The 59632-nt window shown below is 40.2% G+C and overlaps 1 protein-coding gene and 1 pseudogene across 2 annotated transcripts in view; one reads left to right on the top strand and one right to left on the bottom strand.

Annotated features, from left to right (window-relative positions):
* The first annotated feature begins 2252 nt into the window (after positions 1-2252).
* Positions 2253-34250, top strand: LOC309655925 (flavin-containing monooxygenase 5-like; annotated as a pseudogene). The gene is made up of 8 exons (XR_014268607.1): positions 2253-7349; positions 7640-12816; positions 14765-14927; positions 16964-17104; positions 21033-21232; positions 24977-25373; positions 25488-25689; positions 31691-34250. The product of XR_014268607.1 is annotated as a flavin-containing monooxygenase 5-like (transcript).
* Positions 34251-54592: 20342 nt separating this feature from the next.
* The window catches only part of LOC309655880 (NBPF family member NBPF4-like), a gene marked incomplete at its 5' end in the record, with an annotated part of 23970 nt that continues 18930 nt past the window's right edge, over positions 54593-59632 (bottom strand). The window contains 2 exons of the mRNA XM_082451763.1: positions 54593-56204; positions 58242-58554. Coding sequence (XP_082307889.1) covers positions 56008-56204; positions 58242-58554 — 510 coding nt within the window. The 3' untranslated portion in view covers positions 54593-56007. The remainder of the gene's footprint in view (positions 56205-58241; positions 58555-59632) is intronic.

The raw sequence follows: 59632 nt of genomic DNA, 5'->3' as shown, positions 1-59632 counted from the left end.
AGATGGTGTGGAGATACAGAGTTATATAACCTCCTGCCACTGCCCTCAGGCACTCTGCAGTTTAGCTAAGGATGTATGGAGAAAAGACTTCTGAGGTGGATGGGATAAACTCTGGTGCCCTGAGCTTTCCGGGGCCAGCACACCACCTCTTACCAGCAGATCTCAACCTTGTCTACACATTAGACAAGGAGCAATTAAAACAGGGTCTCTGGGAGTAAGGACCAGGCATTAGTATTTTAGAGTTCCCCAGATGAGTCCAGTGTGAAGACAATGCTGTGAACAACAGTCCTAAGACAGCTTCTGTCCCTCAGGATTCTGAGAGTCTGTCAAAGCAACAGAAGCTCCACACTGTTCTCACTCCTCCCACTGAAGGGGAGTCATTTTGCTCCTTTCTTCTGCCCTTACTATTGTCTCCATTCCCTTCAGTTCCAATTACACTAACCTACGTCCCCGGTTCTCTCTTTTCCCATATGAACTTCCTACTCAATGCGAGTCATGTGCTTAGGCAGGAAATACAATCAAGGTACATCTCTAGAGGGCAGATTATTCACTTATGGTAGGAAATACTAAAATGCAGGAGCAGAAGCTTCTTTTTCCACTCATGGACCCAGTACTTCTCTGCCCTCACTCTCTTTTATAAATCAGTGAGTTGACAGTAATGAACCCTACGTAGGATCCAATCAGGTGTTTAGAAGGGCTTGAAGGTTTTTGTTGACACACAATAACACTTTGTTGTCTTAGTTACTTGAAAAAGAATACAAATATATGATTATTGTCACAGACGTAAGATCTGTGATTCATTTAGCTCAGTGACCCCAACAGACCTACTGTGGAAAGCATGGTTCTACTCCTTGTACTAAACTTTGAACCCTTGGAAAACAGGGACAGAGTTGTATTTTTTAGCACTAATATAGTGTTTTTATCACAGAGGGACTTTAGAAATATCTACTGAATGAATGAATGAAGTCAAATTTAATAGTTAGGAATGTGTCTACCCCTGCCCCCTCAAACATCTTGGTTTCAAAAGGACCCTACCACTCATTAATGTACTTTTTTTTTAAAAAAACTGCTATGTACAAACAACATGTTTAAATAAACTTTGAATTTTAGAACTGTGTTAGATTTACAGAATTATTAGGAAGTTAGTACAGAGTTCCCATATACCCCATGCCCAGATTATTTTTTTGAATTTTATTTTATTTATTTTTTTATACAGCAGTTTCTTATTAGTTATCCATTTTATACATATTAGTGTATATATGTCAGTCCCAGTCTCTCAGTTCATCACCCCACCCTCCCCAACCCCCCACCACTTTCCTCCCTTGGTGTCCATACATTTGTTCTCTATATCTGTGTCTCTATTTCTGCTCTGCAAACCGGTTCATCTGTACCATTTTCCTAGATTCCACATATATGTGTTAACATACGATATTTGTTTTTCTCTTTCTGACTTACTTCACTCTGTATGACAGTCTCTAGATCCATCCATGTCTCTACAGAAGACCCAATTCTTTCCTTTTTATGGCTAATAGTCCATTGTATATAGGTACCACATCTTCTTTATCCATTCGTCTGTCGATGGGCATTTAGGTTGCTTCCATGACCTGGCTATTGTAAATAGTTCTGCAATAAACATTGGGGTGCATGTGTCTTTTTGAATTATGGTTTTCTCTGGGTATACGCCCAGTAGTGGGATCGCCCAGTAGTGGGATTGCTGGGTCATATGGTAACTCTATTTTTAGTTTTTTAGGAACCTCCATACTGTTCTCCGTTGTGGCTGTATCAATTTACATTCCCACCAGCAGTGCAAGAGGGTTCCCTTTTCTCCACACCCTCCCCAGCATTTGTTGTTTGTAGATTTTCTGATGACGCCCATTCTAACGGGAGTGAGGTGATAGCTTATTGTAGTTTTGATTTGCATTTCTCTAATAATTCATGATGTTGAGCATCTTTTCATGGGCCTCTTGGCCATCTGTATGTCTTCTTTGGAGAAATGTCTATTTAGGTCTTCTGCCCATTTTTTGATTGGGTTGTTTGTTTTTTAAATATTGAGCTGCATGACTTGTTTATATATTTTGGAGATTAATCCCTTGTTCGCTGATTTGTTTGCAAATATTTTCTCCCATTCTGAGGGTTGTTTTTTCATCTTGTCTGTAGTTTCCTTTGCTTTGCAAAAGCTTTTAAGTTTCATTAGGTCCCATTTTTCATTTTTGTTTTTATTTCCATTACTCTAGGAGGTGGATCAAAAAAAGATCTTCCTATGATTTATGTCAAAGAGTGTTCTTCCTATGTTTTCCTCTAAGAGTTTTATAGTGTCCAGTCTTACATTTAGGTCTCCAGTACATTTTGAGGTTATTTTTCTGTATGGTGTTAGGGAGTGTTCTAATTTCATTCTTTTACATGTAGCAGTCGAGTTTTCCCAGCACTGCTTACTGAAGAGACTGTCTTTTCTCCATTGTATATCCTTGCCTCCTTTGTCATAGATTAGTTGACCATAGGTTCATGGGCTTATCTCTGGGCTTTCTATCTTGTTCCATTGATCTATATTTCTGTTTTTGTGCCAGTACCATATTGATTAGATTACTGTAGCTTTATAGTAGAGTCTGAAGTCAGGGAGTCTGATTCCTCCGGCTCCGTTTTTTTCCCTGAAGACTGCTTTGGCTATTTGGGGTCTTCTGTGTCTCCATACAAATTTTAAGATTTTTTTGTTCTAGTTCTGTAAAAAATGCCATTGGTAATTTGATACGGATTGCACTGAATCTGTAGATTGCTTTGGGTGGTATAGTCATTTTCACAATATTGATTCTTCCAATCCAAGAATACGATATATCTCTCCACCTGTTTGTACCATCTTTAATTTCTTTCGTCAGTGTCTAACAGTTTTCTGCATACAGGTCTTTTGTCTCCCTAGGTAGGTTTATTCCTAGGTATTTTATTCGTTTTGTTGCAGTGGTAAATGGGAGTGTTTCCTTAATTTCTCTTTCATATATTTCATCATTAGTGTATAGGAATGCAAGAGATTTCTGTGCATTAATTTTGTATCCTGTAACTTTACCAAATTCACTGATGAGCTCTAGTAGGTTTCTGGTGGCATCTTTAGGATTCTCTATGTATAGTATTATGTCTTCTGCAAACAGTCACAGTTTTACTTCTTCTTTTCCAATTTGTATTCTTTTTATTTCTTTTTCTTCTCTGATTATCATGGCTAGGACTTCCAAAACTATGATGAATAATAGTGGCAAGAGTGGACATCCTTGTCTTGTTCCTGATCTTAGAGGAAATGCTTTCAGTTTTTCACCATTGAGAATGATGTTTCCTGTGGGTTTGTTGCATATGGCCTTTATTATGTTGAGGTAGTTTCCCTCTATGCCCACTTTCTGGAGTTTTTATCATAAATGGGTGTTGAATTCTGCCAAAAGCTTTTTCTGCATCTATTGAGATGATCATATGGTTTTTCTTCTTCAATTTGTTAATATGGTGTATCACATTGATTGATTTGGGTATATTGAAGAAGCTTTTCATCCCTGGGATAAATCCCACTTGATCATGGTGTATGATCCTTTTACTGTGTTGTTGGATTCTGTTTGCTAGTATTTTGTTGAGGATTTTTGCACCTATATTCATCAGTGATATTGGTCTGTAATTTTCTTTTCTTGCAGTATCTTTGTCTGGTTTTGGTATCGGGGTGATGGTGGCCTCATAGAATGAGTTTGGGAGTGTTCCTTCGTCTGCAATTTTTTGGAAGAGTTTGAGAAGAATGGGTATTAGCTCTTCTCTAAATATTTGATAGAATTCACCTGTGAAGCCATCTGGTCCTGGACTTTTGTTTGTTGGAAGGTTTTTAATCACAGTTTTAATTTCATTACTTGTGATTGGTCTGTTCATATTTTCTATTTCTTCCTGGTTCAGTCTTGGAAGGTTATACCTTTCTAAGAATTCGTCCATTTCTTCCACGTTGTCCATTTTATTATCATAGAGTTGCCTGTAGTAGTCTCTTAGGATGCTTTGTATTTCTGTGGTGTCTGTTTTAACTTCTCCTTTTTCGTTTCTAATTTTATTGATTTCAGTCCTCTCCCTCTTTTTCTTGATGAGTCTGGTTAAAGGTTTATCAGTTTTGTTTATCTTCTCAGAGAACCAGCTTTTAGTTTTATTGATCTTTGCTATTGTTTTCTTTGTTTCTGTTTCATTTATTTCTGCTCTGATCTTTATGATTTAATTCCTTGTACTAACTTTGGGTTTTGTTTGTTCTTCTTTCTCTAATTCCTTTAGGTGTAAGGTTAGATTGTATATTTGAGATTTTTCTTGTTTCTTGAGGTAGGCTTGTATTGCTATAACTTCCCTCTTAGAACTGCTTTTGTTGCATCCCATAGGTTTTGGATTGTCATGTTTTCGTTGTAATTTGTCTCTAGGTATTTTTTGATTTCCTCTTTGATTTCTTCAGTGATCTCTTGGTTATTTAGTAATGTTTTGTTTACCCTCCATGTGTTTGTGTTTTTTACGTTTTTTTCCCTGTAATTGATTTCTAATCTCATAATGTTGTGGTCAGAAAAGATGCTTGATATGATTTCAATTTTCTTAAATTTACTGAGGCTTGATTTGTGACCCACGATGTGATCTACCATGGAGAATGTTCCATGTGCACTTGAGAAGAAAGTGTAATCTGCTGCTTTTGGATGGAATGTCCTATAAATATCAATTAAATCTATCTGGTCTATTGTGTCATTTAAACCTTGTATTTCCTCATTAATTTTCTGTTTGCATGATCTGTCCATCAGTGTAAGTGAGGTGTTAAAGTCCCCCACTGTTATTGTGTTACTGTCGATTTCCTCTTTTATAACTGTTAGCAGTTGCCTTATGTGTTGAGGTGCTCCTATGTTGAGTGAATATATATTTTAAATTGTTATAATTTCTTCTTGGATTGATTCCTTGATCATTATGTAGTGTCCTTCCTTGTCTCTTGTAACATTCTTTATTTCAAAGTCTATTTTATCTGATATGAGTATTGCTACTCCAGCTGTCTTTTGATTTCCATTTACATGGAACATCTCTTTCCATCCCTTCACTTTCAGTATGTATGTGTCCCTAGGTCTGAAGTGGGTCTTTTGTAGACAGCATATATATGGGTCTTGTTTTTGTATCCATTCAGTGAGCCTGTGTCTTTTGGTTGGAGCATTTAATCCATTCACGTTTAAGGTAATTATCGATATGTATGTTCCTATTACCATGTTCTTAATTGTTATGGGTTTGTTTTTGTAGGTCCTTTTCTTCTCTTGTGGTTCCCACTTAGAGAAGTTCCTTTAGCATTTGTTGTAGAGTTGGTTTGGTGGTGCTGAATTCTCTTAGCTTTTGCTTGTCTGTAAAGCTTTTGCTGTCTCTGTCGAATCTGAATGAGATCCTCACCATGTAGAGTAATCTTGGTTGTAGGTTCTTCCCTTTCATCACTTTAAATATATCATGCCACTCCCTTCTGGCTTGTAGAGTTTCTGCTGAGAAATCAGCTAACCTTATGGGAGTTCCCTTGTATGTTATTTGTTGTTTTTCCCTTGTTACTTTCAATAATTTTTCTTTGTCTCTAATTTTTGTCAATTTGATTACTATGTGTCTTGGCATGTTTCTCCTTGGGTTTATCCTGCCTGGGACTCTCTGACCTTCCTGGACTTGGTTGGCTATTTCCTTTCCCATGTTAGGGAAGTTTTCGACTATAATCTCTTCAAATATTTTCTCGGGTCCTTTCTCTCTCTCTTCTCCTTCTGGAACCCCTACAATGCGAATGTTGTTGTGTTTAATGATTTCCTAGAGGTCTCTTAGGCTGTCTTCTTTTCTTTTCATTGTTTTTTCTTTATTCTGTTCCATGTCCGTGAATTCCACCATTCTGTCTTCCAGGTCACTTATCCGTTCCTCTGCCTCAGTTTTTCTGCTATTGATTCCTTCTAGTGTATTTTTCATTTCAGTTATTGTATTGTTCATCTCTGTTTGTTTGTTCTTTAATTCTTCTAGGTGTTTGTTAAACATTTCTTGCATCTTCTAGATCTTTGCCTCCATTCTTTTTCCGAGGTCCTGGATCATCTTCACTATCATTATTCTGAATTCTTTTTCTGGAAGGTTGCCTATCTCCACTTCATTTAGTTGTTTTTCTGGGGTTTTATCTTGTTCCTTCAGCTGATACATAGCCCTCCGCCTTTTCATTTTGTCTATCTTTCTGTGAATGTGGTTTTTGTTCCACAGGCTGCAGGACTGTAGTTCTTCTTGTTTCTGCTGTCTGCCCTCTGGTGGATGAGGCTATCTAAGAGGCTTGTGCAAGTTTCCTGATGGGAGGGACTGGTGGTGGATAGAGCTGGGTGTTGCTCTGGTGGGCAGAGCTCAGTAAAACTTTAATCTGCTTGTCTGCTGATGGGTGGGGCTGGGTTCCCTCCCTGTTGGTTGTTTGGCCTGTGGCGACCCAACACTGGAGCCTACCCGGCTCTTTGGTGGGGACTCTGGGAGGGCTCACTCCAAGGAGTACTTCCCAGAACTTCTGCTGCCAGTGTCCTTGTCCACATGGTGAGCCACAGCCACTCCCCCGCCTCTGCAGGAGACCCTCCACACTAGCAGGTAGGTCTGGTTCAGTCTCCTACGGGGTCACTGTTTCTTCCCCTGGATCCCATTGCACACACTACTTGTGTGTGCCCTCCAAGAATGGAGTCTCTGTTTCCCCCAGTCCTGTCGAAGTCCTGCAATCAAATTCTGCTAGCCTTCAAAGTTTGATTCTCTAGGAATTCCTCCTCCCATTGCTGTATCCCCAGGTTGGGAAGCCTGACGTGGGGCTCAGAACCTTCACTCCAGTGGGTGGACTTCTGTGGTATAAGTGTTCTCCAGTTTGTGAGTTACCTACCCAGCAGTTGTGGGATTTGATTTTATTGTGATTGCACCCCTCCTACCGTCTCATTGTGGCTTCTCCTTTGTCTTTGGATGTGGGGTATCTTTTTTGGTGAGTTCCAGTGTCTTCCTGTCGATGATTGTTCAGCAGTTAGTTGTGATTCCGGTGCTCTCGCAAGAGGGAGTGAGCGCATGTCCTTCTACTCCACCATCTTGAACCAATCTCCCAGATATTATTAACATCTTACATTAGCATGATACTTTTGTCCTAATTAATGAACCAATATTGATGTATTATTGTTAATTGAGGTCCATGCTTTATTCAGATTTACTTAGGTTTTTTCCTAATGGCCTTTTCCTGTTCCAGGTGTTCCCGTCCAGGACAACACATTACATGTAGTTGTCATGTCTCCTTAGGCTCCTCTTGGCTGTGACAATTTCTCAGACTTTCCTTGTTTTTGATGACCTTGACAGTTTTGAGGATTACTGGTTAGGTATTTTTTTTTTTTTTTTTAATTTATTTTTGGGTGTGTTGGGACTTTGTTTCTGTGCGAGGGCTTTCTCCAGTTCCAGCAAGCGGGGTCCACTCTTCATCGCGGTGCGCGGGCCTCTCACTGTCGCGGCCTCTCTTGTTGCGGAGCACGGGCTCCAGACGCGCAGGCTCAGTAGTCGTGGCTCACGGGCCTAGCCGCTCTGCGGCATGTGGGATCTTCCCAGACCAGGGCTCGAACCCGTGTCCCCTGCATTGGCAGGCAGACTCTCAACCACTGCGCCAACTGGTTAGGTATTTTATAGAATGTCCCTCAACTGGGATTTTTCTGACGTTTTCATCATGGTTAGACTGGGGTTATGAATTTTGGGGAGGAAGACCCTAGAGGCAAAGTGCTATTCTCATCACATCATATCTATGGTACATGCTATCAAACTGATCACATTGATTGATGTTAACCTTGACGACCTAGCAAACAGGGTTTACCACTGTAAAGTTGCTCTTTTTTTTCTCCCTTATCATACTATACTCTTTGGAAGAAAGTTACTATGCACAGTCCACACTTCAGGACAAAGCTGGCTATTCTAGACCTTTTCTCTTTCCACATAAATTTTAGAATCAGTTTGTCAATATCTACAAAATAGCTAGCTGGGATGTTGGTTGGGATTGTGCTGAATCTACAGATCAAGCTGGGAAAACTGACATCTTAACAATACTGAGTCTTCCAATCTATGAGCACAGCATATCTTTCCATTTATTTATATCTTTGTTTTTCTTCTTCTCTGTTTTATGGTATCTGCATATAAGTCTCATACATATTTTGTTAGATTTTTCCTAAGCACTTAATTGGGGGGTGTTATTATAAATGGTACTGTATTTCAAAGTCCAATTTTTCATTTCTGGTATATAGGAAAGTAAGTGACTTTTGTATATTAACCTTGTATCCTGCAACACTGCTATAATTGCTTATTAGTTTCAGGAATTTTTTTTTTAATTCTTTGGGATTTTCTACCTAGACAGTCATATCATCTGTGAATAAAAATCATTTTATTTATTCCTTCCCAGGCTGTATTCTTTTATTTCCATTTCTTATCTTATTACATTAGTTAGGATTTCTAGTACAGTGTTGAATAGAAGTGGTACGAGAGGCTGTCCTTAACTTGTTCTCAATTTTATGGGGAAATTGTCCACTTTCTCGCTATTAAGTACACTGTTAGCTGCAGGTATTTTGTAGATGTTCTTTATCAGATTGAAGATATTTCCCTCTATTCCTAGTTTGCTGAAGTTTTTTTATCATGAAGGTGTTATATAAACAACATTTCTCCAAAAATAAAGAAAAAATCCTACCTCCTTAATAAATCAATTTGTTTTTCCTATTTTCAAGTTTTATTGATTTCAAATAAATAAAATATACTCGTATAACAGGGGAGAGATTATACAGTGTGTAATTATATAAACATGGTTAGACATAGGTATACAATTGCCCCAGGCACACATAATATTATATATTTGGTGATTAGAATGTGACCTTAATTTTGTAATATTACTTTTTCCACTTAAAGTTATATCATAGGCCATTTTCACTATTCCTACACAGATTTCAAAATCATAGTTTTAAGTGTCTCCAAATTCAATCTCTTTAATTCACTCATTCATTCATTTCAAAGCATTTATTAACCATTCTCTATACATCAGGTACTATGTTGATGATAGAGATACAAAATAATAAAACCCATTACTACTTTCGGGTACCTCACAATCATAGAAACAAATTCAGAACATCGTGTGTTCTATGTTGCCTTGATGGCAATATGAGCAGAAAGTTTTTGCAGCTTGGAGGTTGAATGGGGCATTTAATTCTGTGGAGAGAACAAGAAATACTTCACCAAAGAAGTGACATTTGATGTGACTCTTGAATGATAGATAGGAATTTTCCAAATGAAGATGCAGTACTGTAGTGTTACAAAAGTTTAAAGTTGTGAAAGAGTCTGGAAAGTTTCAACAACAATTTAATGACTCAGAAGCTTGAAATTAATTGAGGAGAGCACTAAGTGAAGATACAAAGGTGGATTGGGATAGATTGTGAAATATGCTGAATTTCAAAATAAGAAATTTGGTTTTCCAAATGGAATGAGTCGAAGCCATTAAGTAGTGGGGTGAAAGATCAGCTTTGAATTTAGCAGAATACTTAAGGAGTGGCATGGAAGACAAATTCCGCATCATATTGAGATACCATAACTTGCCTATTGGGGGAAGGCATTTTACAATAAGTGGTTTCTAATTCATTGTTATTTTAAATAATACAAAATGAATATCTTTATGCATTTGTTTTTATATTATTTTTCAGTTTTCCTTACAACAAATTCTTGTGAATAAGATAAAAACATCTCATTTAACTGTTTTTGAAATGAATTTTTATGTATTTCATTAGTCTGTTATGCATTTTGTGAAATTTACTTCCTTTTTCTATATGTACCTTTCTCAATATAATTCAACATACATCTATTAAATATCTACTAAGTGCTATTTACAATTTTATATGCTGTGGGGAAGATCATGAATACAAGTCAAGGGGCTTACAATCTAGTTGGGAAGATAAAGAATAGACTCTAAGACATTACGGAGGTCTTTGAATCCTAAGCTGAAAAATATAAACTAGAGAAAATGGGGCAGTATCCAAAATTTTAATTAGGGCAGAGATACAACCATACCCTAGAAAGAACACTTTGGTTGAAATAGATAGGTAGATTAGAAAAGACTCGTATAAACATTATTAGTAGCCAAAGGGAACGAGATCTTGAAGTATGGGGCAGAGAAATTGGAATGATCTATTCAGGATTCTGAAATTGAAAAATTCTTCTCTAAAAATGGAAGGAAAATCATCTCTAATGTGGGCAAAACCAATAAACACTCTCCTTTGTGGCCATTTAATGTTCAGTAACATCCAAATATCTTTTTCTGGAATAAAAAGAGAAGAGGGGGTCCAAATTGGTTAAGGTAATTTTCCATAATCAAAACAATTTTTAAAACTTCTAATAGAGTTGAAAAGTCATCGTTTGTGATATCTCAGTGACAGACTAATATAACAATCTGGGTAGATATGGTGCTATTTTATGTGATCACTACAACACCCCCATGAGGTAGTTATTAGAAGTTTTTGAGGAAGCAAAGAAGATAATCTTGATGGGGAAAGAACAGTGAACTGGGATTTAATGTCAGCTAGAGCAATGCTTCTCAGCTTTCAGATGCATCTGAATCACTTGAGGATTTTGCTAAAAGGCAGGTTCCGATTCAGTAGGTCTGGGATGGGGCCTGAGATTCTGCATTTCTACCAATCTCCCAAGTGATGCCCCTGCTGCTAGTCCACAGATCCTACTTCAGGTAGCACAGATCTGGAGCAGTGGTTCTCAAATTACAGTGTATTTTGTTGGGCATTAAATGGTTCTGAGACCAATGCCAATGTGTGTGTGTGTGCGTGGGCAGGGAGTGGTCTCCAGATACCAGCAAACAATTCTCAAACACTAGTAGGATGTTCAAGAAGTCAACTCAGTTCTGATGCTTACCTACCCAAGATATAACATCAGATTCCACAAATTGAGGGCTCAGTCCTACAGGACTGCCCCCTCGAACCCACTTCAGACACCAGTCATAAGCCCAGGTTATTACCTGGGCTTCTGACCAACCAGCTACAGATTGGAGGTTCCAACGACCCCCTCCTTGGATTTGGACTTCAGATGCCATTCTCAAGCCACGTTGTTACCTATGCTTCTAACCAACTGACTACAAATCAGAAATTCCCACAACCCCTTCCTTGGGTTTGATTAATTTGTTAAAAGCAGCTCACAGAACACAGGAAACCCATTTACTCACTAGATTACCGGTTTGTGAATATAACGCAGGAACAACCAAATGGAAGAGATGCACAGGGGAAAGCACGCTGAGATTCCATGCCCTCTCCAGGCACACCGCTCTCCCCTAATCTCTTCAGTTCACCATGCCGGGAGCTCCCTGAACCCCACTCTTTTGGGTTTTTATGGAGGATTTATGAAATAGGCATGACTGATTAAATCATTGGGCATTGGCTATTGATTCAACTTCCAGCCCCTGTCGCCTCCCCAGAGGTCAGGGGATAGGCAACTGAAAGTTACAACCCTCTAATCACAGTGCTTGCTCCACTGGTAACCAGCCCCTATCCTTAGTTACTTTCTAAAAGTCAGCATATTAACATAACAAAGGGCACATTTTATCACTCTCAACAGTTAGGAAATTAGGAAAGTATTGGGAGCTCTGAGCCAGGAACAGTGGAGAAAGACCAAATATATATGAGAAATATATTTTGACCATCTGGATAACCAAATATATATTTCTTATAAATCACAATATTGCAGGTATTTAACTTATTTCATTTTTATGTTATAAATAATGCTATCATTAACATCCTTTAACATAAATCTTTGTCTACAATGCTGAATCTTTCTTTAAAAGGCTAAGTTGCAAGGGTTTCATATTCTTGCCACATTGCTGTCCAGAAAACATTGTACTAAGATCTCATTTCACCTCATTTTTGCTAACACTGAGTAATTGTCTTTTAATTTAGTAAAAACGAGGTAAAATGAGAACACACAGTGGACAGAATGTAAGTTAGTATAGTGTTTCCTGGAGAACAATGTGGCAAGTGTATGAAACTCTTGAAACTTCCCTAGGCTTTGAAATATATATACTATTTAAAAGACTATTACTCAGATGGGCAGTTCTCACTTGGAGTCTTATGTCATGGCAATCAGGTGACAGCTGAGACGACGTGTGCTATGACCTCTCTGCTCACATATCTAGAACGTCAGCTGGGATAACTAGAACTTCTGGGGACTGGCTGCACATCTCTCTATCCCGAACATGCTCTTCACGTGGCTAGCTCAGGCTTCCTCACAGGATGATGATCTCAGAGTAGCTGGACTTCTTACGTGGCTGTTGACTTCCACCAGAGCAAACTTTCTAAGAGACCCAGACAGAAGCTGCAAGACTACCTATCACTTAGTCTTGGAAGCCATTCAGTGTCATTCCAACTGCATGCTGTTGGTCAAAAGCAAGCCATGAAGACAGCTTAGATTCAAGGGGAAGAGACTGCACGAGGGCACAAATACTGGGAGATGTGAAGGGTTGTGGGGAGGGGACTTTTCTTTAATTGGCATTTCTTTCGGAAAACATTTTCAAATGTTTGTTGGCTGTTTATAAACCATGACCTTAATTCTCATGTTGCTATGAATGCTTTTTATTTACTGCAGGAAGAACCTGAAGAAGGAACGGCCTGTATTTACAAGTCAGTGATCACCAATACTTCTAAGGAGATGATGTGCTTCAGTGACTATCCCATCCCAGATCACTATCCTAACTTCATGCACAACTCCCAGGTCCTGAAGTATTTCAGGATGTATGCCAATGAATTTGACCTTCTAAAGTACATTCGATTTAAGGTAGGGAATTTCATGGGTATCTCTGTGTTCTGAGTTGTTCGTCAAGTAAATGAATAACCGGTCTCATTTACCGGTGCTTAGATTGGTTTGATATGCTCATGTATCTATCCTATCCAGACTCCATTCTGTGTCTTCTCTGTGTCTGAAAATATTCATGGAAAGGTCCCTCTTCTATGTATTTTGACTGCAGATCCGGGAAGCCACCTTCATTTCATTGCCTTCATTCTATATCATTTGCTTACAATAAAACAATGAGGGGAACTGACAGGTATGGGAACTTTAAAACCTTCTGGTTCCACAACTTGTTCCACAACTTGCTGCTTAGCCCTTTCATAGTTTCTGAAGTACTTTCCAGTGCATTATTTATGTGATCACAACAACCCAGTGAAGTAGGTATTGAAAAGTTATGAGGAAGCAAATAAGTTAACTCTGGCATACAGGGAGGAACATGGAATTGGGAAGCAAAAACTTGAGTTCTAGTCTATGCTCTACCACTAATCAACTTGTGACTTCAGACAAGTAAGTTCCTCAATGCCGATGTGTCTTAAGTTTATCTGTAAAACAAGATGATTGTACTAGATCACTTCATTGGTTCCTTCCTGCTGTAAAGTCTTCCATGATATTCCTATCATTCTAAACCATGCCCATAAAAGAATCAATACTTCTGACAGCTGGCAAAAAGCCCAAATCTTCTACCTTCTTATCATTCTACTAAATCATGCCTTTTTCTGTTTAATGACAAAATTAAAATGGCAATATCCATTGACGACTTCCAAAGTCAGTCATTTACAGCCTAGTGGTCCTTCTCTTCACTTGTTTAAACACTTATTGAACAGGTTTGTTACCATACTAAGCACTGAAGACACACACACAAAAAAATTAGTGATTTCACAGTCTAGTTAAGGAGATAGAAAAATGAAATTTAATTGTAAACATAATTATTAAAAATAAAGAGTTACAGAGTGATAAATGCCACTGAAATCTATTCATTGCAGCTCAGAGGAGGGACACTTAACCCATCAGGGCATGAGGCATCAGGCACCAGGGAAATTTTCTTAGAGGAGATAATACCAAGCTAAATGTTGAAGGGTGAGTATCTCCAAATGGAGAAAGAATAAAAGGATGATCCAGGCAGAAGCACCAGCCTGTGTAAAAGTAAGAACGTGATAGAGAAAAACAATAAATAGTATAGGAAGGCTCGGGTATACAAGAGGGGTATCTCTATTAGTCAACCAAGACATTATGGTCATAAACCCGAGAAGTACACAGGAACACATTCTTAATATTTCCTTAACCTGGGTAGAGTAACCCATATTTATTATTATTTTTTAAAGCTAAAAATTGTGCCACTGACTATCCCATCTCACACCTTCTTTCTTTATAGTTACTTGTAAAATGGGCATTTATGGGAGTCAAAGGTTCATTTACATAAAATATGAGCCACTGAGATGTTTTTCTACTCTATTAGGAAAGGGAGCCCTCTAGCTCAGTCACAAGTTTAAGGCCAGACAGTGAGAACAGGACTTGAGGTAAGAAGGCATCAGAGAGTCTCAGGATGTCTGGGGATATGGGGAGGAATAGGCATTTAGTGCATGGAGTGTCTCAGAAGCACAAGAGAAGCCCAAACTTTATTCAAGTATCACATTGCCTTAGGGTATGGTCCAAGAGAACTAGTAATCTGCACTTTTCTAGAAGCAGAGGAGAGTGCAACATTAGTCTGCCAACTATGTTTTATTTAGCTTGCCTCATGGAAGTTTTCTCACTCTGACCACAGCCTGAAACAAAAAAGTTCTGATTTGTGGAGTATGAAAATCAAATACCCCTGCATGAGGCCTGTTATGTGGTATCCGCCCTTTGTTTACCCTCTGCAAGGAGAGTCCTGTCAGGGAAGATGTCCACTATATAGGCGGTGGTTATAGTCTCCTGTGGCTATCCCTTTTCTTTTTAGACCACCATGTGCAGTGTGAAGAAGCAGCCTGATTTCTCCACTTCAGGCCAATGGGAGGTGGTCACGGAATCTGAAGGGAAAAAGGAGGTGAATGTCTTCGATGGAGTTATGGTTTGCACTGGCCATCACACCAATGCTCACTTACCCTTGGAAACCTTCCCTGGTAAGTAGCCTACCAGGAAGGAAGACACTTGGACTATGCCTGTGACCTGATCCCTAAAGAATGGGAGGATTGTTGTCTGAGTGATTCCTACCTTGGGATGAAATAAGGCTTATCCTAATTCTGCATATTCTTCGGAAAGATGATGGGGTAACTTGTATTAATGCTATTTAGGAGGTAGAGATAACAGTAATTTGGGGGACTAGAGGAAAATCAGAAGGCTCTATATTTAGTTTCACAATGATTTTAGTTTTCCTAAGGATAATAAGAGTTGATCTGCATTAGGTTGAATGAAGGCTTTTTTAGCAATTGAAGTAACAAACAGAAATATTGAGTTTCTAAGGAAGAAAACAAAGAAAGCTTAAAGAAAGAGTTTAATTACAGTCTTTGGCCTGGATTTTCATTTTGAGGGGAAAAAAAACCACTCTATGCATACTCTAGGGTATATAAAAACATATATACTCTCATTGGAATGGAAGTAGGTATTTAGAGAAGATGAAAAGAGGGGGTGGGGGATGGGCAAAATAGGTGAAGGGGATTAAGAGATACAAACTACCAGTTATAAAATAAATCAGTCACAGGGTTGTAATATACAGCACAAGGAATATAGTCAAAACACTGTAATATTTTTTTTCTTTTTTAAATTAATTTTTATTGCAGTATAATTGACATACAACTCTATATTAGTTTCAGGTCTACAACATAATGATTCAATGTTTGTATATATTGTGAAATGATCACCACTATAAGTCTATTTAACAACCATCACCATACATAGTTAACAGAATTTTGTTTTTCTTGTGCTGAAAGCTCTTAAGATCTACTCTTGTAGCAACTTTAAATATGCAACACAATATTATTAACTATAATCACCATGCTATACATTACATCCCCATGACTTGATAGTTTTATAACTGGAAGTTTGTACCTTTTGACTCCCTTCCCCTGGTTCACCCAGCCCTCCACCCCCCACCTCTGGCAACCACTAATCTGTTGTCTGTATCTATGAGCTCGGTTCTGTTTTTTTTTTTCTTTAAGCCTATTTGATGAACTCTGGTGTTTTGTTTGTTTGTTTATTTTTGGCTGCACCGGTTCTTAGTTGCAGTATGCAGACTTCTTAGTTGCAGCACGTGGGATCTAGTTCCCCGACCAGGGATTGAATCTGGGCCCCCTGCATCTTACCCACTGGACCACCAAGGATGTCCCTGGTTTTGGTTTTTTGTTTGTGTTTTGCTTTGTTTTTACATTCTACATATAAGTGAGATCATACAGTATTTATTTGTCTTTCTCTATCTGACTTATTTCACTTAGCATAATGCCCTCTATTCACGTTGTCACAAATGGCGAAATGTCATTCTTTTTTATGTCTGAATGATATTCCATTGTACATATACCACATTTTCTTTATCCACTCAGCCATCAGTGGACATTTAGGTTGTTTCCCTAAGATTATTTCTTATTACAGCAACTGATTCATGCCCACCTCCCTAACATGATTGTCTTTATTTTACTATAGGCATGTAAATTGTCACTGACATGGGAGGTAAAAGGAAATGGCATTTCCTGTGCAATTGTTGGCTGGCCATGGACCTTGGTGACTGAAAACACTGTAATATTGTAATAACTTTGTATGTTGCAAAATCCATAAAAATATCAAGTTCCTATGTTGTACATCTGAAACTGCTATAATATTATAAGTCAACTACACTTCAATTAAAAAAAATAGAGAGGATGAAAAGGCAAAAGAGAATGGAGATTTTCTGAAGCAGTTTGGATTTGTGAGTCCACAGGTCCAAAATACTAACAGATCCTGAATTAAGCAGACTACTTATGATAAGGAAAGCACAAGGTTACACTCTGAGGCTATGGGAAAAGAAAACAGGCAAAAATATTCAGAAAGGCAAGAGTGCACCTGAGTAAAAGGAGAACATACAGAGAAAATATGCATAAACTCTACACACTGCAAAAAAAAAATGAATGATTTAACAAATGATATCAGATAAACCATCACCCAGTAATTATTTTCCCTTCTCTTGCAGGAATTGAGAAGTTCAAAGGACAATGCTTTCATAGTCGAGATTATAAGAATCCAGAGAGTTTCACTGGAAAGAGTCATTATAATTGGCATTGGGAATTCTGGAAGCGATCTGGCTGTGGAAATTAGCCACACAGCCAAGCAGGTTTGAATTAGTAAATTATTTACTTTGCTTCACCAAGGAAGCTGCAGGTGGACCCAGCAGAGTGTATGGACACCTGCACACAGCCCATCAGTGCCAATGGCAAATGCAGGGCTTGGTTTCACTGCCTCAGTTGGCAACATTATGATTGATGATGTGATGGAGCCAAGGTTACAAGTTAGATTCCCATCATTCATTTGGCCTCACACTAAGGAATTTGGTCATGACCACAGACAGTGCTCATAATCTCACTCAGCTGTCTCTTCAGAGTGTGCCTCTGGCTCTGAAGAAGACCAAGTGATTGCTGGGAGAGCTTGTTAGAATGCAGCATTTGGAGTGTGGATCACCTGTTGGCCAGCAGAAGTGCTATGCTCTTATCTGAAGGAAAGTGTACTCAGTCATTGAAAGCTTTTCACTCATAGGATGGTGGGGGAATACTCTTCTTCACTCTTCTTTACTCCCCAAATGGAAAAAAGAAGCAGTCTAATCCTTCTAAAGACAACAATCCCACTACAGGGCATATACCCTGAGAAAAACATAGTTCAAAAAGAGTCATGTACCACAATGTTCATTGCAGCACTATTTACAATAGCCAGGACATGGAAGCAACCTAGGTGTCTATCGACAGATGAATGGATAAAGAAGATGTGGCACATATATACAATGGAATATTGTTCACCATAAAGAGAAATGAAATTGAGTCATTTGTAGTGAGGCGGATGGACTTAGAGTCTGTCATACAGAGTGAAGTAAGTCAGAAAGAGAAAAACAAATACCATATGCTAACTCATATATATGGAATCTAAAAAAAAAAAATGGTACTGATGAACCTAGTTGCAGGGCAGGAATAAAGATGTAGACATAGATAATGGACTTGAGGACACGGGGTGGGAGGGGGAAGCTGGGGCGAAGTGAGAATAGCATCGACATATATGCACTACCAAATATAAAGTAGTTAGCTAGTGGGAAGAAGCAGCATAGCACAGGGAGATCAGCTCAGTGCTTTGCGATGTCCTAGAGGGGTGGGATAGGGAGGATGGGACGGAGGCTCAAGAGGGAGGAGATATGGGGACATACGTATGCATATGGCTGATTCACTTTGGTGTACAACAGAAACTAACACAGTATCGTGAAGCAATTATACTCCAATAAAGATCTATTAAAAAAATAAATAAAAAAGAGAAGACATACCTGCTGCTGCTGTGTGTTTTCACCACCAGTAATGTCTCCCACCACGGAATGGACACGTCCTCCTGCAGAAATGTACAATCCAGTGAGCTACAGAGGTACACCTGGTTGAATGCAACCTTGAAAGAACTGACTAGTTTAGTAAAAGAAATCTACCCAGGAGCTAGAAAGGGTACATAGATCAATTCTGTGATTGTTTTATGGCACTTAAAACATTCAGCTATCAACTAAGAAGACTGGCAGTACCATGTCTAGGAGAAAGAAGACTGATGATTCTGTAACCCTGCAGTCTCACGAGTTCCCTGTAGGAGATCACTTTGACATAACAATCACCCCTCTAAATGGGGCACTGCCTCCTTCTGGCTACATGAGACCCTATTAAATTTTATTTACAGTTTCTTGGGAAAATAAGAAGCAATGCTTAATCTTCTTTAGTTTATATTTTTATGGATATATGTTATTAATATGTTTCCAAAATTGTATGAAGTTCCTAGAAATTTGTCAATGTCTTTGGTGTCCATGATATGTCTTGTTATAATGCAATTAGTCATAATTCCAGTTATTATCTTAAAATGTTATGTCACTGAAACAATCAAATTTCCTAGTCAGTTACATTAAAGTGAACTCTCATCAGGTCTTTAGAACTAAAAAAAAAAAAAAAAAAAAGACAACATGGATATCAGTATGAAAAGCAACCACTGCATTGTAGCACATACAAGCAGCTCTCCCCAGCCTTTGCATACAATTAGGTAACACAGAATAACATTCACTCTAAAGCAGTTTCTATGTCCTTGCGGTTTTTGAGTTGTTTGTTTTGTTTTTTGTATGATAGATTTTGAACTGGGAAGAAAGTATCTTCATTATAAATTCCTAGAAAAAGACATTATTGATACATTTTGCTATTCATGTCTTTATTGAATCATAATTTTGCTGGCAATAGGTAAATGCCTGGTTGTTCTTCAGTAACTTTAATTAAGCTGTGCTTCTCCACAAATTGTTTTTAAATTATTTTTAAAAATAGAAGTTTAATGCCACAACTTTGTTAAATGAACTTTACCCACAAACTCCGTTCAGTAACACTTCCTCTCGGTCTATCCCCATTGATCACCACAAAACTGATTTAATATATTACTCCACGAATTAATTCAACAAGCATTTATTAGGAAATAGGTATATAAACAATAAAGGGTATGGGTGCTATGATAAAAGAATGTACAAGGTATGTGGTGGGGACCGAAGGCATGAGCTTTCTTTAATACCATTGCTTGTTAAATGGTCAGTTGTAGAGGAGCTGGGCCTTACAAGCACTGAGCAATTGTAAATTGCCAAAGAACAAGGCAGCAAGAGCGGGTGGAGGTAAGGTGGTTGTGTCTGAGAGAGCTTTGTGACCTATGTATTATTGTCACTGTTTTATACATAGAGAACTTTTTAACTGAAGCTCTGAGCATTTACATTACTCATAACCTATATTTTAGAAGTTATATAGAGTGCACAAAAAGCCATTGATTCTTAAGACCATGCAGGCTCTTTCAACGGTGACACGTAAAAGTGCTTAATTGTGGTAGAGTTTAAGGTCACCATCGGTGAGAATATATGTATGAAGTACATGATTATCCCTCTATAGACAGGTCACCTTTTAACATGAACTGTTAGACAAAACACCATAAAACAATACACTTATATAGCTTACAACCCTGGAAACTATCTCCAGAGACTTTTATAATATAGAGAAAGTGATGCTTCTGCCAGGTAGTTGAATACCAAACTTTTATCAGCTCTGAATGTGGACTTTAGCCAACAGATAACAGAAAGACGGACCAGCTTCCTGTGGTTCTACTTGCAATCTTCAGTTTTTCCCTTAAATAATCGATGAAACATGACTTAAGCACAGGCTTTGGAGTCAGTCAGACTTAGGTTGGAAATTCAGCTCTACCATTTAGTAGCTATATGACCTCAGGCAAGTTATTCATCCTCTCCATGCTTCTCATCCATAAAAAGGACATAACAATACCTACCTCAAGAGGCTGTTGTATTGATTAAATAAAAATATAGATAAAGGACCTAATACAGTGACTTACAGGTTACAATTCTCAATAAAAGGAAGTGATGCTGATGATAGGTTGGGGACTAAAGGGTGTATATGCTCTACCTCCCATCTTGGAGAAAACACATTTGGAAAGATTAAAAAATAAGAATATATAATGTTAAATATCAATATAAATAAGTTTTTTTGTAATAATGTAAACAATGTCAAAGGCAAAATAAAGACTGAAGATTTTGGATTAAATGATGTCCAGTTGCTTTCAGCTTCACTGTTCCACGATTTTAAATGAGTTGGACAGGTGACAAGTGCTAGAGAAGTTCAGAAAATGGAGAGAAAATTATCAGCCAGAACAGTCAGTGGTATCTTCATGGAGGAGGGAAACTTGATCTGGATCTTAAAAATGAATAGGCTTTGGAGAATGAAGGGGATAGGGGGCTTTTCAGGGAGGCATAATGACATTAAACAGAAATGCGCTGGTAGTTCAGAGCAAGACAGTCTTGGTCAGTGACTACACCAATTTAATTGTAAGCTTAGTGTTTGAGAAGAAAACGGCAGGAAATTTAAAAATATATATATTGCCAGGGAATAAAAAGCCAGACTAATGAGTTTGAACTTCATCTTGAAAAAACTGGGTTCCCAGTCCTTCAGAGAAATGAGTCAGGGAATGGCAAAAACAAACATTTTTTCCCCATGCCTCAGGTTTTCCTCAGCACCAGAAGAGGGGCTTGGATCTTCAATCGTGTCGGAGACTATGGATATCCTTTTGATGTGTTGTTGACTTCTCGATTTCAATATTTTATGAAGAAGATTTGTGGTCAATCATTAGCAAATATATTTTTGGAAAAAAAGACGAACCAAAGGTTTGATCATGAAATGTTTGGCCTGAAGCCTAAACACAGGTATGTTCCCAGGCTGGGAGGTGGGCAGTAACAGCCAAGGCAAAGAATAAGGACTGTTCACATAGGCTAATAGTAGGGTTACCTCTATGTTTACATTAAGCAAGTCCACAGAATCTGAGATTAGATTTCTACCTTTCCCCAGGTACCAGTTCTTTTTACATGATGCCCAATAGCAACAACAAAATAGTAGTAGCGGGCAATGCATCATTCATTCATTCATCCAACAAACAACTAAGCATCTGTTAGGAGCCAAGCATTATACTGGCATGAGAATACTGAGACTAAAGACCTAATAGTAATAGTAATACTAATAATAACACCGTACTTTCTTGAGGACTTAATATAAGACAAGCACGGTGCTAAATGTTACACGCGTTATCTCATTTAATCCTCACAACAGCCCTATAGGTTGGTGCTATTTTGATCTCCATTTTGCAAATATAAAAATTGACACTTAAGAGAACCTAATTTGGGCTTCCCTGGTGGCGCAGTGGTTGAGAATCTGCCTGCCAATGCAGGGGACACGGGTTCGAGCCCTGGTCTGGGAAGATCCCACATGCCACGGAGCGACTAGGCCCGTGAGCCACAATTACTGAGCCTGTGCATCTGGAGTCTGTGCTCTGCAGCAAGAGAGGCCGCGATAATAAGAGGCCCGCGCACCGCGATGAAAAGTGGCCCCCACTTGCCGCAACTAGAGAAAGCCCTCGCGCAGAAACGAAGATCCAACACAGCCATAAATAAATAAATAAATAAATAAATAAATAAATAAAAAAAAAGAGAACCTAATTTGCCCAAGATCAGACAAGTAATAAATGACAGACTGGAGAAATGGATATTTCCTTTAATACTCTAACAAGAAGACAGACAATAGAATATGATAAGGAAATGCATGGATTCCTATGAGAGTATGAAGGATAGGAGTCCTCACACAGCCTACAAGGTAGACTGTGATAGCATTTCCAGAGGCTGATTTTAAATGCTGTTTTCCCTTTCAACTTCTTTTTATTTTATTTTTATTAAATTATGTATGTATGTATTTATTTATTTATTTATGGCTGTGTTGGGTCTTCGTTGCTGCGCGTGGGCTTTCTCTAGCTGCGGTGAGCGGGGGCTACTTTTCGTTTCGGTGCGCGGGCTTCTCATTGCAGTGGCTTCTTGTTGCAGAGCACAGGTGTAGGCGCGCAGGCTTTGGTAGTTGCAGCACGTGGGCTCAGTAGTTGTGGCTAGAGGGCTCCAGAGTGCAGGCTCAGTAGCTGTGGCACACTGGCTTTGTTGCTCTGCGGCATGTGGGATCTTCCCGGACTCAAACCCATGTCCCCGTGTCCCTGTGCCACCAGGGATGTCCAATGTTTAGATTTACTTCCTATAAAATAGTGAGTGCAATAAGCACCCATATACCCTTCACTTAGATTCACCTATTATTCACAGTTTACTATATTTGCTTTCTCCCTCTCCCTCTCTCTGGAGATAGATAGATCCATACATATATAGCATCCATATATATATATATGTATTCATACATTTTGTTTTCTGAACGATTCGAGAGTAACTTGCAGTCAATAAGACACTTTACCCTACATTCTTTAGCATATATTGCCTAAGAAAAAGGGCATTCTTTACATAAACATAATTATCACACTTAGTAAATTTAACATTGATAAAAATACCATTATCTAATATACTGCATATTCAAATTTCCCAAATTGTTTCAATAATACTTGTAGCTTTTCTTTATTTTTGGCCATGCCGTGTGGCTTAAAGTGTGGAGTCCTAACCACTGGACTGCCACGGAATTCCCTGTAGCTTTTTTATTTTTAAATCCAGGATTCTGTCAGGTATTACACCATTGCATTTAGTTGTCATACCTCTTTAATCTCTCAGTCTGAAATAATTCTCTATTTTTTTGACATGGATTTTTGTTTATTTAAGAATTGAAGCCATTTATTTTGCAGAAAGTCTCTAAATTTGGACTTTCATAGTTGTTCTTCCTCTATTAGATTTAGGTTAAACAGTTTTGGTGCGAATACTCATATGTTATGTTGGGCCTTCTTGGTGGATCACATCAGGAGCCATATGATAGCAGTTTACTGCATATTAATGATGTAGAATTTGATCACTTGGATTAGGTGGTATCTACTAGGTTTCTTTAGTGTAAAGATATTTTTTCCTTTGAAATTAATCAGTGGGGTGATATTTTGAGACTGTGTCTGCCAACAACCTTTCAGGCATTTATTTCACCCAATTATGGAAACTGTAGCGTCCATAACTTTGGTGATCACAAAATAAATTGAGGCTTTATGGAATAATAAGAGATAGTCAAACAAACAGGGTAAGGAAGTAGCATTCTAATTATAAATACAAGGTCTTGGAATAGCAAAAAATACATTATGCTCTGAGACCTGCACATAGTTTGGTTTGGCTGGACTATAGGCGAAGATGGAAGAGTGACTGAGTACATCTCCTGGTTCACTGGGCAGATACATGAAAATGTTTGTATGCTCTGCTAAATAAAAAGTTTAGAATGAAGACAGCCCAGAGCCATTGAAAGATTTTAAGCAAGTGAGTGACATAATAATAAATATATTTTGGAACAATCACTCCAAAAATGATGTAGAAGATAGATTGAAAGGGGATGGAGCAGGAGGCCCTAAAAGACAGCTGTAATGGCCCAGGTGAAACAGAATAAGTAAAACTGTTCTGGGGATGTTAAGAGGAGAAAGGGTGGCCTTGGTGACCAGATGTAAGACTCACAGTTTTGTGGCTTGGGTAATAATGTGGATGGTGGTACTGTTATTGAAAAGGAGTAAGTTTGGAGAGAAAGATGAAATGATGAGGTTGGAATGAGAACAGAATCTGTACCTAAAGGTTTGCATCAAAGAATTACTAAATGCAGCAAACAAGTAATACTGTTTCAACATATCTTGTTCCTAAGAAGAGGCCAGCTCTGTCTGAACATGATGGGCTGAGGATTCTCAGTCTGTTAACACAGGATCCAAGGATTCACACTGCTTTTAGAAAGGTCCAAGATTCTGCACCTTATCCTATGCTATTTCTAGGAAATACTACTTACCATGCCCAGAGGAGCTCAAGAGAGTTCATAAAAAACCATTTTGATATAAATCCTAAAATCCTAGGCTGTGTGACCTTGGGCAAGCCACTTAACTTCTTTAGGCCTCAGTTTCCTCATCTATAAAATCTGGATAATGACAATTGTCCTGCTTCCTTCGTTGGGTTTGTGTGAAACTCAAATAAGTTAATGTATGTACAATCAATTTATAACTGTAAGTCACTATACACATGTAATTTATTATACCATTTGGAAAATGATGGTCCAAGCCTAGCTCTTGCACCTTTGAAGCGGAAAAGAGACTCAACAGAATGCTGGTAGTCCAGTTCTGCAGATTTCTTGACATATGGATAGAAGCTACTAGACTGTGGCCTTATCATATCACTGAGAGCATTATTAGTCCTTGAGAAACCATGCATGTAATCTTCAAACAAAACAATCCTTCCCTCACTTCTCCAGCACCTTCTCTTTCAATGCCATCAGGGTCCAACTTTTACTCTGAGATCCTTATCTTTATCAAGCTGGTATACATTAGACCTTTCCCAAATTTCATGAATAAAGGGAGACTATTGGCATATTGACTAACCACCTCAATCAAAGTAGAATTTTACTTACATGGTAATGATCTCTCTCTCTCATGATCTCTCTCGTTTTTCCTTGTTTATCATCTTTCACAGACCTCTGAGTCAGCAACCAACTATAAATGATGATCTGCCAAACTGCATAATTTCTGGCTTGGTGAAGGTGAAAACAAATGTGTAGGAATTCACAGATACAGTGGCCATATTTGAGGATGGCTCCAGGGAAGATGACATTGATGCTGTTATCTTTGCTACAGGCTATAGCTTTGCCTTTCCGTTTGTTTTTTTGTTTGTTTGTTTTTTGTTTTGGTTGCGTTGGGTTTCTGTTGCTGTGCAAGGGCTTTCTCTAGTTGCGAAGAGTGGGAGCTACTCTTCGTTGTGGTGCATGGGCTTCTCATTGTGGTGGCTTCTCTTGTTGTGGAGCACGGGCTCTAGGCGTCTGGGCTTCAGTAGTTGTGGCTCCTGGGCTCTAGAGTGCAGGCTCAGTAGCTGTGGTGCACGGGGTTAGTGTCTCTGCGGCATGTGGGATCTTTCTGCGGCATGTGGGATCTTCCCGGACCAGGGATTGAACTCGTGTCCCCTGCACTGGCAGGCAGATTCTTAACTGCTGCGCCACCAGGGAAGTCCTGCCTTTCCTTTTCCTGAAGATTCTGTCAAAGTAATCAAAAACAAGATATCCCTGTATAAAAAGGTCTTCCCTCCTAACCTAGAAAAGCCAACTCTTGCAATCATAGGCTTGATCCAGCCCTTGGGTGCCATTATGCCTGTTTCAGAGCTCCACGGACACTGGGTCACTCAAATATTTAAAGGTAAGTGACCATGTAAGATGACTATCTAATTTCTTAGTGGTGTGTTTAATTATGTTTATGTTCTTGCTCATAAATAGCTGAGACAGTATGTATGATTGTAACAGTGCCTAGCACAAAATTAGTGCTCAATAATTAATTTTTGAGGGAATATAAAGTAGTAATTTATAACCACGGATATATAGCAGAATCTACTAGGAAGTTTTCCCAGAATGGGCATGCTTTGCCTGATGCTGTTTATTTAATAAGTCTTGGGTGGGGCAGACATAAGAGCCCCACATTTGAGAAAATGTTCCCCAGGTGATTCCAATGTGCACTCCAGTTTAAAATCCACTCATCTAGTTTTGAGACAACTAATATATATTTGTGAAGCAAAAGAATTTAATCTTCTTTAATTATAGTTAGAGAAAGTCAAATATAGAAGTGCTGTGATTTGATTTAAGCCAAAAATTAAGACCTGGTTAAAGACTAGTCCAGAATGTAGAAAATTCAGCCATTCGAATTCTCACTTTCCTCTCTTTATATTCCCTCTTTCAGAAAGTTTTGGCTAGGAGAATGTGAGAAAAAAGTTTGAGGTTTGAGATAGTAGGCTCAATATGAATCAAAAGAATGATGTGGCTTCCAAAAGACTTCACTATATCTGGCATTATTAAAAAAACATAATGTCCTGGAATTTACAACTGTTCTTCCTTGAACTGGTCAGACCACACCCAAAGATATTTAAAAAGTGAAACTGTAGTACGTTAAAAGGAGCGAGACAAGAATGGTTAAGGGATTTGAAAATGTGCCATTTGAAGTACAACTAAAGGAGCTGGAGAGGTGTGGCTAGAGAGGATAAGATTTAGGGGAGATATGAAAGTTCCATTCAGATATCTAAAGAGATGCCCCAAGGCAGAAGGTTTTATTTCCTTAGTATCTCTTCAAAGGGTTGAACTAGAAACACGGAGCGAAACTTTGAGGGTTTGCACAATATCAGCTTAACATTAAAAATAAACTTTTGCCAGGCCAATGTGGAGTAGATTCAAGCCTCAGAATAGGGAGAAATCAGATGATTTTTAAGGTCCCTTCTAACAAAGAAGTTCCTTGACTCTATGATTGTTATAATAAAATTTGCTACCATTACTAATGTTTAATTAAAACCATTCAAAGTGCTGGTTGAAATTACAGCATCTTCTCCCCTAGTAAAGATCCTCATGGTAGCAGAGAAAAAATAAGCAATGGTGTTAGAGCTGATAGATAAAAAACTTTTCCAAATTTCCTCAAAGTTCTTTCATTTCTTAATTCCTTTCAATTCTATCCAGTAGATCATGTACTCCTTGAGCACTGGACCAGCAATCCAATGCAAGTAAACCATTAAGTTGGCTTAATTCCAGTCATATAAATTGGATCTTTTAATTGGGTCAATTAAATAAGAGGAAAAAGTTGCATTAAAATAGGCCACAGCATCTTAGTACACTTAGAACAACTGAGACTCTTTTCCAGGACCAAGTGAACCATTGAGAGGATTAAGAAAAATGAGTATTTGGAAGATTCTGCATCATGGCCACAGCATTAGGGGATCTTAGGGGAAATACACAAAAAGCCCAGTTTCCTCTGCTAGCAAAGCTTAGTGCTAATTCCTCCAGCTTTCTTTTAACACTTGGAAGGAAGGAATCATCAGAGAATCCCTATAACTTTATCAAACTTCCAACAGGAACCCTGAGTTTTTTGTTGTACCCATAGCCCTACTGTCTCTGCCTACCAAATCCTTGCCTTTCTCATCTCTGAATTCTACCTTCACTGTGCCAATTTTAAGACCTTACTTAGAATCAGCTAGTTTCTCCCATTCTTTCACACCTGCCCAACTCAGCCTGTCCTCTTCCCTGGCCTGTCCTTTCCCTACCAAGCCCCATTTCCCTTCTTCCTTTGTTCTCTAGAATTACTATTCTCTTGTCAAGAAAATATTCCACCCTTTTATAGAACACTGAACCCACTTGCTTGCCTTGACAGAAATCTAGTTTTCTTTTGTCTCATTTGTAGCCCTCTCAAGAGCCCTTGCAAGTGTTCCACTTTCATTTAGTAACTTTCTTCCCTTGAAAACCTTGCAAACTGTATGAAATGATACCAATTCTCTGGATCACAAGGAGGCATTATGTCATACCATGGCATTCAAGTTCCTCCACAAATTGGATACAGGCTGCTTTCTCAGGCCCATCTTTCACTAGTCTTTACCATCCATCCAACAATCTTCTAGATGCACTGAATGACTTACCCACTATGCAGCAAACACAGCAGGTACTCTTGTACCCTGTGCCTTTGCTTCTGCTGTTCTCTCTGCCTGGTATGCCTTCTCTTTACTCGTTATTTGTGTGGAAAAAGCCTATTTCCTCCCTCTCTTTGTAGTATATTGAAAGCTCTTTAAGTAAAAGTATCATGTTTATTTGCCTTTGTCTTCCAAGACTAGACCAGTGCTTAGCACATGGGAGGTAGCTAATACATCTCTATTCAATGTCTGCAAGTTTAGTTTTGGAGGTTTTCTAAACTCTACAGTAGAAAGTTCTTATCTGAGGATCTCAGCTTATAGACTACTTTCTCAATTTCCAGTCATGGTAAAGGCTGGACTGGACTGAAAGAGCAGAATGGCAACCACACCTCCTTTCTCTTGTAACATTATCTTTAGATTAAACATGCAGGGACTAGTCAGGATTACATAAATACAATCTGCCTTAGGCCTGAGAGCCCACTGAAAGACTTAGTTCCACAGAGTTATAATTCAGGCTCGCCCCTTTTGAACCTTGTCTTGCAACCCTTAGGAAATCTCTGAACTTCAGTTCCACACTGTTCTTCAACAACATTCTTCAGCTAACATTTACTGGCCTCTTAGTATATGCCAGACCCTCTGCTAGGTGCTGGAGATGCAAATATGACCAAACAGAAAATTCTTATCTTTACGGAACTCAGAGTCAAGCAAGGAAGACAGACAAGTAAACAGACATTTAATGTGTTCATTCATTCAGCAGATACTTACTATATTCTAATCAAGTGTCCATTAACAATGTAGACAAGCTGGCTATGGGAGCAGGAAGGAACAAGTACCCAATTCTCCCTACAACTGCAAATACACTGTAAAGGAAAGTTAGAGTTTACTAAAAGGACAAGGACATTTTGACCATAACAGAAAAGAGAACAATTCATGATATTTATGCAAAGTTAGAGAAAAATGACAGAATAAACCAAGTCCTAAAAACTACAAGGAGTTCAGAATTCTGGAAAACAAAGTATTACAGGAATTAAAGAAAATGAAGCTGGAGATATTTATAGAGGCAAAGCCAAGAAAAATCCTTAGGTGCCATGAAAGAAGTTTACATTCAGTGTAGGCAACAGAGAACATTTGAAGGATTTTAACTGGGAGAGGGGGAGTCAAATCAGATCTGTAATTCAGAAGATGTGTTACAGGGGAGTGAAATGGGAAATAGGTCAGTTTCAAGCCTGTGATAAAAGTCCAAGTAAGACATGATGAGGGCTTTAAACTAAGGTAAAGGAATATGGGGAGACAAATTTGAATGAAATTTCACTGGTGAATTTGAAAGGATTTGGATGGAATGTATGTTGGAGATGAAAGAGAGAAAAGAATCTGCTCAGGTGCTATGGCCATTGATTTAAACTGGTAATATAAGAGGAGGAGCAAGATAGGAAGGAGGATACTCCTAGTTGCAGGGCAGGAATAAAGATGTAGACATAGAGGGCTTCCCTGGTGGCACAGTGGTTAAGAATCCACCTGCCAATGCAGGGGACAGGGGTTCGAGCCCTGGTCCGGGAAGATCCCACGTGCCACAGAGCAACTAAGCCTGTGCGCTACAACTACTGAGCCTGCGCTCTAGAGCCCGTGAGCCACAACTACTGAAGCCCACTCGCCTAGAGCCTCTGCTCCGCAGCAAGAGAAGCCACCGCAATGAGAAGCCCGCATATAGTAACAAAGACCCAATGCAGCCAAAAATTTAAAAAATAAATTAAAAAAAAAAAAAGTTGTTGACATAGAGAATGGACTTGAGTACACAGGGTGGGAGGGGGAAGCTGGGGCGAAGTGAGAGTAGCATTGACATGCATACACTACTGAATGTAAAATAGTTAGCTAGTAGGAAGCAGCAGCATATCACAGGGAGATCAGCTCTGTGCTTTGTGACCACCTAGAGGGGTGGGATAGGGAGGATAGGAGGGAGGCTCAAGAGGGAGGGGATATGGGGACATGTGTATGCATATGGCTGATTCACTTTTGTATACAACAGAAACTAACACAGTATTGTGAAGCAATTATACTCCAATAAAGATCTATTTAAAATAAATAAATAAATAAATAAATGAAAGTATCTTCTAAAAAAAAAAAAAAAGACATGTTGCCTGAATGAGGAAACACTGCAACAACAGTACCAATGAATTAAGAAAGAATTGCACCACTGGGTAACGTACACATTTTTATACATTCCTATCTATCTACCTATCTAATTTATAGTGATTTTTTGTTTGGTTGGGTTTTTTTTGGATGAATTGGCTGCCTCTCACAGGCAGAAAATGGACCTCTTCCTCCATAATGTTTTTAGTTAAGAGAAGTAAAAGTTATGGTTGTACTATTAGAAATAATTTGCAAATCAACTCTCAAAATGTGTTTCATGAGCCTCTTAAAACCTGTGATTAACCTCAAATGAAGCATTTCAGTGATTCCTCATTGACTTATGAATATACATAGTAATTCCCAAGGCTAAAATGAAAAGAACACATGGCAAAGCACAGAAGCCTATTTCTTGAGTGTTGAATTTCTGAGTCTCATGTTTTAAGAGGGACACACCAGGATAGTTACTAGAGTGTGCCCAGAGAAGTGTAACCAATGTGGCAGAGAACGTGAAACCTGTTATATGGGGGACTAGTACTATTAAGGCTTTAACGCTAATAATGAGAAGACTTAAAGAAGTTATGACAGTTGTTCTCAAGTGGTTCAAACGCTGTCATTTTTTAATACTAGACTCCTTGGCCCCAGAAGGCAGAGCTAAGTCCACTAGTGCCAGTTGCATACAGCCAGGTTCTGGGGTCAATGAAAAGAATAATGTTCCAGCAAGTAGAGCAGCCAAACAATTAAATCATCTCCTCAGGTGATGAGATCCCCATCACCAGAGATATTTAAGGAGGAATGAGATAACCACTTGAATGTATTTGTAGAGAGAAGGATTGTATTAGGTAAGATATATTCCCATTCTAAAATTACACTTTCCAGAATTTTGTGGAGTAACACTTTAGAGTTAGATGTGGCTAAAGTTTTCTACATGGCATAGTGCCTGTAAATCTGGGCATAAGGCTAATCATTTAAATTGAGAGTTGTCTATGTCAACTTAAATACTATTCTACCTTTGTCTAGCCATGTCCTTGGTGTTAAATTCCTGCTACTGGAACTGTTCATTTGTGCTGAAATTTATCTGTTAAGATTTCGTATTATGAGTTGCCCTTGACCTTACCCTTCACTCTCAGTAAATCAAAAAATTTAGAAGGTAAGGCTTATCTTCCATGGAGATTTAGGCATAAAACAGGACTGAGAGTTTACTTTTACTTCCTTCTCCCTGAGGTATAAAGCCTCTTTGTTATTAAGAGTACAAGTACAGGTGTGTTTCCCATATTCCCCCCACTCTTTTACTTTGTACCTCATTTTCCGTATACTTTTAAGGCCATTTATCATTTCCTCATGTCCATATTTCATTTCCCAATTGAAAGACTATGTTAGGGAGGAGGCAGGTATTGGTTGGAAAGCAGATTAGGAGAAATATCTTCCAAAGGCAAAGTAGAAAAGAGTAAGCTACTGAGGTTAATATGATTATATTCTGGTGGTGGTAGGGTAAGGTGATCAAGTGAAGGTGTAACCTCCTTGCTACAGACAACTAACCTGTATTCCTTTGAATTTTGCATAGCATGGTAATTGTTAATAGGATTAGTGTTCATACTGAGGTAATTTTACACTTAAAATTTTGATTTTTCTCTTTAGGGATAAAGACATTGCCCTCACAAAATGAAATGATAAAAGAAATAGCTAAGGTTCGAGAGGATATGGCCAAAAGGTAAGAATTCTCCTAGGAAGATAGGTGGTTATTTTTTCCTACTTCTTTCTTAATAAGAGCAATGTTGTACTGTATTTATTGTCCTTGTGTTTGTTTAAGGATTTAGATTATATTTTGAAGGAAAAGGAAATAATAGTTTGTGACAATAGATTAGAGAAATACCACCAAGTGGTTTGAATATGGATGGGAAAGGAGAGAAAAGCTTAAGAAAATTCTATGTTTAGGGCCTAAAAGAAAAGTCAAGTAGGAAAAAGCACATGGAGAGAAAACCAGGTATATTATTTTGGCAAGGATTACTTGAAGGGCTATTAGAGCTGCCAGAGAGAGGAAAGGCAGCGATGAATTAATGAGACGTAGATATGGTTAAATTACAAATCTGTAGGTAGATTTACAAATCTGCAGAGGCCACTTTGCTGGCTGTCATGTGACAGCATACTCAGGTCACAGTGGCTCTTGGTATGAGTAATCTATATGATCTGGGAAGGTGGTACCATCAGCCAGTATTTTAGTGATTGGGTGGACACATTTAGCAATCTGAATTTCAGAACTTGTGCTTATTCACTTGGTGATCTTTATTTGAACAAAGTTATGTTGATGCAGTTCCTAGATTTTTGTGGAAAAGTCAGAGGCACAATCATCCCATGCCCAAAGACGTGGTTTTCTTCAATTGATTATACCAGCATAACTCTCCCTTCTGCAAGGAGGAGAAAGACATTTTTTATTTAACCCTGATACCCTTTCTACGTGCTCTCCTATTTTCCTCCTCCCTTTCACTGCCAAACTCCTACAATAAATTTTCTACATTATATATATTGACTTGTAATACTTTCCTCTTTGTTCTCAGCTTATCTATTTCTTCCACATCCTTCAAGGACTTATCATAGCTCTATTTTAACTACCCTCTTCTACATTTTTATTTAGCAGTCTTAAATTACGATTTACCAAAAGTCTTACATTCTTCTCTGTTTCATGTGTATCTATCTTATCTAGTCCAGTGGATTATAATGCTCTTAAGGATAGAGACAGTGTCTTTTCTTTCTTCTCTGTTTACTACAGCTCCTAGCCCAATATTGAGCCAAGAGCAGATTCTCAGAAAGCATTGATTAATTGACTGATTGACTGAATTCTTAATAGGCCAGTGTTTCCCTCTTCTCTGCTTCAGGTATGTGGACAGCAAACCACATAACATTCAGGGAGACTAATTTGAAGAGGTCAGTTATGTAATAAATTAGGATTGATGATAAGTAAATATAGGGGGTATTCTTCTTATAACAGTTCTTCTTATGTCAGACATTGTAGTTATGAAAAACAAAGCAAATGAAATGAAAACCAGGGACTCCAGTTGATGTCCAAGTGCTCCTGTTGATTCTGTTTTCTCATCCATAGAACTTTTGCTCTGTTCTTGTCTTTCCAAGAAGTAAACTAAGTGTTAGTTGTTGGGCATACTGAATTTCATGAAGAAAGCTACTGGATGTACCAGCCAAGTGTGTTCATAAATAAGCTATGGTGTAATACATTTTGGGATTGCTGCCTATTGCTTAACCAAAGAATAAATTTGAACATCTGAAAGAACATTAGAAATTATTATCTTTCCCAATGTACAATAAATAAGAGAACCAGAAATGTGAGAATGACAACTTCCTCTTAATAACTGTTCGTACAATTCCCTGCTATTTTGCCTAATTACACCTGTGGAAATGCTTTTTGAGTATTAGAAGGTCTTTTTTCTTCCATAATCCTTGTGATACTGGGGATTTATCCTCTATTAAAATGGACCTAGTATCTTTTAATCTGCAGACTATTCTAGTTCAAAAGTAAATTGAAAGCCGCTTCTTTTGCATTTCCTTCTTTTAACATATAAATTTGCCTCTTTCAGCATGGAAGTTTTTTGAATTAACAGTCTTTTGATAATATAATTCCTAGTTATCAGTAATAAGTACCTCAGTTTCCTCTTTAAATAAAAGGCATGTAATTCTAAGTTCATTGACGCTCTCATTTTACTTATAATATGAAAGGTTACCAAAAAAAAATCATTGGTTAAATTCTAAACCAAGGTAAAAGTAAGATGTGAATAGGAAAGTGAACTCAAAACAACTCAAGATACAAAGCCCTAGTTATGGATGAATGTGTATTAATATTCATCAATTTACAACATCTTGCTTTTGTAATTATACTGAGAGGTTATATCATTTTCCCAATTATATTATAGAAGAAAAAAAAATGCTTTCTTGTAGTGCCAGAAAGTAAGGAAGTTCTCAAAAAGCAAACTGATGAGGGTATGTCGCAGGGACACAGGAACCAACTGAAAGTGGTTCCAGTGGCCAAAGCTGGAACAATTTGAACAACAATATAAATTACCTAGTATTGGACTATAATATAAAGTATAAAAAATACCCATGAGTCCATACTGATATAAATAAGTGATAGAATAATAAGAGGGGTAGAATAGAGAAAACTCCCATACGGAAGAATTTCAAACAATTTACATAAATAAACTCTACCCTTCAGGAGGCGGAGCATAACTCCCCATTCCTTAAGTGTAGGCGGCATAGAGTGACTTCCTTCCAAACAGAATGCGTGAAATCTCGGCTTCAGTACCCCGGTGCTGAATAGAAATATGGAGACAGAATTTCGGAGGAAAGAGAAACAGTAGCTTTATTTCTTTGCCAGGCAAAGAGGGAACACAGCAGGCTAGCGCCTCAAAAACTGTGCCCACCCACCCCACCCCACCCCCACCTCAGGAGAGGATGGTGAGAAGTTTTATAGTAATTGTTCAAAGAGGGCGTGATCAGCTTGGGGACATTCTTCTGATGGGTTGGTGGTGAGATAAGTAGGAGTCAGCATCATCAACCTTCAGGTTCCAATTGGTGTGGGGTCTACGTGCTTGTGGGCAGCATGCCATCGTTAATCCTTAACTTCTCCCACGTGGAGGGGGTTTCAAGTATCTGAAAAACAGCTCCACGATATCTTTGTATCTGTTGGATGGAAAACCAGGACCTTGCCCCAAGGCTTCACTATTGTTTCTCTTGACTGTTTCTCCCTGATCTCACATCCCCTCCCTTCCCTAATTAGCAACCGCTTGAATCTGCCCGTTGGAAGTCCGGAAAGGTCATGGAGTCTGAATGAAGGCTATTTCCTGTAATCAAAGAAATGGGGGACACAGAAAGGCTGTGTGCCCAGGAGTCCCACAGGGCCCTGCTCAGCATCAAACCCAGCAGGCAACAACAGCCACCAAGCAACAGTGATATATTTGCACTGCACTTGGCTCAGATTACCTGAGAAAATACAGTAGTCAAAAAAAATAGAAGAGGGGGCTTCCCTGGTGGCGCAGTGGTTGAGAATCTGCCTGCTAATGCAGGGGACACGGGTTCGAGCCCTGGTCTGGGAAGATCCCACATGCCGTGGAGCAACTGGGCCTGTGAGCCACAACTGCTAAGCCTGTGCGTCTGGAGCTTGTGCTCCGCAACAAGAGAGGCTGCGATAGTGAGGGGCCCGCGCACCGCGATGGGGAGTGGCCCCCGCTTGCCACAACTAGAGAAAGCCCTCGCACAGAAACGAAGACCCAACACAGCCAAAAATAAAAAACTAAAATTAAAAAAAAAAAAATAGAAGAGAACAGAGAAAAATCATATGATTTAAGCTTTTCCAGAATGTCACTTAAGTCAATGAGTGTGAACTCACTTGAAGAAATCTCTCAATAAGGAGTTGATTGTTGTCAAAAGTAAATGGTAAGTACAGAAGCTATTCCGTGTGGCAAGAGTGTGGAGAAAAAGAGTTTTCTCATAAATGATTGGAAATATGAATTGGTAAAGCATCTTTTCAAGGAAATAGGGCAGGCGTTAGCAAAATTAGATATGTATGTACAAGTATATTTCTAAACCGAGCAATTGCCTTTACAGGAATAGCTATTAGAGAAATACACAAACAGTGATGCAAAATAGTTGGCCCTCAGTATCCATGGGTTGGGCATCCAAAAATTCAACAAACCATGAATTAAAATATTCAGAAAAAATTTTCCAGAAAGTTCCAAAAGCAAAACTTAAATTTGTTGGGCGTATTTGCTTTACCAAGTCCAAGCTAACTCTGCTCGCCTCATGACAGCCCAATAAATCAGAAACAAGGTGTTGAGGCAAGGAATATGACTTTATTTGGAAAGCTGGCCGAATGAGAAAATGGCAGACTAGTGTCTCAAAATAACTATCTTATCGGGGTCTGGATGCCCGTTTCTTTTATAGAATCAGAGAGGGAGAAGCGGTGAGGAAGTAAAAAGACCATCAGTCTTGCAAAACATCTCCTGGAATGGCCAGCCTCAGGGAGGGGATGTGTTAATTTCTTCTTTATTGCAGCCATTCACAGGTGGGTAGAGTTCCCTGAGTCAGGCCATTATGTATGATTATAATAACAAAAGCAACGAAAAGCAAAGGCTAAAGTCAAAGAAACAGATCCAACATGGAGTCAAAATTGGCTCTTCCCTGTTACATTTGCCTAGAATTTACATAGTATTAGGTGTTTAACTTAAGTAATTTAGAGATGATTTAAAGTATACAGGAGGATGTGCATAGGTTATATGCAAACACTACACCACTTTATATAACAAACTTGAGCATCTGCAGTATGAACGGGGGTCCTGGAACCAATCCCCAGAGTATACCAAGATATTACTGGATTAGATATAGACATGTAGATGTCCCCTGCAGTATTATGTGTATAAATGAACACTGGAGCCAATTTCATGTCCATCAACTGGAGAACATTTATTTATAATAATCCATTCATACCCTGAAAGGGTCTGCAGTTATTTAAAAGAATAAGGCAGATGATAAAAATGCTGAGAGTGATGGACTGATAAAAGCTAACATGTATTATTTACTATGTGCCAGGCACTGGGCTTAATGCTTTACCTGCACTTCTCATTTAAAACCTAGGACAACCCATGTAGGAAGAACTCTTATTTGTCCCATTTTTAAGTGAGAAATTGAGCTACAGAAAATTCCAGAAACTTTGTTAAAGTCACTCTGATACCCAGTCAGGTTTGCACCTACAGCTTAAAAGACCAGAGTGCTCTCTTTTCTTGTTCTCTGTTATAGGGATTTCACAGCCTGACTGATTTGTTCTCATGTTGGAAATAAACAATCTCAGATACAGAATATCAACTTCAGACAGGCTACCTCAGGATTTTGTCCAGTCACAGAGAAAAACAAGGTCACTGTGCAACCTACAAAAATTTAAACATCTTCCTCTTTTCATAAGGAAATGACTGTAACTTTCTTATTCCAATCATACAATTGCCCATGCTAACAGTATTCAATATGGAGCAAACCCTGCTTCCTCCCATCTTCCCACAAATCACCCAACTAAAGCCCAAATCCTATAACAGGATTACACCTGGCCACACCTTGAAAACACATCCCCTTAACACCAAGTTCCTCTGGGGAGTTTATTTTTAACCTCTCTATCAAAAATATTATTCCTTTTCTTGTCTAACACCTTTGTTCCTCTCAAGACTGAGGAGTATCAAAGAAAACGGGGCACAGAAATGGAGCAGGACCCTGTGGGGATCTCCCATGTCCAAAAGCCTTTCCATGCCCCCCATTTCTTGTTTGTAGGAAAAAGGTTTCAGCCTCCTCACTGAGTTCCGAAGGGCAGATTCAAATAGTTACTAATTAGAGGACTGAGGAAATGCAGAAACAAAGGAAATGCAGTCAAGAAACAATAATGCAGCCATGGGGCAGGGTGCAGTTTCCTCCTCAAGGAATATACATAACTATCTGATACAGGTCTCTTGAGGTCTTCTACAGGAACTAGGGACCCACCCAGGTCGGGAGGATGGTAAATTCACAGTGGGCCCAAGAACCTGGACCCCAGATTGGTTGGAACCAGAAGGCTGATTGAGATTCCTAGAACACCACCCTGTCACCTCACCACCAACCAGTCAGAGGAAGGTCACACACTCTGCAGCCACCCCCCCACCCCAAATTTTGCCTATGAAAACTCTTCCCTGAAACTGATCTCTGAGAGGCAGCAGTGAGTGAGGGGCGTGAAGCAAGATCTTAATTCCCTGCCCAGGAATTGAACCTGGGTAGCCTGGATGAAAACTAGGAATCTTAGCCACCACGCCCCCTGGCTCTTGCCCCCAGTGAAAAATGAATTTCTCATGGACGTAAAACTGTAAAAACAGGTACAAAGTTTATTATTAGAGACATAGCACAACAACAAGTGGGAGAGCACACAGAGAAACTGTTTAGTGAAGATAGAAGCAAGGCAGAGATGCCCGCCCGGAGAGGAAGGGTGTGGGCGGGGGCGTCCTCCCTAATGAGGAGCGCAGTAAAGAGGCCATTAAGTCATTTATATCGGGCAGTCTTTCCAGGTCTTTGTTTACCTTGGGCCAATTATCTGGTTTTTTTTCCACACCTGACCTGCCCTAGGACGCTCCCCAACACACACGAGCAACTTTTTTTCCAAGATGGATTACAGCCCAGAGACCTTAGCATCACATATTATGGGGTGGTGCCCCCTCCTTTTTGACCCCCCAAGGTGCAATGTTTCCCTTGCCCCAAGGATGAGAAATGTATGACCACTTGATCTTTCAACAGGGTTTAGTCCTACTCTGTCCCTGCCATAAAAAATGTCCAATGTCTGATTATTTACCCTATTTGTGTTGCTGGTTTTTATATTGAGGTGCAGATCTCGAAATATAGACAAGAGTCCGGTCATAAATATGTCGTCCTGGAGCCCGTTTGTCTCTTGCTTCAGGAAATGTAAACAGGGGCACTGAGGGGAGAAGATGGCGGAAGAGTAAGACGCGGAGATCACCTTCCTTCCCACAGATACACTAGAAATACATCTACACGTGGAACTGCTCCTATAGAACACCCACTGAACGCTGGCAGAAGACCTCAGACCTCCCAAAAGGCAAGAAACTCCCCACGTACCAGGGTAGGGCAAAAGAAAAAAGAAATAACAGAGACAAAAGAATAGGGACGGGACCTGCACCAGTGGGAGGGAGCTGTGAAGGAGGAAAGGTTTCCACACACTAGGAAGCCCCTTCGCGGGCGGAGACTGCGGGTGGCAGAGGGGGGAAGCTTCGGAGCCACGGAGGAGAGCGCAGCCACAGGGGTGAGGAGGGCGCAGCCACAGGGGTGAGGAGGGCAAAGCGGAGAGATTCCCGCAGGAGGCTCGGTGCTGACCAGCACTCACCAGCCCGAGAGGCTTGTCTGCTCACCCGCCGGGGCGGGCGGGGCTGGGAGCTGAGGCTCGGGCTTCGGTCAGGTCGCAGGGAGAGGACTGGGGTTGGCGGCGTGAACACAGCCTGAAGGGGGCTAGTGTGCCACGGCTAGCTGGGAGGGAGTCCGGGAAAAAGTCTGGAGCTGCCTAAGAGGCAAGAGACTTTTTCTTCGCTCTTTGTTTCCTGGTGTGAGAGAAGAGGGGATTAAGAGCGCTGCTTAAAGGAGCTCCAAAGACGGGCGTGAGCCATGGCTATCAGCGCAGACCCCAGAGATGGGCATGAGACGCTAAGGCTGCTGCTGCCGCCACCAAGAAGCCTGTATGCAAGCACAGGTCACTCTCCACACCGCCCCTCCCGGGAGCCTGTGCAGCCCGCCACTGCCAGGGTCCCGTAATCCAGGGACAACTTACCCGGGAGAACACACGGTGCGCCTCAGGCTGATGCAACGTCACGCCGGCCTCTGCCGCCGCAGGCTCGCCCAGCACTCCTACCCCTCCCTCCCCCAGGCCTGAGTGAGCCAGAGCCCCCGAAGCAGCTGCTACTTTAACCCCGTCCTGTCTGAGCGAAGAACAGACACCCTCAGGCGACCTACATGCAGAGGCGGGGCCAAATCCAAAGCTGAACCCCGGGAGCTATTCGAACAAAGAAGAGAAAGGGAACTTTCTCCCAGCAGCCTCAGGAGCAGCGGATTAAAGCTCCACAATCAACTTGATATACCTGTATCTGTGGAATACCGGAATAGACAACGAATCATCCCAAACTGAGGAGGTGGACTTTGGGAGCAAGATATATTATTTTTTTGCCTTTTCCTCTTTTTCTGAGTGTGTATGTGTATGCTTCTGTGTGAGATTTTGTCTGTATAGCTTTGCTTTCACCATTTGTCCTAGGGTTCTGTCTCTCCGTTTTTGTTGTTGTTGTTGTTGTTTTTTACTTAAAAAATTTTCTCTTAATAATTATTTTTTAATTTTTAATTTTAATAACTTTATTTTATTTTATCTTACTTTATTTTATTTTATCCTCTTTCTTTCTTTCTATTTTTTCTCCCTTTTATTCTGAGCCGTGTGGATAAAAGGCTCTTGGTGCTCCAACCAGGCATCAGAGCTGTGCCTCTGAGGTGGGAGAGCCAACTTCAGGACACCAGTCCACAAGAGACCTCCCAGCTCCACATGATACCAAATGGCGAAAATCTCCCAGAGATGTCCATCTCAACACCAAGACCCAGCTTCACTGAATGACCAGCAAGCTACAGTGCTGGACACCCTATGTCAAACAACTAGCAAGACAGGAACACAAACCCACCCATTAGCAGAGAGGCTACCTAAAATCATAAAAAGCTCACAGACACCCCAACACACACCACCAGACGTGGACCTGCCCACCAGAAAGACAAGATCCAGCCTCATCCACCAGAACACAGGCACTAGTCCCCTCCACAAGAAAGCCTACACAACCCACTGAACCAACCTTAGCCACTGAGGACAGACACCAAAAACAACAGGAACTACGAACCTGCAGCCTGCGAAAAGGAGACCCCAAACACAGTAAGATAAGCAAAATGAGAAGACAGAAAAACACACAGCAGATGAAGGAGCAAGGTAAAAACATGCCAAACCTAAAAAATGAAGAGGAAATAGGCAGTCTACCTGAAAAAGAATTCAGAATAATGATAGTAAATATGATCCAAAATCTTGGAAATAGAATAGACAAAATGCAAGAAACATTTAACAAGGACCTAGAAGAACTAAAGAGGAAACAAGCAACAATGAACAACACAATAAATGAAATTAAAAATACTCTAAAAGGGATCAATAGCAGAATAACTGAGGCAGAAGAAGGGATAAGTGACCTGGAAGATAAAATAGTGGAAATAACTACCGCAGAGCAGAATAAAGAAAAAAGAATGAAAAGAATTGAGGACAGTCTCAGGGACCTGTGTGACAACATTAAACACACCAACATTCGAATTATAGGGGTCCCAGAAGAAGAAGAGAAAAAGAAAGGGACTGAGAAAATATTTGAAGAGATTATAGTTGAAAACTTCCCCAATATGGGAAAGGAAATAGTTAATCAAGTCCTAGAAGCACAGAGAGTCCCATACAGGATAAATCCAAGGAGAAACATGCCAAGACACATATTAATCAAACTATCAAAAATTAAATATAAAGAAAACATATTAAAAGCAGCAAGGGAAAAACAACAAATAACACACAAAGGAATCCCCATACGGTTAACAGCTGATCCTTCAGCAGAAACTCTGCAAGCCAGAAGGGAGTGGCAGGACATATTTAAAGTGATGAAGGAGAAAAACCTACAACCAAGATTACTCTACCCAGCAAGGATCTCATTCAGATTTGATGGAGAAATTAAAACCTTTACAGACAAGCAAAAGCTGAGAGAGTTCAGCACCACCAAACCAGCTTTACAACAAATGCTAAAGGAACTTCTCTAGGCAAGAAACACAAGAGAAGAAAAACACCTACAATAACAAACCCAAAACATTCAAGAAAATGGGAATAGGAACATACATATCGATAATTACCTTAAATGTAAATGGATTAAATGCTCCCACCAAGAGACACAGACTGGCTGAATGGATACAAAAGCAAGACCCATATATATGCTGTCTACAAGAGACCCACTTCAGACCTAGGGACACATACAGACTGAAAGTGAGGGGATGGAAAAAGATATTCCATGCAAATGAAATCAAAAGAAAGCTGGAGTAGCAATTCTCATATCAGACAAAATAGACTTTAAAATAAAGACTATTACAAGAGACAAAGAAGGACACTATATAATGATCAGGGATCAATTCAAAAAGAAGATATAAGAATTGTAAATATTTATGCACCCAACATAGGAGCACCTCAATACATAAGGCAAATACTAACAGACAGAAAAGGGGAAATCGACAGTAACACAATCATAGTAGGGGACTTTAACACCCCACTTTCACCAATGGACAGATCATCCAAAATGAAAATAAGTAAGGAAACACAAGCTTTAAATGATACATTAAACAAGATGGACTTAATTGATATTTATAGGACATTCCACCCAAAAACAACAGAATACACATTTTTCTCAAGTGCTCATGGAACATTCTCCAGGATAGATCATATCTTGGGTCACAAATCAAGCCTTGGTAAATTTAAGAAAATTGAAATCGTATCAACTATCTTTTCTGACCACAATGCTATGAGACTACATATCAATTACAGGAAAAGACCTGTAAAAAATACAAACACATGGAGGCTACACAATACACTACTTAATAACGAAGTGATCACTGAAGAAATCAAAAGGGAAATCAAAAAATACCTAGAAACAAATGACAGTGGAGACACGACGACCCAAAACTTATGGGATGCAGCAAAAGCAGTTCTAAGAGGGAAGTTTATAGCAGTACAATCCTACCTTAAGAAACAGGAAACATCTCAAATAAACAACCTAACCTTGCACCTAAAGCAGTTAGAGAAAGAAGAACAAAAAAACCCCAAAGTTAGCAAAAGGAAAGAAATCATAAAGATCAGATCACAAATAAATGAAAAAGAAATGAAGGAAACGATAGCAAAGATCAATAAAACTAAAAGCTGGTTCTTTGAGAACATAAACAAAATTGATAATCCATTAGCCAGACTCATCAGGAAAAAAAGGGAGAAGACACAGATCAATAGAATTAGAAATGAAAAAGGAGAAGTAACAACTGTCACTGCAGAAATACCAACGATCATGAGAGATTACTACAAGCAACTGTATGCCAATAAAATGGACAACCTGGAAGAAATGGACAAATTCTGAGAAATGCACAACCTGCCGAGACTGAACCAGGAAGAAATAGAGAATATGAACAGACCAATCACAAGCACTGATATTGAAACTGTAATTAAAAATCTTCCAACAAACAAAAGCTCAGGACCAGATGGCTTCACAGGCAAATTCTATCAAACATTTAGAGAAGAGCTAACACCTATCCTTCTCAAACTCTTCCAAAATATTGCAGAGGGAGGAACACTCCCCAACTCATTCTACGAGGCCACCATCACCCTGATACCAGAACCAGACAAAGATGTCACAAAGAATGAAAACTACAGGCCAATATCACTGATGAACATAGATGCAAAAATCCTCAGCAAAATACTAGCAAACAGAATCCAAAAGCACATTAAAAGGATCATACACCATGATCAAGTGGGGTTTATTCCAGGAATGCAAGGATTCTTCAATATATGCAAATCAATCAATGTGATACACCATATTAACAAATTGAAGGAGAAAAACCATATGATCATCTCAATAGATGCAGAGAAAGCTTTTGACAAAATTCAACACCCATTTATGATAAAAACCCTCCAGAAAGTAGGCATAGAGGGAACTTTCCTCAACATAATAAAGGCCATATATGATAAACCCACAGCCAACATCGTCCTCAGTGGTGAAAAACTGAAACCATTTCCACTAAGATCAGGAACAAGACAAGGTTGCCCACTCTCACCACTATTATTCAACATAGTTTTGGAAGTTTTAGCCACAGCAATCAGAGAAGGAAAAGAAATTAAAGGAATCCAAATCAGAAAAGAAGAAGTAAAGCTGTCACTGTTTGCAGATGACATGATACTATATATAGAGAATCCTAAAGGTGCTACCAGAAAACTACTAGAGCTAATCAATGAATTTGGTAAAGTAGCAGAATACAAAATTAATGCACAGAAATCTCTTGCATTCCTATACACTAATGATGAAAAATCTGAAAGTGAAATTAAGAAAACACTCCCATTTACCATTGCAACAAAAAGAGTAAAGTATCTAGGAATAAACCTACCTAAGGAGACAAAAGACCTGTATGCAGAAAATTATAAGACACTGATGAAAGAAATTAAAGATGATACAAATAGATGGAGAGATATAGCATGTTCTTGGATTGGAAGAATCAACATTGCGAAAATGACTCTACTACCCAAAGCAATCTACAGATTCAATGCAATCCCTATCAAACTACCACTGGCATTTTTCACAGAACTAGAACAAAAAATTTCACAATTTGTATGGAAACACAAAAGACCCTGAATAGCCAAAGCAATCTTGAGAACGAAAAATGGAGCTGGAGGAATCAGGCTCCCTGACTTCAGACTATACTACAAAGCTACAGTAATCAAGACAGTATGGTACTAGCACAAAAACAGAAATATAGATCAATGGAACAGGATAGAAAGCCCAGAGATAAACCCACACACATATGGTCACCTTATCTTTGATAAAGGAGGCAAGCATATACAGTGGAGAAAAGACAGCCTCTTCAATAAGTGGTGCTGGGAAAACTGGACAGCTACATGTAAAAGTATGAAATTAGAACACTCCCTAACACCATACACAAAAATAAACTCAAAATGGATTAAAGACCTAAATGTAAGGCCAGACACTATCAAGCTCTTAGAGGATAACATAGGCAGAACACTCTATGACATAAATCACAGCAAGATCCTTTTTGACCTGCTCCTAGAGAAATGGAAATAAAAACAAAAATAAACAAATGGGACCTAATGAAACTTAAAAGCTTTTGCACAGCAAAGGAAACCATAAACAAGACCAAAAGACAACCCTCAGAATGGGAGAAAATATTTGCAAATGAAGCAACTGACAAAGGATTAATCTCCAAAATTTACAAGCAGCTCATGCAGCTCAATATCAAAAAAACAAACAACCCAATCCAAAAATGGGCAGAAGACCTAAACAGACATTTCTCCAAAGAAGATACACAGATTGCCAACAAACACATGAAAGAATGCTAAACATCATTAATCATTAGAGAAATGCAAATCAAAACTACAATGAGATATCATCTCACACCGGTCAGAATGGCCATCATCAAAAAATCTAGGAACAATAAATGCTGGAGAGGGTGTGGAGAAAAGGGAACCCTCTTGCACTGTTGGTGGGCATGTAAATTGATACAGCCACTATGGAGAACAGTATGGAGGTTTCTTAAAAAACTACAAATAGAACTACCATACGACCCAGCAATTCCACTACTGGGCATGTACCCTGAGAAAACCACAATTCAAAAAGAGTCATGTACCAAAATGTTCATTGCAGCTCTATTTACAGTAGCCAGGACACGGAAGCAACCTCAGTGTCCCATCATTGGATGAATGGATAAAGAAGATGTGGCACATATATACAATGGAATATTACTCAGCCATAAAAAGAAACAAAATTGAGTTATTTGTAGTGAGGTGGATGGAGTTAGAGTCTGTCATACAAAGTGAAGTAAGTCAGAAAGAGAAAAACAAATACAGTATGCTAACACATATATATGGAATCTAAGGAGAAAAAAAAAGGTCACGAAGAACCTAGTGGCAAGACGGGAATAAAGACACAGACCTACTAGAGAATGGACTTGAGGATATGGGGAGGGAGAAGGGTACGCTGGGACAAAGTGAGAGAGTGGCATGGACATATACACACTACCAAAAGTAAAATAGATAGCTAGTGGGAAGCAGCCTCATAGCACAGGGAGATCAGCTCGGTGCTTTGTGACCACCTAGAGGGGTGGGATAGGGAGGGTGGGAGGGAGGGAGATGCAAGAGGGAAGAGATATGGGAACATATGTATATGTATAACTGATTCACTTTGTTATAAAGCAGAAACTAACACACCATTGTAAAACAATTATACTCCAATAAAGATGTTAAAAAAAAAAAAGCAAAGTGGAAAAAAAGAAAAAGCAGGGGACTGGTAATGAATGTCGGGCCTGGAGCCCATCTTCTTCTCACCCCGGGAAGTGTGAACAGGCGGCCAGTTTTAAACGTGTAGCCTGGAGCCCATCTATCTCCTGCCTCACAACCTATCAGGGAGTTTGGGTCTTTTGAACAGGAGTCCACTTTCTCCGTGCGTGGCCCTGCGGTAAACCTTTCTCTGCTTCAAACTCCAGAATATCCCGTTGTTTGCCCTCACCGCGCCTTCAGCAGGGAACCTTGCGTTACACAACCTGGCAGGCCATGAGCCGCCCTGGGTGCTCGCAGTGCGACGTGTGCGGCCGGATCCCGCAGCAAAGCCCCCAGCACCCAGCGATTCTACCCTTGGACCTGGGGTCCCAGGGAGGGGACATCCCACGAAGTCCCAAGAGCTGTTCTGAGGGTCTTCAGAGCTCCCAGGGCAGCGGGAAGAGGACACTTCGAAAGAAGAGGAAAGGAACCTTTTTTTCTTCCTCGCGGGAATTTTACCTCAGGGCAGAAAACTCTAGAAATGCCGGCAGAGCAGGTGGATTTGGGGGAGCCCTAAAAGCCCTTCCCTGTCGCTCACCCCGAATGGATTTCATCTCATTCCACGACAAACAAACCTGAAGAGACGGCCTAGGGCAGGCGAGTCAGGCGCCTCCTGGCGTCGCGGAGGAAGCGGGCTCGGGGCGGGGTGACGTGAGCGCCGGGCGGGAGGCCGCTCCTGGGCCCGCGGGGCTGTGTGCGGCCTGGCTCAGTGGCGGCAGCAGTGAAGCGACCGGCAGAGGGTTCCATGGTGTAATGGTGAGCACTCTGGACTCTGAATCCAGCGATCCGAGTTCAAATCTCGGTGGGACCTTTCCCTTTAGGCAGCGCCCCAGCCGTCTTTTACTCAGTTTCCTCCCGAAAGCGAACTCGCGCCTCAGATGCGCGCTGCCTGGATGCGCTTTCCCGCCCCCGCATCCTCCTCAGTCCTGCTCTCGACCCGACCGTCTGGGTCCCGAGAAAGAGGCTTCCCGGACCCGCGACCCTCCTGCCGCCGCCCGTGCCTCGCAGCCGCGTCCCCCGCGCTCTGCCGCCTCCTCCTGAGGAAAACCGGCTGCTCCGAGTGGCGCGGTCCACGCCGACGTGGCGGGCAGGTGGGGGGGATGAGCCCACGGCGTCCCCGCTGGACCCTGGCGACTCTGCCCGTCGCGGGCCGTCGGAGGCCCCGGCCCCGCCGCCCAGGGGCGCAGCGACCGAGCCAGTGCCACCTGCTCGTCGGGTCACCCTGGGTCTCGGGGGCGAAAGGCAGAGGCTGCGCCCACTGAGTCCTGCCCCGCGAGGGGGCTTCGCCCCGCACGTCTTGTAACTAACTGCGCGGTTGTCCCTGTGAGTAAATGGTCGCGGGGCGGGGCTGTGACGTCGCTGAGCAGCCAGGGTGACAGCGTCTTAGCTTTCGGGTCGAGGGTTCCAGACCTGGATGGGAAGTACTGTATTGTATTCAGGTGCCCTAATTTATTCAGAATTTTAATTGATCCTATTCCAGTTTATTCCCATTTTATTCAGAATTTCTTGCTTCTAAGTCTCCATTGGACACGGAAAGCCGCTGTTAGGCTAAGATTTGAACCTTGACTCCAGGAAACCTCGTCCTTTCGTCCCAAGCTCAGCCAGAAGGAGGAGGAAGGCCAAGGATTCCGGCGTCTGAGGAGAGCAGGGATCCCTGACCCACCTCCACCCAGGCCTTTGAGACACGTGCAGATCTTATAGTCAAGGCTAGACTGTAGTGAATATGCCTTGTTTGGTTTGATTTGAGTTGGGAACCACATTCATTTTTTTTATCATTATAAAATTAAATTAATTGTTTAAATGTCGCCTCTAGACATTGAAAACACAGTGTAACAAATGAACCTGTGTATGCCTTTTGTGGAACAAGCATATGGATAAGAACTCTCCCAAGAGGCTATAAAACACAATAATTTATATATACCCCAGGACAGTGACAGAATAAAAAACTGCTTTCCTCAATTGTGTTGTTATTGGCATTGTTAGTATTTCTTTATTCTTTTGTCCATATAATGTGGGAAAAAGCAAAGGAGACTGTATGAAATATCGTATTTCTATTAGTCTCAGTGTCCTTAAAAACAAAAATACTGGTATTAGAGAAAAGAGATTCAGATGAAAGATAGACGTTCAATAAAAAGCCTGTAGTTCTGAATTTGAATTGTGAATGTGGATATATGTGAATACATGAATACATACAAATATGAATATGTATTTGCTAGCTATGTCCACTGGAAAGACCTGGAAATAAACCCATTCCAATGAGTACCTTTAGGTTACACAATTTGACTTGAGAATAATGTTTTGCACAAAAAGAAGCCAGAGATTCTTAGAGAAATGACTGAGTCCAAGTCAGGGGCAGAAAATATTCAAGATGAGACAGAATCACCTTGTCATACTGATATCAGGAAAGTTCTCAAAGACTATTAGGATCTTATCAAAAGGCTGAAGGAGCCAGCTTAAAGTCACTTTCACTGCTGAAGGAGAGGATAATTGGAATATCAGTAAAGACTATATTGCCATGAATTGAAATACTTCAATGTGTTTGAAACTTTGAATTCATATTAGCACAGGGGAAAAAAAAAAGAAATAAAAGAAACTAACTGGTGACCACAGAGGATGCTTGGGGAATTGCTCATTAAGCTGCAGTTTTCTTTACAGAGGGTACCACTAAATAACTAAACAGTATTTAGTATTTAGGGGAAGTTTCTTTTTATACAAGTGTTCCAGTTAAATAATACATGACCATGGAATATCACCATTTTACTCCACATAATCAGTTAATGGATCTAGGCCTTGAACTCCGAGGGCTGCTACTATTATTAGAAGAGACACACAGGACTTGATGTGCCTCCTGATCAGAGAGCACACACCACTTCTGAGGTAGTCTTGCCAAGATAGCAAATGTGAATCTCATCAGTCTCTGTATCTGCCAGGTCCAAAATAGGGGCCACTAGACATATATGGCTGTTGAACACTTAGAATGTAGCTAGTGGGACTGAGGAACTGGATTTTAATTATATTTAATTTATAATTCATGTGAATGTAAACTTGAAAACTGAAGACATGCACTATATTTTTCTATTAAACATAACTTTAAAACTTTGGTAGAATTATATTTCCTTTACTGTGTAGCATTAACTAGCTATGTATTGAATAGATCATATTTATATTATTGTGTGATTGTACTTTTTTAGCTTTGTGTGGCTACTAGAAAAATTTAAATTACATATGTGCCTTGCATTTTCTTTTTATTACAGCACTGCTCTAGATTCTACCACCAAAAAGGAAATATGGAGGACAAGAGAATTTATTAAGAAGTACACCCAGGTATTCAATTTAGACTGCAGGAATGCTACAGAACAAACAGCTCAGTTTCTTCAACAAATGAATGATATGAAAAAAAAAAAAAAGGACAGCAAGAGACCAAGAGAGAGCTAGAGCAAGAGAGAGAGAGAGAGAGGAAGGAAGGAAGGAAGGAGGGAAGGAGGGAAGGAAGGAAGGGAGGAACTGAGGGTAAACATATATGTAAAGACTTAAACACATATCCTACTGATTACAATTTGTGGATTTTATTTGGCTCCCAAGAAAGGATACTAACTTAAAAACAATAACTGTGAATTTGAACACTATTTTATGATATTAAAGATTTTAAATTGATTTATGAATAATTGTAGTGCTATGATAATACTTTCAGAAAGAGTCTTCATTTAGGGAAACATACTGGCGTAATTACAGATGAAATATGATGTCTGAGATTTGCTTTAAATAATACAGGAAAAGATGAGTGGGTGGAATTGTAGTAAAACAATTTCAGCCATAAGTTGATACATGTTGAATGTGGCTGACAAAGATGGGGATGTTCTGTTATATAATTCTATTTTGTGTACTATTGAAATTCTGCCTTTGAAAAAGAATGATGGGAGACCACAGATCCACCTAGGATAATGGCAGCTGAATCTATCAACACATATTTCAGAGGGCTAGAGACTAACATAGAGAGTCAAAGACACCACTCATAACCCTGCCCTAAACAACCAGAGGCCAGAGAACACTGTGGATTCCAACTGGTTTGTTTTTACCCAGGGCTTGGAGCCACACAGCAGTAGACGGATCAGCAAAGACTCTGCATATAAAGAAGAGGAGAGCAAGGAGGACATACTCAGGGGGGAACCCAGGTAAAATTACTCACAGAAAGAGCATGTGGATAAACTCAGAGGATGCCTGAGACCTGGTCGTATATAGCTCTGGTGTCTGGGGAATTGACAGGAAGGGGTTTGACAGTGCAGAGGAGCAGAGGGTGACAATTTTGAGGAGGCACAATTACTGGGATCAAGTGTGAGACCTAAATGAAGGTAGCATCCTTTGGAAGCTTGTGGTGAAGAGAAAGAATGAAGTAACTGGTAGAAATTAAAGGTCCTACTGGAAGAAACAGAATCCCAGAATCAGGAGACACACCATGCCTTTCCCCAAAACCTCCTTACATCTGCTAGAATAATTGCACAAGACAGATCTAGAACTAAGAAATCGACTAAGCCACTCAAAGCACTAATCTGTTCCTACCTAGAACTGCTGTTTCTCGTTCAAGTAAATACAGTCATGTTAAAATGAAAATCATACAACAGACATTTATTCTAAGATGACAGGAAAAAAAACATAAATAGTCAAAAATTTCAGGTCATGAAAAAATTCCCTTCAAAATCAATCACAAAACACAGGAAAAGTGTAAAATGGCATCTGTATCTGAATTAAGTGTTCGTGAACAAAGCATTTGTAGATAAACACACACACACACACACACACACACACACACAGGGAAAAGCCCCAAAACTTCACATAATAAATACACAACACAAAATAGAAGTAGACAAGAAAGAAGAAATGAGAAATTAGAATTGGCAGAGATTAGAAAAAATTGAAGGAAAAGAAAATTCTCTGAAAAAGAGGCTAAATGACAAGGTACATAAGGGATCATATTTGTCTGAAATTATAAGGGACATTGAACTAAAAAATGAAAGCATCAAACAGAATAGTAATGAATAAAAGATAATTAGAAAGGATCAGAGAGAAAGTCATAGAGACCTGGGAGAAATAGAACTGGAACGGTCAACTCTAAGACCTATCCTATTAGAGCTAAAAGATTTTATTTTATTTATTTTATTATTATTATTATTTATTTATTTATTTTTAAGATTAAAAAAAAAATTTCCTGTGAAGCTCCAGGCCTCCCTTTGCCCTCAATGGAGAGAAAGTTACATTCTACATCTCAATAGAACATACAAAGCAAGAAGATGTTTTTTAAAAAATCAATAAATTCATTATGGTCAAGTCATTTATATTCAGTCAAGCTGTCCACCTATCAAAGCAATAGAAAACAAGTATTAAATATGCTAAACTTAGGGAGTCCTTACTCCATCATGAGGAATCTTTAAGGATGAACTCTACTCATCAAGAGCTGACTGAGGAAACTCTGAGTTTTGTACAGCTGGTCATCATTGAATATATGTAATTGTAGATTTAAGCCAGTGTGTCATGGGCCCTGCTCTGGGCGCAGCCTGGGCATACCCTCGGGCCTCTGCAGGGAGGCTGCTGGCACTCCCAGGGTGGGGCAGCCATCCTGTGCCACTAGGGGGTCTAAAGGGCCCGGTGGGCCCCTCCTCCAGCTCCTACCCCTACCTTGCCGGTTCCCGCATTAAAAAAAAAAAAAAAAGAGGTGAGGACAAGGTGGGAAAAATAGTATGTAAAGGGTATACATTTGATTGGGTTGAAATAATACTGCAAGAAGTGGTAGGTAAAGACAGAAGAAAAGAGAAAAGTAAAATAATGTCCTTGATCATCACAGTGGTAAAAGTTGAAGTTGAGAGATGTCATTTAAAACTTATACTCCAAATATTAGAAATGTGACAACATACTAAGGGACTAAGGGGTCAAAAATTTTAGTGCACTAGCTAGCCAGTCCTTCCTAAATACCAAATACACACACACACATATACAAATATGCACACACAAAGAAAATAAGATAACACAGAAAAGAAACACAGTAAATACAATCGACTACAAATGGTAAATATAGCTTTAAAAATGTGGGAGAGTTTAAGATATAAAGATGAATAGGAGAAACAAGAATATTTATATTAATTTATATCTATACCCACTAAAATCAATCATGATAATAATGGATTATAACACTGAATTTTAAAAACGCATGAGTCCACAGTGAAACTCAAAAAACCTTTTAATGATATGGAAGGGGTATGGATTGTCTTTCCCACAGCACAAGGCCAGTAATACAAGTTTACAGAATGATTGAATTAGAAAATGTCCAGGATACAAACACAAGTATGATAATTGACACACATGAGGGAACAATAAGGGATGGTAAAATTTTTAGAGAAAGAGCATCACAGAACAAGATATTCATAAACTCTCAAAGTACCACTAATCAAGTTACTGATTATAGACAGAAAACATGTCTTTCCAGTGAACAGATCTCATGGCCCCTGCATAACAAAGTGTCCAATACTAAAATGACAATAGTGGTGACAGGCAAAGTGGACACTCTTAGTCTCCAAAGAGGCTGTGCTTGGAAGCACACAGCATGCAGTAGGTGGTGTTCTTGGCAAAAGGGGTTCAACTGAACCCTTGAGGAAATGATCAGACAACTGCAAAATGTAGACCTTTGAGCCAGACAACTGACCTGTCCTCTGCAAGCAAGTCAAGTCACCACCATTGAAGACAACCACAAAAAGCTGAGGAGAGGTTTTGGGTTCCCAAGGACTAAAGAAATATACTGACACAATCTTTTTAGTCCTTGGGAATCCAAAACACCTATTCTCCTTTTTGTTGTCTTATTTGTGGAGACGTTGACTGTTTGAAGAAAGACAGGCCACTTGTCTTGTTCAGTGGCCTAAATTATGCAGTCATCTGATAACTACCTCATGATGAAACTCAGGCTAAACAGTTTCAGCAAGAACACTGCATAGTTAATGCCGTCAGATCCTAGTACAGTCCATCTAGTGGCAAAGAATGACCGGGTTGACATGTTGCCTTCTTCCAGTTGCTCCTGATGCCAGTGTGTGGAGGATGAACATTGAGACGAGCAAGAGTTAAGGTCTCTCCAAACTGTGACCATCAAAGCATTGGTCTCCTTATCGATTGATCACACTTGGAGGCTGATGACTGGGATTTCTTCCATCAGATCTATGTCTTGGAGTGTGGAGAGTAGTTGTTGGTTGTAAGGTTGATTCTCAGGAAAGGATCCCTCCAGTGTTCTGTTTGGGCTTTAACTTGACTTGCTGCTGTAGATTTTTTTTCATCAAATGGAAAAGGTACATTTTATAATGTGGTTTCTTCCAAATTGGCGATATCTTTTCTTAGTTCCTAAAGTAATTGGTATCTGTGAAAGACAGAGAGAGAGAGAGAGAGGGAGAGAGAGAGATATGAAATGTTAGTTTTGTTAGGTCCTGCTGATAGCTGAGCCTGGAGGGATGGCTACATGGTGACAGAGGCCAGGGGCAGGCTGCACTCCTGTTGACAGGAGGAGCTGAAGGGGGAGCCACAGGCTGGCTGAAGTGGAGAGTGAGGTACATCAGTTAGAAGAAATACCTCCCTAAACTTTCATCCAGCCTGTGGTGCAGAATCTAGGGACCCCTGTCCTCACCCCACCAGTGCTTGGTGACATCTCAGCTCAAAGCTGCTGCAGAGCCTTAGCCAGTTTCCTACCACCCAATTCTCAGCAGCCACATCCCTCTTGAATCCCCTTCATCTGAACCGAATGATGACTTTCTCACATGTACCAGGATGGATGTGCTTAGCATCCCTTGTACACATTCAGAAACAGACTGCTATGGGAGCAGAGGATCCTTGGTAGAGAAACACACCCTCTTCTATCTCTACGTCCCTGCCTTCTGAGGAGGAGGGGCAGGCTACAGGGAAAGCCCTGGAATGTGAGAGCCAACAGGGACCTCAGAATGTATCCAAGTCCAGTTCCACCTTTTACAGATGAGGAGCTATGTTTCCAAGGGGCTAGGGACTAACTAAAACCACGTGGCCTGTTATTGACAACCCTGGCCCTAGAACCCAGGCCACAGGCCCTTTCCATACATTTGGGGGAATGGAGCAGAAAGGCTCCAATCTGGAGGCGTCAACAGTTAATGGAGGCTGTTTGGTCACCCTCCTGGACAGGAATAAGGCTTTGCAGAGAAATCCTTCTCCAAAGGGGCTGAGGAACAAATGGAAAAACAGGAAACTCAAATGAAATTAGCAAAAAGAGAGCAGGGAGTGTAACTGGCCCAACCCATTTGCATCCCATGGACACCAACATTCTAGAAAGGTAATTTCACGCTGGATCCACCTTAGGGCATTTCTAGGAATATTCTCAACATATAGACAAAAAAAACTCTGAAGTAAAAGTGAAAAAGCATTAGTTTTAGTTATACTAGATTCTCATCACTTTTTTCTCAAACTTTTCCCAAAGAAAGAGTCTCTCCTAGTATTTTATGCTAGTGCATAGAAGGGCATGAAAAAAGATAAACATAGGAGAATGAGGCCTAAGATTCATTATGGGGTTTTTGCATAAGGAAAAAATTAAATGAAAAAAAAAAACCAATTTGTTGATTCTGCAGTTCTGAACCCATTAGGGAAATCCATTTAGTGAATAGCAAACTGCAAGTTGCATTTTCACAGTAGAAAAGGAAACACTAAATTTCATTATTGTGGGAAGGGGAGATACTATTTTATACTCTGGGTTTTTATGTAATTTTTTTTAACTCTATTTTGTATGATAAAAATTGTGAGAAACTTGGATCCAAACAGAGATATTATATATCTAACCTATCTTTTTTCTCTTTTCTCTTCTCTGAGCTGTACAAATAGTTCTGTTGAGAGAAGAATGCTAATTCCCTTAATGGCTGATATTCAGCTTTTCTATGAAGTAGCCACACAATGGACACTGCCATACTGGTTACTGATATCCTACCAGATCCACAGTCCTTCTAATCCCTAGATGCATATTAGCAGAGCTTTTAAAAATACTGATACCCAAACCTCACTGCAGAACTTTAGAATCAGAATTTCAATGGATTGGGTTAAGGCATTCATGGTAGATCAAAACTCACCCAGTTTTTATTTTATAATAGCATGATTTAGAACTACTCATTAGACCTACACTATTTCACACCATTCTTTTTCTTCTCTCCATCTACTCCAGCATGGACTTCTTTCCCACTGGCCCTAAAGATTTTTCGGTCTTTCTCTGACACTCTCATATAAATAACTTGCCTTCTCAATTAGATTTGTCTGAAGCAATGATCATCTTGTATTCTTGTGTATCTCCCTGGGTCTTCATAAATCTGGCCCAAAGTTAATTCACTACAATGCTCGCCTACATTCCTTGGCCTCAGATTCCAACTCAGTTCATTTCTTCTGGATTCTTACTGAACATGTAGAAGGAGTAATTTTAAGAAAGGGGAGAGGTCTGAATGCCTATGCACTTCATGCTCTTATGCATATTGAAAACCTGGCCTCTGGATCTCCTTTTGGCCAACGTCCCTTTAGGGTGCCATCTACTGTCCTCCACCTACTGCCAGCTCGTCAGTCCCTGGAAGCCCCATGCACATTAGCACAGAACTGCCCACCTGGGGCTGAGGGGAACCTGACTCCAGGCCAGTCCAGCACTCCTACCTATGACCCAGGTTCTTACTTAGTTTTTATACTCAGTGCTCTTTTTCCTCAGTTTCAGTTCTTCTTATTCATGTGCAGAGGTTGAGGGTTAAGGGTTTTCCTAGATAAGGTTCTCCAAAAGCCAACCCAACATGCAAGTGATTCATTAACACATGATCCTGGAAGAAACAGGCAGTGGAGTTTGGGAACAGGGAAGGGAGAATAAGGCAAAGAAACCAAGAAAGTGTGTGATATCAGGCGAAGTACTATGTGTTCAGTGGCCTAAATGATGCTCTTCTGATGAGGAGGACCATGGATTTGGGCTTCCCTGTGGCTAAAAGGAAAGGTCAGAGGGACTATTAGGACAGCAGCTATAGGAACTCAACAGAGTTCAGAGTGCAAACAGGAGATGGAGATGGAAGGGCCATGGCAGGGTGGCAGCCCCCATGGAAAAGAGAGGAAAGACAAGACGAGGTAGCATCAGTTGTTGAGTGAACAAACGAGGAAGAGAAAAAATAGTGGGAGACTGAGCTATAATCTTAGGTAAAGAGTATAAGGAAGAAGTACACGTAAGAGCCTCAGATGTGATTATCTCTGTACCCTAAGCTTGAAGGCCAGGGAATTGGCATGCTAGTCTCCACTTGCTGAACAGCAGTTTTCTTCGGATAATCTTCTGTTTCAGGACACTTAAGGCATTAATCTTGCTATAGACCAGACACTCATGCTTGCTGGCAGCTAAGACCTCACCCTTCAGCTTGGGAGGGTTCTTCATTCCAATGGAAGCATCCAAACCCAGCTCTGAAGATAAAGCCACAGCCAACAGGATCCGTTGTTATGCATGATCTAACTATGACTTACTCCCCCACTCAGGAGGGACATCAAGTAAGGAAAGTGTCCAGGAACAAGAAAGGCCATCTGAAAGTCTATGGTGAGTGGAAACCAATGGAGACATTTTTATATTTGCTTTTTGTTGATATTCCTAACACTACCCAGTACTGGTAAGATTGCCACGGGGCAAACATGTTCCCAAATGCCAAAGGAAAAAGTCAAGAAAAATAAAACTGATTAAAAAAAAGTTTCCTAGGTAGAAAAGACAAAGGCAAGAAAATCATGCTGGACATAGGCTATACTGCCGGGAGGGAAGAGATTGTAGAGATCAAGCAAAGTCAAAATTGAAGGAAAACCTCAGGATAGAAAAGAACTGGGGAGGTCTAAAACTAGAAAAATTTTCAAATGTGCGTCAATATATATTTCACATATATATGTATCCATACTATGTATAATACGTATACATACTCAATCTAAATAAGGCATGGAAGATATGATAAAAATGCAACAACACAAGTGTGTGTGTGTGTGTGTGTGTGTGTGTGTGTGTATAATGGAACAAATGCATGAGGGTGTTGAGATACTGAATGGACCATTCTAATATCCTTCTGATGAGCTGAATTTGGAAAAGAAAAAAGAAAACCAAGAAGAATGAGACAGAAGCTCTGGTGGGTGACAGGAGCTATTAGATATGGGGGGCAGGAATCACTGGGTGGAGGAGTGTGAAAATAAAGGGCATTAACATTATCCTTTGCTGCAAAATCTTCTGTGAAGCCTGGATTCATCTCAGGCCTCCGTGGAAAGTGAGCGGGAGACAGAGTGACTGAGCCAGTGGGGTTAGGTCTTGGCTGGTAATGTGGGAAGCCAAGGACAAGAAGAGGAGAGACTAGAGGGAAGAGAAGACAACTAAATACCACAAGCCCTAATGGCTCTTGTCAGGGCTACGCATCCCCTACATTCCCTTCATTCCCTGAGCACTTTCTGTGAGACTCTCCATGGTGCCACAGGGGCGCTCCTTCTTATCTCACCTCCACCTGAGGACGTGGGTCTCTCCTCATTTCTCAGATGAGGTCATCGCCTGAGCGATGAGCACCAGCCAGCCCCTGGCTCCAGTGCAGATGTGGAGAGAGGTGGAGGGTAAGGATGAACACGTCCCAGAAGAAATGGATGTGAGGGTTTGAAAGCGCTTTTAAGAAAATCTGAGCAGAGGTGGATCCCAAGGAGAAGAAAACTGAGGACATGGCCATGGAGATGAGTGAAGATGATGAATTAAATGGAGTGTCCTAAAATAGACAGATCAGTACACCTCATGGGTGAGGGTGGCCCTTTATTTTAAAAAGAGGGGAAAAAAGGAAAATAACCTGGATATGAAAACTAAACTGGAGGCTGAGTTGTGTGGCCAGGGTTTACATTGCTACAGAATGTTACTAATACACTGTTACTGAGAGCACCTAGCAGGGGAAAATTGACTTGAGGGTGGATGTTGAAAGGAGAGGAAAATACTGGCCAACCTGCCTTTCTGAGGAAGTCAGGGAAGACGGGTCCCAGAGAAAGTGGGGATCAAAAAAGTGCTCTACCTCAGAGGAAATAACTCATGTGCAATCATTTTGTAAGTGTTAAAGCACCAGAAAGACACAATGGTTAGATGTTATATATTCATAGTTGTTATCAAACCATTTTTACTGATCAGGCATTCTGGACATCATGTTGCTTAATATTCCTAACAACCATGGAATGGGGATATAATTTTTCAAGAGTTCAGATGAGGGACGTGAGATGTGAATACCTAAGGAGATAAATAACGTGGCCCAGTTAAACAATCAGGAGTTTGCAAACCCAGGGCCTGAGGCAGAGCTGGTCCTAAATCCCAGGCTCTTGCTCACCTCACTCTGTTAGAGCATAACAGATTTCAACCGGACCTACAGCGGCCGTGGGAGAGGCCCCATTGCCTCCTCCACCCTCAACCCTGAGACAACTAGAGCTTCCTAATCCCCTTTTATTTTTTACCTAGGAAGAGTGGTCCTTTGCTTCCAGAATCGGGGCTGGCAGTAAAGCCCCAGATGGTGGAGGAAAGACGGAGCGTGGCTTTGCTGTGCCCACAGTTGAAATGCTGGTCCAGCTGCAGTTGCAGATAATTGGTCATGTGGGTGCTTTTCTGCAGCTGTGCTTGTGAAGTTTGTACCCCTGGGCCTTGGAAACTCAAAGACCTTTGGTGACAGTCCTCCCAGGTGTCACCTGAAAGGAAAAGAGGGTTCAGTAGGACCAATCCAAGTTTTCCTGTGCTAATCCCTCCCAGAACACCCATTTCTGATGTCCCTGCCTATGAGTGAAACCACCCAATAACCCAGACAATAAAGGCAGACATCATGTACATGAAGGAGATGTCATTTTTATGGCTGTGCCTGGGCATGCTGAGATGGCAGGTGCTAGGCTGCAACATCCTTGAAATGAAAATTCACCCACGTGAATCTAGAGGGCTTTGGATGGCATATGAGGTCACGCCTATTATTCAGCTATTAGCCTTAGTCCTGTAGCCTAGAGAGAAGGCTCTAAACAGGCCTCAAGGCATGGGGGAGAAAGAGTTGTTGATATCTACCCACAAGAATAAAAGAACAGGGGAAGAAGTATGGCCTAAAGACTTCAGGTACCACTAGAAAAAGGAATTGAGAATCTACAGTATATGGACCAAGTTAATAGAATGTTTCACAGTTCTGGAACCTTTCGAACTTCCTTACGTTTAATTTTTGTCTACCTTTCCACTCACACATACATGTGTATATTCTATTGCCACATGGGGCAGAGTGGGGATGGATGGTATTAGCAGATAGAAGTAGTGTAGTAGAGGCCTGAATCCCTCATTGGAAGCTTAGGTACAGAAGTATTACAGAATCAGCTAGCCACACTGTCCTCAGGTTACCATCAGAACCCAGACACAGGTGGATCTGTGTATTATTTACATGTTCCATTCATTCCTCTCAGCCCATCTGTGTGGGGGGGGGGAATTTGGCTTTTCCTGGCCCATTCTGAATGATGGCCTGGCAGGGCTGTGCCATATCACACACATCTCACTTCTGAGACGTGTGTCGGAGAATTTCTTCTCCTCCTCATGGAAACTCAGACCCAGCTGTTGGTGTTTCTGAGACAGAGCTCTGCAGCTTTTAAAGGGCACCAGCACAGCCAAATTCAAGGCCTCCCTGGACCCTGAGTGAGAGCAGATAATTCTGGGGGCAGGAGGTGCTGAGAGACATGGACCTCTCTCCCCTGGCTGATTTTCCACGGAGAGCCTCATGGAGCTGTGGCTTCGCCTGGAGGGGCTGGATGAGCAGCCGGCTCTGCTCACGGGACAAAGTGCACTGATGGATTAGGAGCTGGCAGATCTGAGCCAGGGACCACAGGAG

Source organism: Balaenoptera physalus (genome assembly GCF_965194825.1).
Source record: "Balaenoptera physalus genome assembly, chromosome: 1".
Taxonomy (NCBI): domain Eukaryota; kingdom Metazoa; phylum Chordata; class Mammalia; order Artiodactyla; family Balaenopteridae; genus Balaenoptera; species Balaenoptera physalus.
The sequence above is the reverse complement of the archived record's forward strand: the minus strand, read 5'-3'. Positions and strand labels throughout refer to the sequence as shown.